The sequence below is a fragment of the Aspergillus thermomutatus genome (genome assembly GCF_002237265.1).
Source record: "Aspergillus thermomutatus strain HMR AF 39 chromosome Unknown NODE_145, whole genome shotgun sequence".
NCBI classification, from domain to species: domain Eukaryota; kingdom Fungi; phylum Ascomycota; class Eurotiomycetes; order Eurotiales; family Aspergillaceae; genus Aspergillus; species Aspergillus thermomutatus.
Genome location: NW_020798194.1, coordinates 1 through 68,722, shown reverse-complemented (window position 1 = coordinate 68,722; position 68,722 = coordinate 1). Strand labels below are relative to the sequence as shown.

The 68,722-nt window shown below is 49.3% G+C and overlaps 15 protein-coding genes across 15 annotated transcripts; 9 read left to right on the top strand and 6 right to left on the bottom strand.

The window, feature by feature from the left end:
- Positions 1-248: 248 nt before the first annotated feature.
- On the bottom strand, positions 249-1,328 carry XYL1 (aldo/keto reductase; the record flags this gene model as incomplete). Its single annotated transcript, XM_026760470.1, has 3 exons — positions 249-275; positions 335-1,122; positions 1,184-1,328. The coding sequence occupies 3 exons, from the start codon at positions 1,326-1,328 to the stop codon at positions 249-251; spliced, it is 960 nt and encodes a 319-aa protein (XP_026613028.1).
- An 886-nt stretch (positions 1,329-2,214) lies between these two features.
- On the bottom strand, positions 2,215-4,727 carry abaA (transcription factor AbaA; the record flags this gene model as incomplete). The annotated part of the gene is made up of 3 exons (XM_026760291.1): positions 2,215-3,992; positions 4,053-4,229; positions 4,286-4,727. 3 exons carry the CDS (start codon positions 4,725-4,727, stop codon positions 2,215-2,217), a joined length of 2,397 nt encoding a protein of 798 aa, XP_026613027.1.
- Positions 4,728-5,718: 991 nt separating this feature from the next.
- On the bottom strand, positions 5,719-8,596 carry mrd1 (RNA-binding ribosome biosynthesis protein MRD1; the record flags this gene model as incomplete). The annotated part of the gene is made up of 4 exons (XM_026760044.1): positions 5,719-6,936; positions 6,995-7,267; positions 7,504-8,250; positions 8,369-8,596. The coding sequence occupies 4 exons, from the start codon at positions 8,594-8,596 to the stop codon at positions 5,719-5,721; spliced, it is 2,466 nt and encodes an 821-aa protein (XP_026613026.1).
- Positions 8,597-8,893: 297 nt separating this feature from the next.
- CDV56_106376 (dynein light chain DYN2) lies at positions 8,894-9,500 on the top strand (the record flags this gene model as incomplete). Its single annotated transcript, XM_026759995.1, has 6 exons — positions 8,894-8,924; positions 8,981-9,003; positions 9,057-9,090; positions 9,141-9,175; positions 9,316-9,385; positions 9,436-9,500. The coding sequence occupies 6 exons, from the start codon at positions 8,894-8,896 to the stop codon at positions 9,498-9,500; spliced, it is 258 nt and encodes an 85-aa protein (XP_026613025.1).
- Positions 9,501-10,229: 729 nt separating this feature from the next.
- Positions 10,230-11,087, top strand: CDV56_106267 (rhodopsin family protein; the record flags this gene model as incomplete). Its single annotated transcript, XM_026759886.1, has 7 exons — positions 10,230-10,260; positions 10,400-10,453; positions 10,529-10,562; positions 10,620-10,644; positions 10,705-10,737; positions 10,789-10,829; positions 10,898-11,087. The coding sequence occupies 7 exons, from the start codon at positions 10,230-10,232 to the stop codon at positions 11,085-11,087; spliced, it is 408 nt and encodes a 135-aa protein (XP_026613024.1).
- A 294-nt stretch (positions 11,088-11,381) lies between these two features.
- On the bottom strand, positions 11,382-13,819 carry CDV56_106094 (sodium:solute symporter family protein; the record flags this gene model as incomplete). Its single annotated transcript, XM_026759713.1, has 7 exons — positions 11,382-11,955; positions 12,014-12,632; positions 12,692-12,726; positions 12,785-12,794; positions 12,852-13,358; positions 13,424-13,596; positions 13,698-13,819. 7 exons carry the CDS (start codon positions 13,817-13,819, stop codon positions 11,382-11,384), a joined length of 2,040 nt encoding a protein of 679 aa, XP_026613023.1.
- A 4,165-nt stretch (positions 13,820-17,984) lies between these two features.
- CDV56_105723 (uncharacterized protein) lies at positions 17,985-19,171 on the top strand (the record flags this gene model as incomplete). Its single annotated transcript, XM_026759342.1, has 3 exons — positions 17,985-18,067; positions 18,132-18,825; positions 18,881-19,171. 3 exons carry the CDS (start codon positions 17,985-17,987, stop codon positions 19,169-19,171), a joined length of 1,068 nt encoding a protein of 355 aa, XP_026613022.1.
- Positions 19,172-20,179: 1,008 nt separating this feature from the next.
- SBH1 (SEC61-beta family protein) lies at positions 20,180-20,755 on the top strand (the record flags this gene model as incomplete). Its single annotated transcript, XM_026759218.1, has 3 exons — positions 20,180-20,182; positions 20,314-20,659; positions 20,721-20,755. The coding sequence occupies 3 exons, from the start codon at positions 20,180-20,182 to the stop codon at positions 20,753-20,755; spliced, it is 384 nt and encodes a 127-aa protein (XP_026613021.1).
- Positions 20,756-22,931: 2,176 nt separating this feature from the next.
- CDV56_105120 (uncharacterized protein) lies at positions 22,932-26,865 on the bottom strand (the record flags this gene model as incomplete). The annotated part of the gene is made up of 10 exons (XM_026758739.1): positions 22,932-22,949; positions 23,008-23,294; positions 23,345-23,774; positions 23,843-23,883; positions 23,938-24,109; positions 24,811-25,424; positions 25,481-25,932; positions 25,998-26,479; positions 26,551-26,750; positions 26,817-26,865. The coding sequence occupies 10 exons, from the start codon at positions 26,863-26,865 to the stop codon at positions 22,932-22,934; spliced, it is 2,745 nt and encodes a 914-aa protein (XP_026613020.1).
- A 2,341-nt stretch (positions 26,866-29,206) lies between these two features.
- Positions 29,207-32,295, top strand: sha1 (putative calmodulin-binding protein Sha1; the record flags this gene model as incomplete). Its single annotated transcript, XM_026758292.1, has 2 exons — positions 29,207-31,859; positions 31,910-32,295. 2 exons carry the CDS (start codon positions 29,207-29,209, stop codon positions 32,293-32,295), a joined length of 3,039 nt encoding a protein of 1,012 aa, XP_026613019.1.
- Positions 32,296-43,144: 10,849 nt separating this feature from the next.
- sar1 (Arf family GTPase SAR1) lies at positions 43,145-44,213 on the top strand (the record flags this gene model as incomplete). The annotated part of the gene is made up of 6 exons (XM_026757125.1): positions 43,145-43,163; positions 43,345-43,448; positions 43,527-43,566; positions 43,636-43,701; positions 43,775-44,074; positions 44,173-44,213. The coding sequence occupies 6 exons, from the start codon at positions 43,145-43,147 to the stop codon at positions 44,211-44,213; spliced, it is 570 nt and encodes a 189-aa protein (XP_026613018.1).
- Positions 44,214-45,257: 1,044 nt separating this feature from the next.
- On the bottom strand, positions 45,258-46,547 carry glcA (type 1 serine/threonine-protein phosphatase catalytic subunit GLC7; the record flags this gene model as incomplete). The annotated part of the gene is made up of 4 exons (XM_026756889.1): positions 45,258-45,353; positions 45,418-45,717; positions 45,876-46,277; positions 46,371-46,547. The coding sequence occupies 4 exons, from the start codon at positions 46,545-46,547 to the stop codon at positions 45,258-45,260; spliced, it is 975 nt and encodes a 324-aa protein (XP_026613017.1).
- Positions 46,548-57,927: 11,380 nt separating this feature from the next.
- On the top strand, positions 57,928-60,123 carry CDV56_101513 (patatin-like phospholipase domain-containing protein; the record flags this gene model as incomplete). The annotated part of the gene is made up of 2 exons (XM_026755132.1): positions 57,928-59,361; positions 59,419-60,123. The coding sequence occupies 2 exons, from the start codon at positions 57,928-57,930 to the stop codon at positions 60,121-60,123; spliced, it is 2,139 nt and encodes a 712-aa protein (XP_026613016.1).
- A 5,642-nt stretch (positions 60,124-65,765) lies between these two features.
- VTS1 (RNA-binding protein VTS1) lies at positions 65,766-67,715 on the top strand (the record flags this gene model as incomplete). Its single annotated transcript, XM_026753947.1, has 3 exons — positions 65,766-66,267; positions 66,323-67,605; positions 67,659-67,715. 3 exons carry the CDS (start codon positions 65,766-65,768, stop codon positions 67,713-67,715), a joined length of 1,842 nt encoding a protein of 613 aa, XP_026613015.1.
- Positions 67,716-68,394: 679 nt separating this feature from the next.
- Positions 68,395-68,657, top strand: CDV56_100034 (EMC6 family protein; the record flags this gene model as incomplete). Its single annotated transcript, XM_026753653.1, has 2 exons — positions 68,395-68,469; positions 68,539-68,657. Coding segments are annotated over 2 exons (194 nt in total), but the record flags the coding sequence as incomplete, so codon positions are not given.
- Between the last annotated feature and the right edge of the window lie 65 nt (positions 68,658-68,722).

The following is a 68,722-nucleotide window of genomic DNA, read 5'->3' as shown; positions in this document are numbered from 1 at the left end:
GTCGCTCCGATAGCCGCTCTACCTGCCCAAATGAAGTCTCTATATCTCCAGCCATCGGATGCATTATTCCTCTCGCTAACTTGGTTTATGATAAAAATGATTATGCTACTGGGATGTTTATTGTGAGCATGAGTATCATGCGGTCTATTCACTGAATGCATGCATCGAGGTCATAACTATATACTGGGAAAAACATGGTATTTTACTTGAACCGTAGGACATCAACCATCATCCACCAAAGGACCAGTTTAGAAGATGGGAGCGTAGAAGCCGTACTAAAAGCGAAATGAGTTAGTGATCTGAAATGGCATAAAGACGGCTAGGCTGAACTTACAGCAAGAGGGTCGTTGAATCTGAGGTTCCGGTTCAGGGAGCTGATGGCCTCAATCTCGCTGGCCTCAAGATCCCAGCCGGTGACATCGAGGTTCTGAGCGAGACGAGTGGGGTCGTTGCTCTTGGGGATGACGGCAACGTTGCGCTGCGTAGCCCAGCGCAGCAGGACCTGAGCGGGAGTCTTGCCGTGCTTCTCAGCAATACCCTTGATAGTGTCGTGGTCGAACAGCTTGGGAGTCTCGTGAGCATCCTTCAGGTCCAGCTCGACGAAGCTCAGAGGACCGAACGACGAGTACGCAGTCACGGCAAGGCCCTCCTTCTGGGCATAGGTGACCAGGCGCTCCTGGGTGAGGTAAGGGTGGTGTTCGATCTGGAGGGTGGCAGGGCGGACGCGAGCATAGCGCAGTAGATCCATCAGCAACTGAGCGCTGAAGTTGCTGACACCGATGCTGCGGGCGAGCTTCTTGTCGACCAGCGACTCCATGGCGGTCCAGGTCTCCTGGATGGAGGCATTGCTGAACTCCAGCTTGTTGTTCTCGGACAGCCACCCGGGAGGGTACCGGACGGCGGGATCGACGTACTTGAGGGCAATGGGGAAGTGGACAATGTACAGGTCGAAGTAGTCAAGACCCCAGTCGGCCAGCTGCTTGCGGCAGATGGGCTCGACGCGCTCACCGTCGTGGAAGCTGTTCCAGAGCTTGGATACAATGAAGAGCTCTTCACGCTTCACAATGCCTTCCTGGATGGCACGAGCAACACCCTTGCCAGCCTCGACCTCATTGCCGTAATCTGCGATGGTCAGGACTCTGTCGCTCTGCCTTTCCGCTGGAGATCGAGAACATTTACTTACCGCAGGCGCCGTCGAAGAGACGGTAACCAGCCTTGATGGCATGGTAGATCTGGTCGGCACAAGTGTCATTGTTGACCTTCCAGAGGCCAAAACCCACGAGGGGCATGTCATAACCGCTGTTGAGCTTGACGGATGGGGTAGTCATTGTGAATATAGTGATTTCAACAGAATTGAATCTCTTTTGACCTTGGGACGAATAAGAAAACTCTCAGAAGAGGCTCTCAAAGACACTCAATCGCAGAAAGACGCAGGACTTACAGGAAAAGAAGAACGGCAGCTGGCGGATGGGATTCTTATCAAGGAGAATAAGAAGTAGGAGGGGGAGGGGCAGCAGATAAAAGGCACGCGCGCATCATGGTCAATGATCTTCTCCAAATTTCTCTGGCCTGGGCTTCTTGCTGCTCCATACCAACCCCATCTGGGATAAAACCGGCAGGGGAATTGCGCTGGGAAGCCAATGAGGCGTCGATGAAGCTGGAGTTTGAGGCTAAAGTCCGTTGGCAAGTGGGATGGACGGATGGTTAATACCGGCTAAATTGCTTGTTCTGCCGCCGGCTGAATTCCACCAGCAAGATCTCACCAGTAATAGTCTGAAACCTTCGCTCTGAAGCAGCATTTCATAATTTATCAGCGGGTCGTTGAGTCCAGAAAATCCACCTGTAGTATTCCGGCAAAACATGATGATCGATATTGAAGAATTACTCCACAATCCCATCGACATACTGAAAGGCCCGAGATCAGGCGCAGAACCAAGGACATGGTACCATTATGATTACTAGAAAGACTATAATACATTGAAGACTTTGAGAATAACAAGAGAATGAGAAACGTATTAAGTACTCCGAAAAGCGAACCCCAACCCCGGAGAAAACGAACCAAGGCCGACAGCAATGCTGCGCTAAGATTTCAATATAAAAGACACCGAAGTAGAGAAAGAGACGGAAGAGGAGAAACGAAAATGGTATCTCAACACACTTTTGGTAATATGATTACCATTAAGAATAGAAAGAGTTTCCAATGGATATAGTCCTTTATTGGACCGCCTCAACTGCATTGGTATCTGTATAGGCGGCACTGGCATGATCGGGTCCTGCCCCATTCATGCCAGGATCGTCAGGCATGCTGCCCACGATCTTGTCCATCAGGTCATCCGGTCCCATCAAGCCCTCGTAGCCGTTTGGTGGATGCGACTCGCGGGATACCGGCGGCTGATGGCCGTGGTGATGGTACGGAAGATGCGTGTAGTTGTTGGAGCCTACATCGCCCGGAATGGTCGTCGACGGGATCGGAGGGCCCCATGCGCTCTGGCTATGTCCGATTTCGTCCATTGACTGCGACCCAGAACCAAAGATATTGCTCAAAACACTGCTACTGTCGTGGACGCTGACTCCGTGTTGCTGAGAGGGTACGTAGTGGTTGTCGTGGCTCAAGGCGTACCCAGCAAGATTAGGGTGCGACAGGGACATGTCATGAACATTGAGCATCACAGGTCCGCCGCTGGAGACATTGAGACTTGACGGCTGACTGGTCTCCTGCGGCGGCAAACCCGAGAAGGAGTCCAAGATGGAAGTGACTGCAGTTCTATCCGGAAGTCCGTCTTCGGGCTTGGTGACCGAGTTCAAGAAGTCAAAGGAGCCCGTCGGATGATACATATTGGGTATGTTCTCATGCGGTGGCGGGTACAAAGGCCAATGCGGTTGAGAATTTCCGGTATGGTGCAACATGTCGTGAGCTTGAGGCGCGTGGTACACGTTCGGGGGCTGTGGTTTCAGTAGAATCGAATCGAGAGACAATGGGGGTAGGTCAATCCCCGTGGCCGGCTTGGGGCTATTCATTATCGTTCGGTCGGGTGGAGGAATCAGCTTTCTCCAGGTTGTCAAACCAACCTCGTCAGGTCGAGTCTGCCGGAACTTCCACAGTAAGATTGCCATCCTCTTGCTCTCGTCGCTGGAATGGCCAGAGCCCTGATGAGAGACTCGCCGCGAGTTTTGAGGGATCGCTCGGATCTCTTGCACGGCGGACAGAGAGCGGAAAAACTGCCTGATATGATCATCCGCATTCTGGTGCTGTCCTGATTTTTCGGCCATTTGCTTGTCCTGCGTGAGCTCTGTGAAGAGTTTAGCCCACCACGACGACTCAAATGGGGGTTTCACTTTGGTGGAGACTGGTCTGGCAAGGTTGTGATAGGCCTCCGACAACCGATGGCCATCTTCATACATGAATGTGCTACATGTCCAATTGTCCATCTGACTGAGTACCGTGGCATCCGTCATGCCAGGAGGTGCAAAGTCTATATCCAACTGAATCCCCAGCTTGGAACCCGGCGGGGGGAAATCATTCATCAGCTTCAGACTCGCTTCGAGCAGAATGATCTCGCAGTCCAAGGGGCCGTTCAGCTCCTCCATCACAGAGTTCAGATGTGGGAAAGTAGTGCGCCAGTCCCTGACGTTCTCCAAGGGCATAGGGGGGGCGACAGGGTGGTATTGGTCTCCTTGAAGGCGTGTGTACACATGGAAGGCTTTGTCGACCTGATTCGCCTGCTGAGGCGCGCTCACCCACATGTCAAAATTGAAGCCATGAATCGTATCAGTATTTCGTTCATGCAAGTTCGAGCCCAGGGTGAAATGGGGCGGAGGAAGCTCCCCAACGTAAGGCTGCACTGGCCTCAGATGATCATGGTAAGCCGTGTGTATGTGCCCACCATAATGACTGGGCAGAGGATGGTCCAGCGAGGTTCTCCATTTAGGACCGACCGACTGATGTTGATTGCTTGAACGGTCCGCCGGTTGCTCCCGTACGAGTCTCTCCCCTGAATATTGTCATGTTAACGTCAGTCGTCGAATGATTCACTTGGAGCAAGTGGCCTTACAATCGGGATCACCCTTGAGGAAGGAGTCAAGAACCTGCAAGTGACTTGAAACTTGCTTTCTTGTCCTCTTCTTGCCGGTCATCTTGTAGATATACTCTGCAATGAGTTCGTTTCGGCCATATGACTTTCCTCGTTCGGACCACTTTCTTCTACCCATAGGTGGGTTTGCCTCCAGCGCTAAACAGTGTTACCACATACAGTACAAAAATCGATGTCAATAGATCTTCATTTACCTTGCTGGAAAGCGTCCTCGAGCTCATCAGACCAAACCGGTTCCCCATCCTTGCCAGTGTCCCGCCGAGGCCGTGCCCGATACTCCAAATACTTTTGAGATTTGAGGTAGCTTCTTCCCCTACGAGCGCCAGGATGGTTTGGACCAACTGATTGAACTCGCCGAAGCTTTTTCGCTTGGACTCGAGCGTTTAGGATGTGGTGAGGATGCAGACTGGTAGCAGTGGGCATGGGATGAGGGTGCACAGGGGCATGAGGATATTTATAGGCCAGATGCTGTAGATGGTCATCACGACCAGTCACCTCACCGTGAACGATAGCGTCCGAGTACGACTGTACATTGCCCGAGGTGTTCTGGAGAGCTCGATCCGTATGGTGTCCGATGTTCTCCAGACTTGACTGATGCTGAGGTGCAATACACTCGGGCTGCCAGTCAGTAGCCATCGAGGGTGGACACCAACAAAGGGCTCTTGGGAAAGAATGACAGATTCCAAAGAGAAGGTGTGATGAGGCCCGCGAAATGCTTACTGCCTGGCAAAGAACGCAGCAGTCACCAAGCAGCGATCAAGAACGCAGATGCTGGGAAGAGAATGTAAGAACCTGGGAAAGAGAATGTGGGAGCGAACAACAAGATGTTTATAGGGAAGCATTTTCCCTTGACACCGAGAGGGTTATCGAAGCCCTAGTATCTACATTGCTCGACCGCGCTGCTTGTTTGGCAGTAGTCCCTTCGAGCGCACCCTCGGTCGTCCAAGGCGGCCTTTTGCCCTGAACTTCACGCGTCCAAACAAGGTGACGAGGAGAGTAGGGCAGCGGCCGCCTTGCTGCAACAAATCAGGAGTGAAGAAGAAGCATGAGTTGGAGAGGGAAAAATAAGGGGACGCAAGGGGCGCTCACAAAGGGCACGATCCAGTGAGCACCTGCTCGGGGATTTTGATGCTGCGCACATTGAAAACTGGCAGTCGCTGTTCAAGCAGGTACGAATGAGCCATGACGAGTTGATAGGTGGCAAAGACCCCTCTTGAAGAATGCAAGACGTTGAACAACATAATTAAGGAATGTTGAAGCTCTTTACTAAAAGGACATGAGGAATGTAGGTCAGAAGGCAGGGCAGAAAGCTCTCCTCCGATTCTGCTGTATTGGTATCCCAGAATTAAGGAAGCTAAGCGTATATAGGAGAGGGAAATATCCAGGGTGGACGTGACTCGCGATATCCAAGGAAGTGGGATGGAATGGGATGGAAAGAAGAGGCTCAATTAAGATGCACGAGGTGATTGATGCTTTGCAGGACGCGTATGTACGTACTGACGGTTACAGGAACGTGTCGGCCGGGCCTGCTTGCTTCCGTGCCTCGACTTTCGCTCAAGCAAGGGATGATATCAAAGAAGTAGTCGTCGTTGGCAGTAATGGTCCCTATGCACAGGGAGAAGGGCTTTCAGCTCTCCTCGTCTTCCTGTGCCCCTACAGTGAACTTTTTGCGCCCGGTTCCTGTGAGCTTTTGCAGTTTGACCCTGTCCAGCTGCTCCCCTACTTTCTTCTCGATCTGCTCGATCTCTTGCTCTGCATCAATGGCCTCCTCATTTGCGAATTCCAATACCAATCTTCTACCCAGGAGATGCGTATTCTTAAGCGCGTCCATGGCATTTTCCGCTTCGCGAGCGCTTACGAAGTCAGCAAAACCGAAACCACGAGCAGACCGGTCAAACTTCTTAGGAACCCGCACAGAGCGTAGCTGCCCATAGGCTCCAAAGAGCGACCTGACATCTTTCTTGGTTGCTTGGAATGGTAAGTTCTTGATGATGATTTTTGTCCGACGCGCCGCAATTTTCTTTGCTGTGTCCTCGCGTCTTCTCTCCTCGGCAGCATCCATGGCCTTGTTGGATGCCCTTACTACCAACTCATGTTGATCAAGCTTGTAGCCATTCATTGCAGCAAGAGCAGCCTGGGCCTGAGCTTTCGTCCTGAAGTCGACAAAGCCAAAGCCCATGCTAAGTGTCTGTCCAGGTCGTTTAGGATCAGGCTTGGTTTTGATCCTGGCCGAAACGAAGCCGTCCAGTGGCTTGAACAGCTCCGTGAACTTTTCGTTGGTCGTGGAAAAGTTAAGGTTCTTTACGAAGAGGGTCGATGTGACCACAGGTTCGTCCGCATCGTCAGCTGCGAAAGTGTCGGCTGTCGAGAAGCCTTGGGACACAGCCTTGGTCTCGGGGACGGAAGTCTGCGACACACTTATCGCATCGAAAAGATTCGTAGGGGCTTTTTCTAAGAAGAGGATAGAGTCTCCCACTTTTCGGTATGCAAGGCCTTTGAAAGCATTCTGCGCTTCATCTGGCCTAGCAAATTCAATGATCGCTATTGTACCACTGGGTGGCATTAGTAGTCTTGTGATCTGACCATAGGGCTCAAATAACTTTCTCAAATCGTCAACCTTGACGCCATAAGAGAAGTTTTTTACTAGAATGGCAGTATTGCCTCGCTCCCGCTGCTTGAAGGCGTCGAGATTGACACCGTTCGCTGTGAAGTAGGCTTTGGTTTCCTGAATGACATGCGTCTCAGCATGTGCTTGCTTCACGCCGGCATCTGCCGAAGTGGGATCTAAAAGATCAGCTTTGGAGACACCAAGTCGCTCAGCCACCGAGGACATGACTGCATCAGTCTATGAATATCCTGTTAGCCGGCTCATAGACATAGCGACTACTCGGATCTAAACTCACATTCATGTATAATGAATTCCAGCTGAATGTGGACGAAGAAGCTTCCATCTTCCGCTTGATCTGCTTTTGTTTCTTGAGAGGTAATTTCGACAGTTCATGTTCGTCGATTTTGTAAGTCTTCTTCGCAGCAGCCGGCAAGATGTGCATTAAGCGGCCTTGAAAGTGCTTTCCATCCAACTCTTTATATGCCTGGACGGCCGCATCAGGTTCGATGTACTGGACGTAGGCGAATCCCTTGCTGGTGGTAGACCGAGTGTCAAAGGCAACGTGAATCTGCAACCATTAGCGAGAATTCGTCAAGCGTTCTTTTGCGTGTCAAAGAAGTAGAATTTGTTCAGTGGAGGTTGCTCTTCAGATATTCAAGAAGCATCTACTAAAATCTCTTGTCCTGTTCGCATCATGTGCTTTTGCATCAGATGTCCCTATCAGGAAGATCATCATTCGAGCAACTCTCTACCGGGAGGAGGCGGTGGAGGGCAGTAAGAAAAGGAAAAAAAGATAAAACGAACCTCTTCAACTTTGCCAAACTTGGAAAAAACGGGCTCCAGATCTGATTCACTGGCGTCGTAGGGTAGATTTCGAACAAACAACCGTGAGGAAAGACGTATATTTTCAATATTCGTGTCAACCTCCTCTGCCTCGGTCGATGATTCGACAGCAGTCTTGCTATCATTGGAGTGTTGAACGTCGGCTTTTGAGACAGTCGCTGGCTGCGGCGATGTATCGGATTTTCGCTGGGCTGTAGAATCGAATTCAACCTGCTCGTCCTCGTCAAGTAGACCTAGAAGACGACTCGTCTTCGAACGAAGCCAATCGGCATCCGAGACTGGGTCTGGCTCTTCTTGTGTGTGGGAAATAGCTTCACCCCGCTCATCTGCAATTGTTCTCTCATGCTCTTCCTCAGTCTTGTCAAAAACCATTGGTTCAGGCTCTCGACCATGGGCCACCTCTTGTTGGTCCTCCACTCTCGCTTTCTTCCGCTGATTGTGAGAAGGCTCCTCGACTTGTTCAGTCGTATCATCGCGCTGGTCACTTGATGGTGGTTGGTTTTGAACTGTGTTGAGAAAGTCTTCACCATTGGCCCACGTTTTAGTCTTCGAAGGATGCTCTATTATGGAAAGGTACTCTTGCAATTGGGAATCCTTCTGGGTGTTATCCCCATCCCGTTTACGTTTGAGTGTGTTTCCTGCGGCTGAGTCATCTGAGGCTGATTGTTTCTTGTATTTCTCTGTCTTTTTGACAGGCTCAGAGTCAATCTACAATAATTCTGGTCAGTCTCAAGACCAACTTTGCAGGAAGTCAGCGGGCGAAGAAGAAAATAACAGCAGGACATCGGACCGAAATCAGGGTGGTTCACAAGGCAGAATGACATACCGGCTTAGCAATCTCTACTGAGATCTTAGACATCTTGACATATGTTTTATTGAAGTAAGAAGCCGCTTGCTGGGCTGCCTCTGGGCTTTTGAAGCCGACGAAGCCAATCCTGCGCTTTGGAAGTACATGAGCGTCTGTGATCTGGAAGCGGCTTGAAAAATGCTTCCTCAGTTGATCATTTGTGAATGTCGGCGGAAGGCCAGACACGAACACTCTTGTGTTCTCCATGATTGTGTCTCGTGGGTGCAGAGTTATCCGCAGATGATTGAGAGGGAATCAAAAAAAAATTTTGGCTGATGCTTCCTTATAGTGCCGAGGCGGTGAGACAGTTGTGGGCATGGCCCGTGCGTCATCAACGCGATGGTTGTCGCATCATTGTTTGGACATCTAATGATAACGATGTTTATATTCTGAAATTTCATTCTCAATTCATATTTATCTTTCGGATCTTGAGATAAACTTTTTCTCAATCTATAACTGCTGTTTCTATCCGCACCTTCTAACCGCCCTATCTCTACTAGAAGCATGGCCACCGAGAAGAAGGAGAAGCTGGAGCGTAAGTGTCGCGTTGCAGTCAATTCATCTATGAGCGCAACTGAAAGTCTTCTCCAGCTCAAATCAAGTCCGTCGATATGGTAAGAGAGTCCAGTCGTTTAGTCACGAAGGAGGTACTCATGTCGTTCAATAGACGGAGGAGATGCAGCAAGAGGCTGTTGAAGTTGGTATGATCTCTCTTAGCTTCCAGTGAGAGTTCGGCAGCTGATTTTTCCAGCCACTGAGGCGATGGAGAAATATCACATTGAGAAGGTGTGTAATTCCACTTGGGGTCTTTTGTTGTCCGTTAGGATGCTTAACATTATCAGGACATTGCCCAGTACATCAAGAGAGAAGTCCGCTTTATCCGTCCGAGATGTCATGCGTCGATTGAATGACTCACGATTTGGCAGTTTGATTCGCGCAAGGGAGCGACATGGCATTGCGTCGTAGGAAGAAACTTTGGCAGCTTCGTTACACATGGTAAGTATTGGGGGCTCATCCGCTCTGAATAGCAACTAATGTCATTCTAGAGACGAAGCACTTCATTTACTTCTACCTCGGACACTGCGCCATCCTCCTCTTCAAGACACAATAAAATCATACATCTATGTTCACTTCCTACTTTTCGGATGGAGAGTCGACATTACGAAGCCCTTCAGCTGAAAAGTGGTAAACCCGGAGTCGACCCTTCGAGAACAGTCACACACGGAGGGTGGTGCGCTGCTGCTGGACGTAACAGACTTCGGTTGCTGCTGGACAAGTCCAATGTGTCTTGATGATACCGTCCTCGGCAGCACGCTGCATGAATGATTTCCCCTGCTTGCCTTGAGCGACTTTAACCCGTTTGCTTGCGCGCTGTTGCTTTCCAATTCTTGTCAAATTTTTGAGATAGAAGTACAATTTTGTTAAGAATACATGTTCAATCATGGCCTAATGGCTTGTCTATCATGTTTACTACCAATCCCAGAAGATAATGGCTATACGAACCCTACATGACAACAAGACCATGAAACGATCCTGTGACACACTTGACTCGGCCAATTCTTAGTATTGTGCATGTGTCTGATGGCAGGAACGTGGACGATTCTTCAGACTTGGTATCATCACATGTTGTGTCTGTTTCTCTCTTCTGAAAGCAGATGCCAAGTGCCAAGCCACAGCGCCACATATCACCTACTACCGCTGCCTTGCCCCTTGAGCAAGCATCTTCTATTTACGAAACTTCCAGCTTGAGGCCTCTCTTATTCCAGCATTGTCTTATGCTATAATTCGAAATATTTAATCGACATTAACTCCGGGGTTTTTGTGACTTGGAAACTTCATCATGGCGATTTGCATCACATTCGGAACACATGGTAAGGTCTTCGCCCACCAACAAGACACAACTATGTCATCGGCAATATATTGCTGGATACGCAAGCTACATAGCAGTGCTTGTCCGCAAGCTCACAATATGCTTACTATCTTTGCTCCACTGCTAACGCTGAATCAAAGAATTTACTTCGATGCTCGAAGGTTACGAGAATGTCAGAGCATACTGCTACAATTGTGAGTACCTGAATGAAGTCACATGAGATGTACCTGAACCGAGAAACGGTGATGTACTGATTCCAACTTGTGTAGGCCAACACTGGAACGGACACTGTATAACTCGGTGGTATGTCATGTAACCGGAATCTCATCATGAAAGTATTGCTAATGAAGTATATTCCAGGCCGTGGTTTACCGTTTGCTTCATTGTATGACCTTGCAAGCCTACTGACTCCATGTAAAAGCAGAAACTAACATCCAAATTTCAGCCCTGTATCCCTCTCGCAACACACAAGTACAAGGTGAGTTTTCCCCCTTGGACTGTACAACCACGGGCTTCTAAAACTTGACAGGAAGTAACATGCTACACGTGCCGATTTACTCAGGACCTGCGGTAAGGCTCCCACGTTTCCCTCAAAATTGCCGCTGAAATCTCCCTTTACTCTCTCTAACTATCTACAGCGATCGACCTGATATTACGCCGGACACAAGACCTCCGCAAGGCATACCGCCAGGTCCTGCACCACCGCCGCAGGCATATTATGCTGCTGGCGGCGCTGGCGGCGGTTATCCGCAGCAGGGCTGCCCACCCCAGGGACAGGGGCAGGGACAACCCCAGCCACCACCGCAGCAGAATTACAGCTATAAATGACGAGCCGAGGGGCCAGTGATTTGTTGTCATTACAATGATATGTGTCATGCTTGGTGAATGGAATTTAGCTCGTTGCGTTTAGTGAAGATACCACATTCTAATAGCATGCAAGTGTTGCTAGCAAAATGCCCATGGTAGAGAGACTAATGAAATTAGGTATTATCTACTTAACGTAACGAAAGGGGTATAAATCGAGCATGACAACATGAGATCTCATGGATCCCAGCACAAAGGCACTAATCAGACATCACTTCGTATCCTCTGTCGTCAGAATAGTTCCACGAAAAGGGAGCTTCAGGCGGCTGTCTTTGGTTCCATCTTCTCTGTTGGCGTCGCAACACCAGAAATGGTATCATCGTGCTCTCCAGATTTTTGACCAACAAGGGCAGGCCTCTTCCCTGTGAGATCGAGGATCATGAGTCTGACGACCCGGATGATACTTTGACGGCCTTCCCAGAGAGGGAAGATGACGACGCCAAATGTAGTGCAGAAAAGCCAGATCAGACCAACTACCACCCAGCCGGTGAAGAATTTCTTGCTGAAAACGTAGGAAGACCCATACATGGGAATTGGCCACAATAGCAGGAAGCAGATCACCATGCCGATGGTCAGCGTACGAGAGTAGAGAGCCGCCTTGTTGAGCTTGCGCTGTTCCTCTTCCTCTGCTTGAGCGTCGTGCACGTCAACCTCGCCAGGAATCAGTTCGATGTCCACATGCGCCGCCGCTGCAACATCTGTATCGTCGACTTTGCGAATAGCGCGCATCGACTCGTAGTCATAGTTTTGAGTGCCGAAAAGGTATGTCAGAACCGGCGAGAAGACGATGGGGCTGAGCAGAGCCGCGACGTTACCGGCAAGCATAGGGTAGCTATTGTTTTCAATCAGCAAATGGGAAAGAAAGTGCCAGAGGGCAATACAAGACTTACTTCGCCCCGGTGCTTGCGACGGTGAGTACGCCATATTCCTTCTTGGCGGTCACGAGCCAGGCAATAAGTGACACCGCGAGTCCAAGAACTGGTGAGCTGGCAGCGGCAATCCAATTTTGTTGCTTCCAGACAAGAGTCATGGCTCCGGGAAACACCGCAGAGGAGATGATGACGCCCATGAGCAAGTACAGATAGCCCATACCAATTCCGGCGTAGTAGAGCCCCGTTGCAAATCCAGCCATGATGAGAGCGAAGGCAATACAAGACATGTGAGAGACCCACACCAATCTCTTGCCCTTGGCGGCAGGGTTGATGTACGCTTGATAGACATCGTAAGTGACGATAGAGGAGACGGCAATCAACTGAGCTGAGAATGCCGAAGTGACTGCCATAAAGACCATAAGGGCCGTGCATACAGCTCCGCTGTAGCCCAGAAGCTTGACAGCAGCGAATGGCAATACGAGGCCAGCGGTGACGTCGTCGGAGCTAATGCGTTGAGTCCCCTCGAGGGCAAGTGCAGAGATTCCCATGGTGGTCGCGCACAGCCAGGGTATAGCAAACCAGCACAGACCTCCAATGACATACCCGGGAAAGGCGTGAACAGGGCTTGCCGCAATGGCTGGGAGCAATCAGTATCGTCATGACACAGTGCTTCATTCGAGGATAGAATAGACGCACCTTTATTGTAGTATCCATTGTCAAGGAACACAGTGCTATATTATTATGGCTGTCAGTAATTTGGCTTGAACCTAGATTATGCATGTTACGAACCCAAAGTTACCTGCAAAACATCTGTCAGAGCTTATGTTCTCGCATAGGGCAGTTTAGGGGTACATACCGACAAGGTTGATCACCCAGAAAATACCTCCTTCCTTTGATCTCATGGTAAGGTAACTCCCTTGAGCGTTGCCTTCTACTGGATGAAGCTCAGAGGCTGCAACCAGTGCATCATACACTTTGCCAGGGGATCCCAGCTCCGCATTCGTTGCATAGGCGGAGAAAGCGAAAATGAAAATAACGACGATAATGACCACAGTGTGCATGTAATCAGTGATAAATGTTGCTTTGATGCCACCGAAAAGCGTGTAGAGCACAACACCTATGGGGAGGAGGAAACAGGCTGCAGCTGTATGAACCCCAGTCAAAGATGTCAAAACGGCGGAACCACCAGTGAGTAACATGGCAGTGACGAGGATATTGGTCATGAGGCAGAACACAATGAATACTAGATGCACTGCAGTTCCATATCGGGCGCGGAGAGCTTCCAGGAAGGTATGGGCGTTGGGAGCCCGTCTTTTGAGCTCGATAGCCAGTGTCGCAAACAATATAATTTGAACGCAGGCACCTATTCGGTGATTATCAATAATGATGTTGCATCAGTCAAAGCCCTAGTTTGCGCTTAGGACTAACCTGAAGCATAGAAGAAGGGCCCCGAGACACCGTATTGGTAAGCCACCGCAGAAGATTGTAGAAGGGTAGCTGCCCAAGTCCAACTACTGACGACAGCTGCGGCGACCAAACCCGACTTTACTGACCGTCCGGCGGTCGAGAACATTTCGGATGTCTGGACCTCATGCTGATATCTATAAGTCAATTCATTATTAGCAAACCTGCGGCTCAAGGGAGAGGCATTGCATCGGGTAACAAGTATAACACGATAAGAATGGACATAGAAAGCTCTTACCTCTTCAGAGCCCATGTAATGAAGATCATCACCAACGCAAAAGCGAAACCCAATCCAATAATGATGCCATAGCCAAACCCTTGTGAAAGGGGGGCAACAAACTTGACCTCCTCCGAGGACATGTTCGACAGCCTGTGATTCCCTCTCAATTCAATGTAACAGAGTAGTGTACTAGAGTTGTACAAGATGGCGGAGCTTGTACCGAGATCCCAAGTGGATTACCAGGCTGATAATCACTGGTAGATCTGTGGTCTGTGGAGTCTGTTGTGTATCTGGGTGAAACCCCCAGAGCAGGAGGCATCTGCCATTCATATACCCATTACTACAGACTGCACAGCTATGGAGATCCAGATAATTCTCCGAATTCGCAGACATCATGCTGGTCAACATTATGCTTCATCGTCAGATAGGAAATACGAGCCGCTCGTGACTCCACGATAAGAGCATATTTTCGTAATTAGCATGCCTCAGGACCGCGGACAGCGACGTGCTATCAATCTCATCCGGATGTAGGGCCACAGGCACACGGCGCCACATGGGGTTGCCGGTGCTCCATCTTGCTTGAGTTCCTGTTTTCGAATTAGTCGTCTGTGAAATTCCGGTACAATGGGAAATAAGGTAGGTTATCTCTGACAGCTCGAGCTTTGAACGTCATCATTGGCGGACGTCGTTTTCGTAGCTCATCCTTATCAGTGGAAGTTAGATCGAAGCGAATGGCGATTGGTTGTGGAAGCAGTGTTTTTGATAAGGCAGCCTTCCGGCCCCGGCCCCCTTAGATATCATGATAGTGGAGTCGTTGACTGAGTAGTTATGTAAACAGTTAGCAACATCTTTTGACCGGAGCTTCCAATGACATTATTCAAGACCCGCGACTACCTAGAGGGTAGACCGTGCCCGCGCAATGACCAGCGCAACTTTCGATGGGCTTGAGTACCTAAGTTTCCAGTGAGTGTTGGCGGAGCGGAGCTGGCCGATGCCAATAGACTGGATGAACCTAATATTCGTTCCTCCGAGATCTTCTACAACAGTTAGAAGTAGAGAGTTGAATAGAGTAATGCTCGAGTAGATCGAATAACATGTAACGAAAGCCGCTCCTGGCAAGTATTTCTGTTTTCTGTAACTACATATTTATTTTGTTGAGTTATATAACAAAAGCCCAGTAATACCAGCCAATCCGATATGGTGTAACGGCTAACATCGCCGTCTTTCACACGGCAGCTCGGGGTTCGACTCCCCGTATCGGAGGTCATCATAACTTCTTTCATTTTTGTTTGACTTTTGCGTTACACTAGACTTAGTTTATATAACAAAAACTTCCGCTTCTTTCAGCAAATATCCGATATGGTGTAATGGCTAACATCGCCGTCTTTCACACGGCAGCTCGGGGTTCGATTCCCCGTATCGGAGCTCATTATATGCCTTAACTTTTTCGCCTTGCAAATTTTTTTTCTCGCTTCCCCTCATGGACTACAGAGTACCGCCGACTGCCTCTTAAAACACTGATTCAGTTTCTGGACATTACAGTTGTCACACCGTCTTTCGGTTTGGCTCTTGAAGTGGCTCTGCCATCCCTTTACTGTGTGACCAGAATTACAAAAGTGGCTGAAGGCTGGGTGACACAGCCACAGCCACCTTGAACTCCCTAGCATTGATATGCGGGTGAGCTGCAATGGGGGATGGCTGGGTCGGATTGTTGTCTATTTGTGGCTTTTGACTGAGTGGCTCGATCAACCTTAATATCATCAACTGGGCCTCTGGCCCGTGGTCCAACTGTCCAAGGCTCTGAGAGTCCAAGTGTGGACTCAGGACTGACCAGCTCAGTTGCAGATGGTCACTGCACATGATCGATTTACGCGAGTAGACTCAATCGCACGAAGACACCAGGGATTACTATTGTCCTGAGGAAAGAAAAGTGTTGAATTCCCTTGTCCACGATGAAGAGATTTGCAAGCCTTCTCCGGCGCCCTGTGTTAGTATGTTTAATTAATAATATGTTGACTGTACTGCCACCATCTGGAGATAGGTAGGACACAGGACGCAGGGTCAGGACTGATGAAATGCATACTTTCACAAATGACGCCATGCAGAACCAAAGAATATGAATCTGACTGTATTCGAGCTTCAAGCAGGTCTAGGCCTTGAGTCGATGATAGTAGCTTGAATTTGCGAATCGCGAAGATAGTAGTGGGAGATGAAGATCGCTGTGGGCAGACTGCAGTCTCGCATCTGCTGTAGTATCTGTGGGAATATTAATAGTAAAATTGGCACACGGTTTTTCCTTTTTCTGCTCGGGATTGGAAGTGATCATCCTCCCTCAATTTCTCAGCGGAGTATGGACAACGGGGGGATAATTCGGCGTGTCTATGGAATAATGCTGTGCGTGTATATGGCAGACTTTGGAGTTGTTCATGCAAAATTTCCACAATCTGCCTATCACATAGCACGACTATCTAGACTCACTACAATAATTGTAGAAGTGTCTCCTGAACCACGTCCAGGCATAATTGTAAGCCGGTCAAAGCCACAATTCAAATCTCCCCGAGAGTTCCAAGCCCGTCGTAATCGGAGGCTAGAATAATAATAATGGAGTCTCAAACAAAATCACCGGAAATTCTGGGCCTGTCAGAAAAATTCAGTCATTGCCGTTTTACGACAGGCAGAAATTTGATGTGTCGGCCCCACCAGAATCGACTAGTTGTCTATTGTAAGCAGTTTTTGTTTAATTGTTTTGGTACAGCTAGTGGGTTCGTTCTCCATATCCCCAGGCACAGGGGACTTATCATTCGAGGCTGCGCTGGAAAATTTGGTCCCTAGCTACGTACAGAACTCTTGGCGGTCACTAGTCGTGAAAGATTAAGAGCACTCTTGACATTCAATTTGGAGGATAAATAAAGCATCACAAGCTCATAGCCTCATAGGCTCATAGCAACAATGGCAAACTAGGAAGATGGGACGCTCGTTGCGTCTGCTTTGCCTCGAATTTGCTGTTGTTACTCCGTACTTTGACAATTCTCTCCATCCATGGACATAAATGACAAGAATAAAATAGTAGAACCTTTAAAGTATCTAGATAGTTGGTACGATGTAGATAGATATTATTGACCCATGGCTCCTTGCTCAATTATATGAGAAGTGCCAATGTCTGGACTTGTGAACTATCTGCTGAACCCTGGATACCGAGCTGAGCAATCTCCAACCAGATCGCATTATTCTCATTGTCATTTGCTTACTCCATTTCAGACCAACTCAAAATCATCACAAAATAATAATCTGTTTTTCAGCATTCCTCCGTACCACAATTTGCTTAAACCCACAAATCCACAAGGACTACCCACAAAGTGAGGTACGTACCTAGGTAGTTGCCGGAAGACACCTACCACTGGTACACGGCTATAGGTAGGTACTGGCACTGCCATCGTTCAGGCCACACCTCTCTCTTTTCACCTTACTCCATTCCCTTTGGACAACTTTCATCGTTTATTTATTGTTATCACCAGCTTCATAGCTCTTGCTCTTCGACCAGCCAATTGAAATTGTCTTTCGTTCATCCTTTCTTCCGTTTCTGTTATACGTCCGAATTCCATACATCCCACGCCCTTTCTCATTTGCGCGATTTTGTGGCTAGAGGCCAGCCGTACACTCGTGATTCCCTACATGTGCTCAGCCTTACACTGGTCTCGAAGTGATTGATGATCGGAGTCTGTTCCAGTCCCCGCCTGATAGACGACGTTTCACGCGGCTTGGCAACAACCCTCTTCTTCTGGGGGAGAGAAAAACAAAGCCCTTCTTCGTATTCTTCGTCGCCCAGTCCTTTCTTCAACTCTGTCGACCTCTCTCTCCCTCTTCCTACCCCAGGTCGACGCTCCACAGAAGGCTTGCTGGGGCTCGCCTGTCTGTATTGACAAACCCTCGGTACTTTCCATGACCAAAACTCCGAACGTGACCTCCTGATTCTGAACGTCCTGTCGAACAGTCAGGTCAACAAACCGGCAAAGGCCACCACAACGTCTTTCTATCCTCTCCCTTGACCCTCTTTATCCTGTACCACCAACAGTCTCAGGAGCATCCGCGCCGCCGCCAGGTGGTTTAACCGTCATATTGTATCCTGAGACCGAAACTCCGGCGGACTCGAGCTCCGTCACGGAGCATTTCGTCAAAATTTATTCACACAATTCGCGAGCCTCTCTTCTCGGGGGGTCATTTGATCCCTCGTTTAGACGAGGTCCTGGAGGCTTCCGTTCACGAGAGGGCTACACGAATGTAACGCCAAAGCCGCCCAAGCGCAAAATGTATATTCCAAATTCGATGTGGACGTGGTCCTTTGTCATCGTCACTTTCATTCAGACTGTCATCACTCTCGCGCTAGAATGGTATGTGGGCCTGAATGTCTATAAATCTCCGTTCCGCTTTGGGTGCTAACGCATGGTCGTTCAGTTACATTTTCGCCAACTTCCAGAGCCAGCTTGAATCGAAATCCGAAGCTGTCACCGCGTCAAAAACGATTCCGATTTTCTTAGCGCTGTACAGCTTTGGATTCCTGTATGAGCTGGTGCTTGTATATGATGCCTTGCGGATGAAGAACACGATTCAGGTCATTGGTTTATGTCTTTGCAACATCGGACTCTTGATCTACGGGGCAGTGCAGGTCCAGCAGGTGAAGGAGGCTGTCTCCATTCTGACCGTGAATGACGGTATCGATGCGGACGTATGGGGGGAAACAGAGCCTTTCTTGATCATCATTCCGTGCGTTGTGGCAATGGGTACGGTTCTAATGATGATGGTTGCATGGAAACTTTATGATGAATTTGCATGGTCGATCTACAAGCATATCAGCGCTGATCTGCGAATGAAGCGTCGATTTCTCACATACCAGGTTTGCGACTCCTATCCACAGAATGCAAATCAGGAGACACGAGGACTTACCAACTGCCAGATCTATGTCGCACTTCTCAAGTTTGATTTTTTCTTCTTCCTCGGATTCACGGTGCAGTTCGTCGTTATCGTCACTGATAAAGCCGACATCGAATTCTCTCTGACCCTAGCTGCTATACCTGTGACGATCTTGATTCTGGTTTGCGCGGCGATATTTGTTCGACGGGAGAGCTCAGTCGGAATGATTATCACCATCGTATGTTTCCCGCTTCCGCGACATTTATTGTTGTTCTCTCTGACCATAAGTCCAGCTTCTCTACTTTGCAGCTATGGCCTATTTCCTATTCAAGCTTGTGCGCATGTACCAACCACAGACTTACAAGGATTACCTGCCCGCGCGGCGGTCACTCACGTTCTTTGCTGTCATCACGATTTTTCTCATCGTCATGACTATCATCAACGCTTGCATGTGCATGCACAATTTTCACAAGGGACTCAAGCCCCATATCAACAAGAAGAAGTCCCGCAAGGAGGCGGAAAAGACCACCGAGTTGTCTTCGAATGTCACTGGCGCAATGCCCAATCGAATGATGATTGATTGAGCATTGCTCTCTTGCTCCTCATGAACGAATTCATTAAATTGAAAACGAAACGGAGGATTAAGGCTGAGGAATTCAAATATGCGACTTTTTGCCTCTACATTCCGTATATTAGAAACGGAGACCGCGAGTACGCGGTGGTACTTGATCTATACCTCGCTTGCGGGCTGTTGGGTACTGACAAATGGGGCATGTTCTCGGAATCTTCGATATGATACCTTGCCTGCGTTTATTAGGCTGCCTGACGACTATTTTCGACCTCCTGAAGTATGGTTGAGCGATTTTCATTCAGTCGTATTCACTCACTTTCCTTTTCGTCCTTACTCCGCTTCCTATTCCTTGATGGCAATGGCGTTCAGTGATGACTTCTTCTATTCCCCTTCAAGTTCTGGTATATCACGAATGTGCATCTCCTCTGGCGTGTATTGTAACTATTTAGACTCAAATACAACATAATTGTCATATACCGAATATCTCAAAAGCGTTCACCAGGATGGAATTCCATTTAGCTAGCTTTGGTAGATTCTCAGCTCTGGCACGCTGCGAGTGACAATCAGACCGCTACTGCAGATTGGCTTTATTTGAATGATATGCGACAGTTCTTCTTCAACAATCTAATCTACTCATTACTACTGAAATCTACGGAGTATGTAGCCAGCATCTCATTCATTGATATTAACTGCCACAGTCTGAGCGTTATCATTTCAGGGGTTAGAAAGTGGAGGGCGAATATGATTGGGTCACATGAAGCTGGGGTAAGTCTACGTAACCATACGTTACCATACCCGACTGGCTGGAAATCGTGATCGTGGCCTCTTTCTGGCAACTCGCGACCTCACCTCACATACCTACCCTTTGCCAGCTAATCCATCCCCCAATTCGATTTTCTTCTTCCTTCAGTCGCCAGAATTTCTTTACTTCTTCTATTAGTTCTTGCTTTTATTACAGTCTAATTTCTTCACCACATTCATTGATTTTCCCTCCTCCCTTTTCCTCATTCAATTGCTCAAGATGGTGAGTGCTTTTCCCAATCGTCGTCCCTTGAGAAGTAGTGCTATTTCCTCTGTGGACAGAAGCTCCGATTGCTCTTCTCAACCGGCCCTCTGCATTGAATTGAAGATTGACCATAATTGCATCTGTTCCAGGCCTCTCCTCGTGCTGCTTCTCCCTTGACCTCCGGTGCCGAGTCCGGCCCTGACACCAAGTCTTCTGGCGCCGGTGCTGGGGCTTCCGCCACTGGCTCCGTGAACCGCCCTTCTTCTCCTACTCCTCCCGGTGGTCCCAGAGCTGCTTTGCGTCGCCGCGCGGCCGCAGACCACAAGGAATCCCTCCGCAATGCTAGGCCCAGCTCTACCCGTGCTGCTGGTGCGGGTGGTTCCTCCGGCACAATGCTCAAGCTCTACACTGACGAGAGCCCTGGTCTGAGGGTTGACCCTGTTGTTGTTCTGGTGCTCAGCTTGGGTTTCATTTTCTCCGTTGTCGGTCTTCACGGTATGTGTGGTTTGCGTTCCGAAAGCTCAGCGAATGGGTTCTAATACTTGTTGTATTGCAGTCATCGCCAAGATCACCCGCAAGTTCTCCTCGTGAGCTGCTGAAATGCGTCATTTCGTCTAGTCCTCGCGATTATGGCTTCTTTGGTCAAGTCCTTTCATGAATAGACTCGCCAGATGAGAGTACGGTGGTTAATAAGCCCCGTTTTCGCTCTCTCAGACATTAAGAACATTAAGAACTTGGAAGCGAGGGTGATAGGCGTGGTCGTATGATTCAGTTCCTTCGATGTTTTACCTTCAATCATATACCCCTTGGTGCCACTTGTCTTTACCTGTACCGGTGCATATCGAAGATTCGAGAGCGACATGATTCTGAAAACAACGCATGCCTCCTCGCACGAGCCAGTTGAGAGTGCTTGCGCTCATACCTATCTGCAGCATAGGTTGAATGCCACTAAGTACGATATTGCCGTTGGAAACCATAAGTTTTACCCCAGAATCGTTTTGACGGAGAGCTCAGAGAAAATGAATGGAATCATATGTACATTATTTTATGTTTTTCAGCTAGTGGTCCTTGCATTTCAGTCGATTGTCATGGTCGTACTAAGCACGAAAGGTGCTCTCCAGCTTTGCAATCTTATCATTATGGCCTGGTCTAGTCGACGCCAGATTGGGGTAGCATGCGACAGACCTGGGACAGTTTCCATAACCACCAGGCTCTCGCCCCCAATTTACTCAGTCCCCATTGGTCAGAATAAACAAAACTGAAATTGAAAAAAGCTCCTCAACCCTCTAAATCTCATAGCATTCATACAGCTTGTTATTAAGATGAGAGAGAGAAGAGAAACAAAAAAGAAAGTGATGAGCTCCGATACGGGGAGTCGAACCCCGAGCTGCCGTGTGAAAGACGGCGATGTTAGCCGTTACACCATATCGGATGATGTTGGAAATTTACCACTTTTTAAACTATATAAAGCTAAAACATCACACCTGAGGGCTCCTGGCTCCAGCTGAGTGCTCGCTGCATACTATTTCTGACTGATATCAGGATAAATCTACCAACATGAGAAACGAGAAGCCAAATACGCACAGTCAATAGAGCATAAACAGTTCACATCCACCTTTCCTCGCTTGCTCGAACCTAGGTCTCCCACTTCAATCATGGGCTAGTTAGTAATCCAACGCTGCCTTCCCCACTCCGGCAGGCGGTGAGTCACCAAATCCCACGACCATAAAACCACCACAATAAATTTCCCGCTCTCTTTTCTCTCTTCTTTTCTCCCTCAAGCGCCATCCCAACCAATGCTGCGTTTCTTTGCTACACACGACGAGGTGCAAGCCTCGTCCCCTCGCGTGATCCTCGCGCATCACCGAGGGCCCCGCAAATGAGAAATTCGGAGGAATCTTCACCTTACCCAGTAACCCGCCCTCTGTGCCTACGGGGACAGGGGGCCGGTACTGCCCGTGAGGGCCTGGTGTGAAACACCTGCAACCGGCATCAGAAACATCGGGGCTGGGTCCTACGCTGTAGGACCTGGGTTTCCCCATGGGAGAGTCGTTGCGAAGATTGTGTGTTATGACACTTTAGTGCAATACGCAGCATGCGCCGTCCTTTCCGGCTGCGTTTGTGGCTGGATTGGAGGGGGTATCATTCGATTCCGATTATTCTGGTTGGGGTGGCGCTTCACCTCTCTTTTCTTCCAGGTCAGTTTGTACTTACTTTGTTTCCCCCTGTTAAATGTGGTTTGGTTGGTTTGGGACTGGAAAGGACTTGTTTTGCCCCTGCTAATGAGTTGGGGTTGGCCTCTGGGCTTGATAGGGTTGCTGTCATGTTGTGAGGGGGTAATTTGGATGCTGTTGATGCCCTGGGGGCTTGTGCTGGTGGCAAGGATGGAAATCTGGCCTGGTGGCGTGTTGTATATGGCCTACTGCGGAATGAGAATGTAATCTGGTCACTGCAATTCTTAATGACTTCGTAGTCACTGCACTAATAGTAGACGTGCTCAGGTAGCCTTGTGGCTACATCATGATTATACTATGAGGACCTCTTAAGATGTTTGCCAGTCTTTTGCTACATACTTCAATAATAGATAGCCCGACCCTCGAAGTGAATGATTGAACGTGATTTCCGTAGTTGTCCTGTCCGGCTAATGTTCATGGGATATTTTGAATATCAGGGAAATAGAAAGAAATGTTCGTTGCCACCGTTATGCTCCCCCTTCACGTCATAGTCACGCCTCATTTGCCTTTCCCGCCTCATTCGCCTCAACCTCTTACTCTTCGTCTCCGATCTATTCGGGGTGAAGTTAGCCTCAAGACATCTCAATAGACGGATAGAGAAGATCATACCTTAGGAGCGAGGTAGAATCTCAGGTGGCCACTTCCCAGGCCGTACTCAACAAGTAGAGGCACCTCCTGTGATAGGCAGAGAGTAACCTTGCTCGACAGTGATGTAGCCTTGCAGAAGTTGACGAGGTACTTAAGGGAGAATGTGAGAGCAACAGGCTCACTAAGGGCAATGGAAACGTTCTGCTCAGGCTTGTCGACGCTGGTGTGTTGACGGATGGTAACCGAGCCACTGCCGATGTCGCCCTGGCACGAGAACTTGACACCTTCCTTTGTAGCCTCAATGACAACTACCACAGGTCAGTAAGAAAATAGCCAATGACGGAATCCCATAACTCACCAGATTCAGAAAGCGCATTCAAATCTCTGCAGATCCGCTGGAATTCCGCCGACGGCATCTCCACCGTAGCGGCATACTCTGTCTCTGGGATGGCCAGGTGCTCTTGGTCAATGTCCATCAGCTTGATATCATACTCGCTTATTCGGTCGGTCTCGGCGCTCTCAAACATGAGGTTCACGGCATCAGGCGAGTCGTCCGCCTTGAGTGTGAGGATGTCTTCGTTCTGAGCGGCACGCAGAACCTTGGTCAAGGAGACCAGGTTGATACCAAGGGCAATGTTGCGGTCGCAGCGGTAAGGCGAGAAACCCTCGGCCTTGAGAAGCATCGAAACCAGAGCAACGTGAGAGTTGTCCATGGCCTGAAGGGCGATTCCCGAGTCATTGCAGTCAAAGTTGCAGTCCTGTACGAGATCTTTGATAGCGTCGACGACCTGGATAGAGCGTGAATCAGGTCAGTCATGAAGCCGAGAGGCAAACCTGGAATTGAGGGCTGACGTACGCGCTTGAGAAGGCTAGCTTGTTCTAGTCGTGCTTCCAACACTGAGCTGACGGTCAGAGGATATTCATTGAAACAATTGGACAAGAACTGCTTACTCTTGAATGTATGTGTCTGAACGTCTAAATCAATGGGTATAGATGAGATGATGTGAAATTGAAGTGAGGCGTCGATGACAATGACTCTGAAGACAAAATTGCCACTCGTTAGCTGTTGTAGTGCGATGAAATTGGAAAGATAGGGGACTTGCAGGTGAATGTAGGTGTGAAGCTAGAATGGTTCCGGTCAGAAGCTGGAGAGCGAGAGTGAGGTCTAAAGTGCTGTAAATTCGCGTTCGAGGTTTAGTGGGGAATCAGACGCGTTCACGAGTCGCGCGTCATTAACCTGGGTGGGCCTTAGGCTGATATGAACAATTGTGGTTAGACTCAATCCTAGCCTAAGGCAGCGGCATCGTTGCCTTGTCACTTGAGTTGGTCGTCTCCTCATGTTTCGAGATTAGTCTCAATTTATAATTATCTACAGCACAATCGTTATTATACATAGGAAATTACCCAGCGGGTGCCAATCTCGAAGACGCAATTGCCAAAGTCAAAGCCAAACAGATAGAAGCGTTCAAAGAGCGCAAGAACAATCGAAGACAAGCAGTTATGTATGCTGTACAATGGACACGGAAAAGCATCAATGTAGTGAAGGAACGTAAGAAGGAAGGAAAGCACAAAACACCAGTGACGCCAACCCGCTCTATTTGCAATGGGTATCAGCCTGCAGAGTTTGTTTGATCAATGCTCGCTCAGAGTCAGTGTAGAACATGGATGCTTGAGGATATTATATACTCGTTTGCGGTGGGAAAATATCCAGAAGGTGGCAAGTCGAGAAAGATGGACGGAGAAAGAATGATAGAACGATAGGTGTGAGAATTAGATACTCGTGACCCTCTTTGAAGCTGTCCCTCGAGGTCTTTGTTTGATGACCATCTCGAGCTCTTTCAGCATGTTGGTATTCGCGTCCGCTCGTTCGCGTGCAGCAGCCTGTTTCGCCCGGTCTTCCTTGACACGGGCAATGCGCTCTTCCCTGGTCAGAGACACCCTTTTATTGCGGGACGGAAGAACTATGGATTCGAATATCTCTTCATCATCGTCGATACTCTGGATGATGCTCGGGTCTCCCTTGATATCGCCATTCAAAGCCCGGAGCGCATCTGCTGGGCTTCCCTCTACCGCGGTGGCACCGCCAAGGCTGGGTGTCGGGGACAATGGCAGCTTCAACACACTCGGCGGGCGCGACATATGATCTACCGAGGATCGCTTGTCGATGCTGTTCATCAGAGCAGATTTGCCAGCCTCCCATTCTTGAAGAAGGCCACTGATGTCCGTTCCGATTGATTCGTATTGGGCAAGAAGAGTTGCTTCGAGTTCTTCGGTGTCAGTAGGCTCTGAAGTGGCAGTGGACAGCTCTCTAATCAGATGCATTTTCGCGTGAAGGGCGCGGATGCCCTGAGTCAGGGTATTGAGCTTTCGATATTGAGCGCGGAGATTCTCCCTATTAGGAGAGGCTGTGGGCAGAGGCGAAGGAGGAATTACGTCACCTTAAGAACAGAATTAGCGACGGATTGGTCAATATTCTACATCGAGGTAAACTCACGGTCATCTTCATCGAGAATGCTGGCCATCTTGCGGGTATTCACTCCTGTGACTTGAGCAAGATCTCGCATCTGCTCAATAGCCGTGCTCCATCTTACGATGTCGGATCCGCCACCGTCGGCACCCAGAGCTAGAAGACAGCAAAGGATGCTCTTTCTCACGGTGTATAGCCTTCCAAACAGGGTGCGAAGCGCGCGCAATGAGTATTGGTCCTCTGTTTCCCGTTCAGCCAAGGCAGTCTCGGCTTCGGTAAGCTCTTCTAGTGAGACATCGTAAATGTCGTGGTACTTGGCGAGATTGTCATTGTCTGTAAGTGGTTGCAATATACGCTGCGCCTGTAGGTAACGCTGCAACATTGAGTAAAAGCACTCGGACACGGTCCGACGCAGTCTCAGACATCGTCGTGTCTGCGCTTGATCCTCAAGTCTACTTACAGGGGGCAAGGGCGTGCTTCTGATACTGTGTTAGCATTCTCGGCCTTTATAGCACTTGTTCATGCAAGATCGAGTGCAGCTTACATGCGATAACCCCGTGAGACCAGCTCAACCTCCTGTATGAAAACGACCGATGCTGAAGCAGCGGAATCGAATGACTGCGCATTGCTTATAAATACCACAGCCGCATCGACAGCCTGGTGCCGCAGGTACTTGAGCCACTGACGTCTGGCAAAAGCGTAGAACAGAACCCCAAGAACTGGGACAAGGACCAGAAGCACGCCGACTTTCCGAGGATTAAATCCGGACCCTGTTCGGGATCGACTCCAGTGTAACAGCCAGGCGATTGAGAAGGACGTTGATGCTGTGACAACGGCGCCCTGCACGCCAAAAGTTGTGGAAAGCGATGGAAGGTCAACGGGGTTTGAGCTGGATAGTACGTCTGCGGCTGACGTATACGAGGGTGCACTGTGTTCATTCAACAACTGCGATGCGACGATAACGTATCCAAACTGCTCCAGGAATCTTTCATTGTCGCTTCGTCCGACGCGCGAGTTCAGGGCAGCCTATTCAAAAGGAAAGTTGTCAGCCAGAGTTCCTGCCGCAGCTGATCGGGCAACATAGTCGGAATACATACTGCACAGGCATCGTAGAGTTTACCCAGAACCGCCCTCTGGCGCGAGGATTTCAGTTCCAGGGGTTTGGGTAGCTTGTTCCGGATGCGCTCTTGGAATTTTGAAGTGCCCCGCGGAGCAAAATCCGATGCAGTTGAGTTGAAGGGATCATCCGCGTTTTTAGTTTCCTGGACCGGCCAGTCTGGATCGTGTTCACCTTCCCCTGAATGGCCAACGATATCATCATTTAGTAACCCGAACCTATGCATGACTCTCCTAGGAGACATACCTCTCAAATATTCCGCCAACGGCGAATTCTCATAAACCAGGGCTTCCATGACTCGCAATCATCCCGGGATGTACGTTGGTAGAGCGAGAGGGGATCGAGGCGGGACGAGGCGGATAGTAAGATGGTAGGCGAAGGAGCGGCGGATTTGGAGGCAATATCAACTCAACAAATGCTAAATAAAAGTAGAAACAGGTGAAAGAAGAATAACCGAAATTATTCATCGGCCATCTTCGCAGCGATCTAACAGCGAGGTGTGCTTATGCGTATTCCGTTGGCGGCGAGTGGAGGAGTAGGCAGGAAGTAAGGAAGCACGCGACTTTTATTCAGACAATCACTGCGGAGGAGACCAACTAGCGCATCACATGAATTGTTTGTAAAATCGAGTGAAAGAGTAGATAGGTAGTAATTCTGGAAATGACTGCCCTGGTCGATATGCAAGGTACAGGAGAGCAAGAGAGCAAGAAGAGAGGGCCACGTTGAAGATCAGCTGGGTTAGGTTCATGTGTCTGGGCCTCTGGGGATGGAGAGGTTTTGGGTCTCATCGAATCAGAGTTCTCATACCGCGAGGCCGTTTGGCTTTAACTTGTTAGTTCTCCGTAGCATAAGTGCTGACCCACTAGGGATATTCAGGGACGATAACTAGATAGATGCTGAGGCGCAGATGTATTTTGAATGAGATTTATTAACATTGTTGGAGAAGGAGGATGATCCAGCCCGTCTGATCATTACACTCATATGACAATGCTCAAGTGACGCCAGATCAGACCGAGGTTCCACTTTCCATCACTCTTACCCAGGCTGCAAATCTCCTTCAAATGTCAACCTCGGACTACGGCGGAAATCCTTGTAGGACTGCCAGCAGAAAGTCTGTCTTTAGTTTTTAGACCTTAGAAGATCGGACCCGCGGTTTCACAATCATATTAGACTCTTCCCATCATGATTATCGAAACGGATGATTGGCTACGTTCTGATGAACAATGACTGCTGCTGTTCGAATGAGACCATCATGGATGATTGAGTCTGTCGGTGCTAACCCACATTTATCCAGTTTGATCAAAGTGAGGAGTGGAAGAGTCCAGAGAGGGTCGAATACTCTCGATCATCGTGGCCTTTAGTTTCCAGTCTCAACGCGTTGTCATCGTGGGTGTTGTCCTATTTCGGTGGCCAAGTAGGTCTTCTGAAAAAGCGCCTACAATACCCCTGTCAGTAGCAGTGGACTACATCATCTTACCGTCACTGGATAACATGATGGTGGATGAAAACCTTTGGCAAAAGATGCCGGTGTATGGTTCGAAAAGATCCTAGCTTCATCTGATGACCAGATACAGATACATTGACGCCAGGCCGCGTTGTGCCATAGTGCCTACGGGATGTTTACTACGCGTACTCGGCTTTCTAGACTTGATGCTCATATGAGCACGCAGTACCGGTTTCAAAGTGGGAGGGCCTGCTTCGTATATGCTTAGAGATGGTATGCTTCAAGAAGGTCAGGAAAATGTCGCACTTTGTTTCTCAAATATCGAAGTTGGCCTCCCATGCCTTCCCCTCCCCTCGAGGGACGGCTGTATAGGGTATCTTCGGGAAAGCCAACTGTCTCGAGATGCTGGTCCTAAGCGAGCAGTAACCCTGTCATTGCAAGCGTACTTGTCGGCCAGAAACTTTGATCCAGCAAGCCTACGGCTTTGTGGACACGCATGGCGGCTAGCGATATCGCTGACAAGCTTTGATCACACCCTTCTTAGGAAGCCTAAGAGTATCCGACCTCTAACATCTGATTCGTACAGAAATCAGAGCATTCAAGGTCGGTCGTTCTTGCACAGTCAAGTTCTCTCTCATATTCGCTGATCCATTCATGGTCATGGGAGAACGGCTCGGAGTAGAGCTAGTTCGTCATGACAAGCATTCACGTATGGAAATTGATGAGATTCTATCTATATGACGAAGTACTTGAATATCCACAACCGACCTCTAACAAAAGAAAACTGGTGTTGAGTGGAAGAGTGGAAGTTAACGATGCATCAGAACTCGGGTACAATATGTTACCTGGGCAACCCTTTCCCGTCAACAGTACAGGCCTCGCGTTCCATACATTATTTCGTTCCATGAAACTACATCTCGACCATGTCTCTTTAGCTCCATTCCTTATGACCAGCAATTTGTTCTTGAAGTCTTGAATTATTGAGTGTCTCTTATCGTGTCTTTTGGTTTTTCTTGATATTATCTTTCCCACCAAGTTAGACGCCTCCTTGTTCCACTTCACAACCCGCCTCGATTAAGTACAATAGCCTGCGAAGTGTCAAGTGTACTAGGACTGATAAACTTCCTTAGATTGGATACAAACTACATTTTTTAAGGCTTTTTGATGTGATAATTTCAAAGCAACAACCATCATGTCGGGTCTATTACAGGAAGTTGGAACTCCTTGCCCGGTAAAGTCACGGAATTCGAGAAACAGTGATACAAGTCATACATTTGATAGCTTGTGGGAAGGGAGCTTGGGATGTGGCGATGACACTGCCAGCCTCGACTTCACCTCTGCGATCAAAAACAATACCTTAATTGGAGTCAAGCCCAGACGAAGGACGAAGACAGGAACATCGTTTGCAATCCACGATGAGAACGAAGAGAGATCTACACACGCAGCCCCAAAGCGAAAAAGAGAGAGCACAATCACAGCTACAGTTTCAGGCCGCAAATCCTCATTGCTCGCCCAACCAGCCCATAGATTCCGCCCGAAAGTCAGCTTCGCGTCGAGTCCGTCATCCAAACCACAGCGCCAGGAAGCAGAAGTCAAGCACCAAAGACAGAACATAGATGCCGACGCAGAGACAAACAGGTCGCTCCTAATGCGGATCAATGGCGGAGAAGACGAAGATCAACATGAAGATAGACTAAAGCGAGATGTGCGCCGCAATACGGTCTTCATTCCCCCAGACGATACCACGGTTGCCAGCGTGTTTATGAGTATCTTCAGTCCGCTCAAGTCGGACAGCCTCAGTCATTATGTTCCAGAGGATACGGAGATTAACAGCTTGGAGTCACAAATTGCGCGAAAACGGCAAGCGAAGAGAACAATGGCCTCGTCTCGAAAGGCTCCGCTACAACCAAGTGTTGAAGTCGCTCAAGGAAGCGCCATAAACATCGATATCGCTGGCAAGAATACTGGGAAGGAGAATATACCTCCAGGGGCAATGCTCTTCAATTCCAAGGACAAAGGTCTCTGGGATTCGAATACAAAAGACAAATTCAACTCAAAATCGACCAGAGCCCTATCAGACAAAGCTCGTCCTTTTGCAGGCCCTATGACGAAGCCACTGGCGAATGTGTCCACCAGTCAAGAGCCAAGAAGATCCGTGCTCGGTGAGAAACGGCATAATGCTAGGGCATCCGTAAACAGCATCGGCAGCAAAATGGACGGTATCGTCAGAAGCAGGTCGAGACTTGAAGGCGCCGTTCTGTCCGCTTCCAGGAGCACAACCCTTCCCAATGCGCTCAAACAGTCCAAGGCATACAAAAGTAACGCCCCGCTAATGAAGAAAGAGACAACGGTGAAGGACTTTGCACTCATATCCGACGACATCGCCAACCCAGCGATGTATGAAGACGATTGGCTTACGCATCAAGAGATAGTGATCACTCAGTTAGTCAACCGGTTATTCGATCAAATGGACGGTCACATGAAATATGATGACCCCGCAGCGCTCAGACATGAGCTTCTTCAACTGTATCAAAGCGGACCTTTTGTCGAACTCCATAAGCGACTTCAAGCGTCATTGTCGTATGGCTCTCTCAGTATGCCAAGAGATGCTCTCACACAAACCAGGCGTCTGAGACATGACTTGGGTATGAAGCGAAAGTTTTTGGATATTTGGTTGGAAACGTACGACCTTCGAGCACTAAGAGCAGCTACCGAGACGGTTACTGGAAGAAGAGTTGTCAATGAGTCCCTCGATGGAGAACTCCATCATTCCTTGGTAGAAACGACCGCAGACAAGGAAAGAATACTCAGACGGAAACTGGAACGATTCTTGGATGTCTTCTTGGTGCAAAATAAGGATATGGATCGTGATGCGCAGGATCCTAGCCACGGAGGCTCAGATATGGTGTCCCAAGCATATCGCCGCACGGTCCTTCGGAGTATCATGATAGTTATCCTTTTGGACAAGGCGAGATTGTGTTCAGGAACAATGCTTCCATGTCGCCTTTTTAGGTCCTCCTCATCTTTCAAGTCCTCCGCTGCGGTTATGCAAGCACTGGCCCGTCTTCTACTGCCCACATCGGGTGACATTTTGAAATCACTCAACCATTTGGACTGTCACCTGTCATATGAACAGCACCGACTGCAGGAGTACGAGTATCAAATGAGTAATCTTGCGGTTGACCTCAGGGATGGTGTGAGACTGACTAGGATCGTGGAATTACTCCTTTACCCATCAGCAGCGGCCGTGGGGGAATCGGTATTGCTGCTGGAAAATGATCAATGGCCGCTATCGAGACGTTTAAAATTCCCCTGCTCGAGCCGCACAGTGAAGAAGTTCAATGTGCAGATTGCTTTGGATGCCTTAAAGTTGACATCGGGTGCTGCTCCGCTTGTTCGTGATGTGCATGCCGAAGACATAGTGAATGGGCACCGCGAGAAGACAATTGCCTTGCTATGGGGGCTGGTCAGTAGATGGGGTCTTTCGGAGCTCATCGACTGGGATGATGTGCGGAATGAGATTGACAGACTGAGACAGAAAGCTACATCTCAGCTCGGATACGAACCGGTCAACAATGCAAATTCGTTCAAGAAGAGTCCTAATGAAGAAATGGAAGACGACGACGAAGCTATTCTATTGCTCAAGGAATGGGCAACTATCTTGGCGCATCTGAGTGGCCTCCGTTTGGAGAATCTCAGCACAAGCTTTGCAGATGGAAAGATCTACGAGGGTATAGTGAACGAATACGAAGAATATATCCTGGGCAATGCCGCATCAACTCCTGGCCGGAAGGCATCTTCATTGGCAGCCCGTCTCCGAGCACTCGGCTGCAGTTCTCAGTTCGGTGAGTTCATCTCTAGACTGTAGCCCAGGGCAACGGCTAACCGATGATAGCGAACCTCGTTTCTCCCAGCAATTCCCGCAAGGCACACATGTTCAACAGCAGTTTCACAGTTGGAGCGCTCGCCTTCCTCTGCTCCCGTCTACTTTCGTCAACCAAACAAGCTCGAGCTGCTATAGTGCTCCAACGTGCATGGCGACGCGTCCTCGCTCACCGAGAAGCTCACCGAAGAACTGTAGCGAGGAGCCTGGCGATGCAATGCGCAGCGGTAGTGCAGACAAGGGATCGGCTGCTTTGGGCCAAGGCGATTATCCTGCGATGGTGGAGGAGAATGAAAGGGCAAAGGCAGCGACGTAACAAGATGGGCAGTCGATTAGAGAAGCGTCTCCAGGCAGCGACACGGGTCCCTCAGCGTGGCCATGGGAGGACGCGTGTCTAGCAACTGCAGGGGAGCAGAGGCCTCAAATTCATTTCTGCTATTGGGGGTTTTGGTATCTTTAGGGGGCACAATATCTGTTCCGTTGCATATGCGTTGGGCGTCTGTCGATCTGGCATTGGCAGATGACTTCCTTGGAGTTTGTCTATATTATGTATGGGTTTTCTATGAAACGAGTACACTTGTTCCAGCGACCCTTTATGCAGCCACGATGATCCATGACTTGGTGCAAGAACATATCAACTCCCACAAATAACCGACTCCAGCCTAAACCATGATGCCTAGCGAATGTATCCGACCCAAATACGTACCTACTTTGGAGATATATTTAGAACCCCAGCCCTGCGACGGTCGTATGATAACATACTGACGAGGCTGGCTGACCCAGGATAATAGTAGTATCGTTATTCGTTTGAGTGCATGGCTGGGATCATCGCCACACTGTACCCGGTACCTATGATGTCATACCTGTCAATGCAACTCTCATCTGACAATAAGGCATTAACCAATCCGCTTTTCCCGATGAATACTGTTATGTGGGGGGTTACTAAGGTAGTAGATCAGTGAGTGCCTGGTTATCTTCGTCTTACCTTTGATTGCTGGAAGATTTGTTAAGTATGCCGTAAAATGGGTCGTTCGGACGGAATGCAAATATATTGTCGTAGTTGGTGTATCATAGATCCATGGCCGTGTGTTTCCGACAATTGACAATTGGCAATTGGCAATTGAGCATGACGTAGGAGTTCTATCGAACGATAGATGCGAAGCGAATGGAGATTACTGTAATGAAGGAGTAAACCTAGGGCTGTATTGTAGGGCCTGGGGGAAAGATATAGAAGAGTGGCATAGGATAGGGACGGCGATATCGCTGCGGCGTTTAGGATTGCTTGACGTTGAGATCGCCGGATGGTCGACGGGTTTTCGAACACTACTGGAAGAAGAAATTTGATGCTTGGGTGGGGTGCTTTGTGCTCTCTTGTAATTTGAGATTGAATCAGTCTTCTAGATGCCATTCTCGCTCTGTTTGGGTACTAAACACTACAATGGAGTATTTTGGATGGATAGCTTATTACACGAGGAGGGAATAGAGTCTATGTTCCTTAGTGTATCCAATCAAGCACTATATTCTGTTGTCTGCTAGTTTGCACAATGGATCATCAGTTAAAGCTGCTTGACAAATAGAGTCGATTCTTCTGCCTTTCCATTGGTGTTAGTTCTGCCTGATTATTAGCAATCTTGGTGATGGCAAGTCGGTGAAATGCAACCAAGTAGCGCTGGATAACTTGTTATATGTATCTGTATGCTCAATTGCACATCCTTGGGTCTCAATCATGGGATCAATACTTTCTTCCAATTTTGGAAGCATGAATCGTGTTCAGGCTACTGTCCGCTTGATGCCAAGCGACAAATATTGTATTGGCGTCTGGCACATTAGCAGTTAGGGGAAATGGTCGATGCAGCCTCGATATAGATAGTATCGATGATCGACGATGATCTACCGCTAGCACTAGCAGTCGCCAGTCGGCTGTCTCAAACTCTCAACACGAGTCGATGTACTTGGGGAGGAAAAGGGGCGCAGGATCTCTGCGCCGCTGCGCCCCCTCCCGAAGTTGAGCTGGCAGACCCTCTCACAGGGCACAGAAAACCAGCAGACGTCGTCCTAGCTAATAGGCATTTGTAGAATGCTCAATCCTTGGCAGAGCGCTTGGCAAAAGCAGAGTAACTTGAGTATGGAACGGTCGGTCGACCGTAACACTGGAGGAAACAAGGGGGTGGCTCAAGGAGGAGGAAAAAGCAATGTCTGTCCGTTGTCGCCTGTCCGTCCGCGCCCACCCACGATGACACTGATAGCTATCCACAAGTCACGAGATCACAGAGAAGGTGAGTAGCCGACACATTATTGTCGATATTTCGTAGAAAACGATCATCAAGCAGATATCATTATTATTCAGTAGAGCATCATTAGATGGGGCAGCGGTATGGTTTATCGTCTTGGCAGAGGTAAAGGAACGCCGCCAAGTGCTGCTGTGGAATGAAAAGGGGAGTAAGAACTTTCAAGGGGGTTCGCTGGCTGGCTGCCGTTGACATCCCTTTAAGCATATCCTTCAGGCCGCGACCTCCGATTTCCCGAAATGGAAGATGCACAGGGCCAGCATAACTGCGCGTTGTGTATGTATTGCTCTTGGCGGATCTTGGCGGAGCTCTTGGCTGCCTCATCAAGCATGCTGTGTCTCCCTTGATTTGGAATATGTCAGGTGGAATGCGTTGTGCAGACGATCAGGAGATCGTGATGATTTGCGAGGTTGATTTGACTTCTTGGCTGTACTCCGTATGCCACTTCTGTTCTGACAGTACACTGTTGCTGTACAACTTCGGAGATCTATAGTTCTCCCACGGAGTCTGCAGAACGGTCGGAACCTTCTAGTCCCAGGTCGATCTGGAATGCTTCCAGGTCCTGACAGATCGGGCTGAGTCTGGCCAAAGCAAGGGCAAGTCCATGTGTAACCTGTTACACTGCAGCGGTTATTGTGATCGAAGGTATTCCTCCGTGGTATGTGCTGGAACATACGGTATGGTATGGTTGATACCGTATGGAAATTCAAGCCATACAGACCGTTTCAAAACGACTGTTCAATGTCAGTCCATGTCGAGTTCAGCATCAATAATATCGATAATGAGAGGTATTAACTTGGGGATGATAATGAGGGGTCAGAAGGTCCAAAGGAAGAGATAAAAGCATTGTTATAACTTCTGACAGGCAACCGTACATAAACCCCGCATATGATCCTAGCAAGAAACCGCCGTTGATACTTTCGCTTGAGTATCTTATCCTTGTCGACTCTTGATGCTCTGCGATGATTTGACAATTGAGGACCACCGAAACCCCCGAAGATAAAAGCTCACGAGAAGGAGGAGAAATACGACCCGAAGCTTTGGATCGAAGCAGCTGTCAAAGAAGCATGCTGTCTGTGCCCTTCGATCAGTTCATTCAGTTGCAGCTCTGCTTCTGTTGGCGCGCAGTTAGTGTTTCTCTTACTACATTTGGCGACACTTGCATGCACCAAGAGTGCCTGAGCGAGAAGCGGTTGGCAAGGCTCCCGTGTTGGAGTGGAGAGCGCAACCCGCGAACTGGCAACTGACATAAATCCCTCATACAAAATCTGCTCGTGGCTAATAAAGGGCCCCCGTCCTTCGGCTTATCAAGTGATGGGCCGACGTCGGCCACTGAGACAAACAACGCCAGTTACAATTATTATTCATTCATCCATACGGACTCCGGAGGTGTGGACTAATGCTAATACTCTATGGTCATGATCCTCCTCCGGTAGGCTGAGGATTTGAGCTGCTGGTCTGCTGCATCATTCCTTGTACAATTCAGCAACCTCCACTTACCCTAGATCTTAATGTAGTTTGCCATTTGCCTTCTCGAATCCCAGTAATTCAGCTGGGGAAACCCGCAATCCGCGATAGGATATCCCGTATGCCACATACCTCGTTCTTTGAGACGGGAACCACGCTTGCGATATCCTTTTCCGGTCGACCGGTGACCGAATGTGGAGGCACAGGAGCACCCATTTAGACAGCGGGCATGAAGCAAAATGGCAGCCCTTCGCCTTCCATCGGCAAAATCCCATCATCGGCCGGCTTTGGTGTGCTGGCCACGAGTTCTCAGGCGGCCACATGCCACTGCTCTTCGGTCGGTATGATTGGATCTCACTCGGAGTTTCTGATGACCGTCTTGATATCATCGCAGAGTCGACTGCTGATCCATGTGTTCAGACACGAAGCGTGTAACACTGCGAGTGTCAGAGTGGTTCAAGATTCAGCATCAAGCTCCGCCATGGATGCTTGTTTGCATGTCTCTCATGCACAATATCTCGTGTATGGCGTCGTCAGATGTAGAGACAATCGAATCAGCGGATGGATCTCACTCAGCATTGACATTCGGATCAGAAACATGACGCGGTCGTGAACTTTGGAGCTGAGGTTGCAGGTTACATTTCCCTAAGGCTGAGCTTAGCTTTGCTCACCGTTCTTCGAAGAAATTTATCCATGCTTTCTCCTCACGAGACATCTGACCAGCTGATATCCTGAAATGCATCCAAGTTGCTAGGATCCTGGGATCAGAAACTGTAGGAAGAAGGAAAAACCATCTAATCTTGATCAGATTGGCCGATGATGGTGGATAAAACACAACAACCGCGATACCCATCTGGCACAGGTGGGGGTATCCTTGTACTGTAGGAAGCTTGACCAAGACTCAGGCCGATGCGCCTCCGATTATTCGCAAACATGATCCGTGGCTTGCTGGTGGTCCCCGCTTTTTTGATGGCGATGAGGCTGGTCGGCGTTCAAAACTCGCAAGCCCATCATCAATCAGATGGCTGCTTTTTTTTACTTTTTCTGACCGCTTCTCTGGCGTCAACTTCATGGTCCCATCTCCTCAGGCTGAAATTGTCAACTCTCCAGCTAACTTCGTGTATGTGGAGATATGGGGATGATCCAACTTGGATGATCCAAGCACGAAGGGATGTACTCGGAGTATGAGATCGAAGGGTTCTCAAAGAAATGGACACTTTGGGGAGAGATCGTGCCTAGGTGGATATCCCATCGCCACGACGCTCCGCCTTGAACAATGCCCAAAAGCAACATTCTCTTCGGCATGATCATGGATACTCTGGTCGGTTTTCGAATTGGGGATGCTTGCTCTGAAACGAATGCTGTAATATCAACATTGATTATGCTGGTTGACATACTCTGTACTAGAACTACAAATGACAATAATCCAGGTTGATGAAAGTGTCGAGAACAGACTATGTTTTGAAACATCCATTGATGGACAATTATCTGGCAGAAGTACTATTAAGGTAGTAATTCCCATTCCACGCAAACCATACAGTACGTGGCCAGTTGAGATCGGTATCTGCATGTCGTTCCCAGACCATCTGGTTGTTATTTCTGGCAGTCTTTTGGCGCCTGCTGTAAATCTTCGTTGATCTTGTACAGCCAAGATCGAACTATGATTTCCAAGTCTGTAGTAGCAGATAGTGACTACTTCAGTATTTCCTCGATTTCCATTCTTGTCATCGTGATCCCAAGCATATCAGAATTCCCAATTCCTTCATGAAATCAGATGGGTACCTACTTGCAAATTGAACCCCAGGTTCAACACAGGGGGGATTCTGGTCGTGGGTTAGCTGCATATAGTCAGATGAGCGTTCGACTACTGTATCCCCATCCTAAATTCGAATAGTGTCGGCAAACCCGTGTAGAGTAGTAATAGCCCTCGTACTTTACGCAACTCTCCCAGAACCTTCCGTACATTAGGTGAGATTCTCTTGCAGCTGTTCATTCTTATTTAACCTGCATATTTTTATCGTCTCACAGCATAAAGTACATAGCACGGAGTACAGTCATGCTTAACCTTGAATATCTCGTCCTGATCAGTCTGCATTAATAATGATAAGGAAGGCACCTGGAGTGTAACATACGTCAGAGGGCCAAGCTTAATACCTTCCGAATTTGGACGGTTGGGATTGTTGCCAGGCAAGGGAAAGACTCGGCACAGAGCACGATAATGATCCGGGACAAAGAATACCAAGCATAACTACCTACCTTATTGTCAGTAATGACATTGTGATCTATTGATGGTAGTACGGATTGTTGATGATAGTTCTAAGGTGTAGCAGAAGTAAGCACAGCGACAAATGCAGCAGCTATTAAGAAACTTAGATGATGAAACCTCAAACCAAGTCGTTGGAGACATGAAAGACGAAGCGCGCAGAGCGCCTGTTATTATTTGTGCCTTGTTATTTGCTCCGGAGCAGTGACATCCACTCGAGCCAAAGTAGGTCCAGGAACCATACAGAGTGCAGGTAATCTTAATTTCTAAGGAACTCCCTTAGTGTACTCCGTAGTCAGTGCCCTAGGACGGTAGTGATGATAGCGCCGAACCACTCAGTAGTTGGCTTTAGGTCGAGGTTAAGTAATACCACCTCGTAAGGGGACGGTTTTCGCTAAGACCTACAAGTACAGCTTCGGGGTGACTCCGGCGGTGTTAGTATTGCATTTCGCCTCCCTTGTGTGAGAGTCCTGGATCAGCCTGCGTTCTGTAAGGTACTTAGTTCGTACACAGGCGGTAATGAAATTACGCCTGGAGGATTAAGGGAATCCAGAAAGGGCACAGTACTAACTACTATGAGCTAGGGCTACCTCGAAAGGCGTACTGCAGCGCCGCTTGCAAGATAGGCAGTTGGCTGATTTTAGCCGGTGTTTGCTGGATGCTGATTGAAAAGAGAGCAAGAGACTTCGTTATGCAGTCGTACTGAGTAGTGACAGCAGCTCGTGCCGCTTTGCTGGCCTGGTCTCGTGGGGGTAAGTGTTTCGAAATTCAAAGTTGAGGTACATGATGGAGGTGCGACAAAGATTTCCGCTGGGATCTATCTACAGGATACTTTGTGTTGCACAGCAGAAGAGAAGGGAGATCTTGATCATTGTGACATTTTCTGGCTTTGTGTTTGAATGAAGATTGCTTTGTGGGTTTCAGTTGTTTTCTGATTCTCTTTATCATGATTCAAGCGATACCATCTCTTTGGTCATTTTGAGTATAGTTGAGCAGGGCTTAGTGCCATATACAAAATCCCTCATAGTCAAGGACTCGGCTACCTCTATGGAGTACCAGTCATCATTATTATTCTCAAGCTCGCTACTGTCCCACCGGTCGATGAAACCAGGTTTGTCACAGCCAGCATTTCAAAATGAAAGAAACCCGGGAACACTCATGGCCTTCGTCTACTTCGTTCTCCGTTCTTTTTGTATGCATGTACTCGGACTTCATTGTCAACAAGTTGCCTCCGTTACTATTTAAAAAGAACGTTGTAATAATTACTCGTATTATACCCTGCAAGTACCTTACCTAATGATCGTACATCGGCAATATTACTGTGTGACAATACATTTCAAGGTGAGTTAGCCGCAGGAACCGAAGCATGCAATGGGGTTGGTGGGAGTAAGAGACAAGGTGGGTCCTGTCTTGGCCTGGTTGAGTTGGACTGAGCGTCAGTGGCCGCCTGCAGAAGGAAAGAAGCCCAGGAGAAGATCACCAAAGTGTCATAATTTGGTTTTTTTTTTTTTTTCTCTTGATACCAGTGGCGACCCACTACTACCTCTCTACCACTCACCTCAATGACCAAATCAGTTTCCTAAACCTGGTGCCGCTCTCCCGCCCCGTCATAGAAAAAGCGATCGCCCCAGCAAATTCCCGTTCCCCTCCCTCCTTGTCGGCTGGTACAGTATTGTCCTGCGACCCTAATTAATTAATTAATTAATTATTTAAATTTTTTCTTACCCTTTTTTTTTTTTTTTTTTTTTACCCTTTTTTTGGTGCTGAACCTTTCCACTAAGTATTACTTGCATTTCCTACTACCTTCAATCCTCCTTAACATTCCTTCTTCCTCTCCATTTTCATCCACCTAGCACTGCCAACACATTGCGTTTCTGATTCCCTCGACGCGTCTCCTTCTGGCGCTCTCTTGAGCTGCCACTCTATTGAAGGAGAAGGCTTTGTACTACTGTACTTCTTGGCTACATACCTGGATTTCTTGTCCTATCCTATTTGCTTTTCTTACACCTCCGCCCCCCTCACATCATGAGTTGTATATCATGACAATCATCGTCCTGCTCAGGACAACCTAATCTTCCGCCCTCTGGGTCGATCGGTGGTATCATTGATCGATATTGAGAGAGCATCTTCTCTATTGTCTATCTGATTGACAAGTTTAATTCTTCTTCACTGAACTCGTCATTGCCTCTCCGACCTTCCTATTCTACAACCTACCGCCGCCACTATACTCTCGAGTCACCGATATCGAACATACGACTACATCATTAACAATCTCTTCGACCTCAAACCCTCTTCTCACCAAAAGACCTACTCGAAGCGATGGCATATTTGCGCGGTGGTGATCGACCCTTTTCAATACACAACATTCTGAAGATGCTACTCTCGCCCCATCAGTCCAACAAGCCTGTCCAGCAAGATACAGATATGGTTGAGGACGTCGATGAACCTCCCGATCACCGGTTTTTAAATACCTCTCCAATGAACGTTGACGAAGGTGTCGTCTACATCAAGTCCCCCACCGCCATGAGTCGTGGCAAGGAATCCCTCCTCACACGTGCCCTCAAGAACAGTCCCGAACTTGCTCCTGCCGACCACCAGGACCATCCATTCTACCGCACGTACCACTACGGCAACATCAGCGGAATTTCGACCGCGGAGTTGACCAGCGACGGTGGACTCACGAGCCCATCATTGTCCAACACCCCAAGCCCCCCGCTATCTCCTCAGCTCAACGGTAGATCCGAGTTGGATGCGGCGGAATCCACCGTGGAGGCCAACCTTGGACGTAAGAGATGCATCAGCTTTGCGTGCGGGCGTAAGGTCGAGGAAAAGAAACCGCAACAAACTACAGCACAGGAATCGACTGCCAATTCGACGCCAGCCGAACCCCCCAAGCGGAAGACGGTGCTCACTTTTGTCTGCCCGGCACGGGAATCCTGCTCCAGAAGAGAACGGTCGCCTGCTCGCAAAGCTGCCCTCAGGTCACGGCTTCGTGGATCTCCTGCTCCTGTCGCCCGCAAGGCGTCTCCGGAAAAAGATGTGACTTTGTCGGTTAAGGCACAGAAAGACGAGAAGCCGTCCGCTTCAAACAGCGAAAGAGGTGTGCCTGTGAAGGGTCTCGGCAAGTTTGAAGAGTCTGAGGCGACCCGGTTCCACGAATTTGCCAGCTCCGTCAGCGAGGATGATGAATGGGTCACCAAGGTTGGTGAATTCACTGAGAAGATTACTATGAGCGATTGCATGAGGAAAGAAATTGCCATTAGAAAGCTTGGAGAAGAAGCGGAGGAAGAGGCGCTTGAGGAGGAAAACGAAGAGGACGAGGACGACGCGGACTCGACCATCCATGACTTCTCCTCGGATGATGGCAATGAATCCGACAACGAGGCTGGCTTTGCCGATTCAGACGATGAGAGTGATGACGGTTCTGAGTATGAATTCTGGGCTCCGACTTCGACCACTACTGCCACCAGCCCTCAGACATTGGAGGTCTCTCGCCAGGCACTTGAACGTCGCGGCTCGAACACTTCTTTGGATTCTATGACTGACGATCCCCGCAAGAAATGGCCCCCAGCACTCGCGTGGAAGGCAAACGGTCGATCGCCTTTCAAGCCTCCTGCGATCAAGATGCGCCCTGGTACTCCCAACCTACCCGACAGCACGGACTTTGTCTGTGGCACATTGGACGAAGACCGTCCTTTGGAAGCTGCTTATAAATCCTGCATCGAGCAACGTCGCCTCTCCAAACAAGTCATCATTCCTCAGGATATCGATCCCAGCTTTCCTACATCGGACATTGATGATCAAGATGACCAGGAGGACGACGAGATGGAGCAGTCCTTTGTGAATGATGAAGCAACTCGGGGAAGAACTGGCGGGGATTCTGCACGTCAACTTTCGCCTCGTTTGTCCCCCAAGCGGATGATGTCCCCTCCCCCGCGCCGCGTTGGCCGCATGTCTCCGAGACGTCTTCGGTCCCCTCCACCGCCCGTCAAGATGGGACCTTCGCAAAGCGGCGATGGTGCCTCGGATGATCAACTTCCCCGTCATCGCCCTCAAGGTGTCAACATCAGTGAATTGGTTCAACGCCCCCTTATGACTCGCACCAAATCCCTGCCTCGAACTCCCAACCCTTTTTTCACCTCCCTCGACAAGGCTCATCGGTGGTCACCCATCGTCGCCTTGAAAGAGTCGCCAGAGCGTGAATCATCCTGCACTCGCGAGGTGCACACCAGAGGCCCGATCGACATCGTCGAGGGTCTGGAGAAAAAGCGTCAGAAGCGAAGGGAAAAGTTCTGGCGCCAACATTGCCGCAAAGCTGCCAAAGAGCAGATGGAGCGGCGACCAATCCCTGGAAAGGGAGCTGAACGGATGAAGGAGCTTGGCCTCGAAGTTGCTGAGAGGTTCAGAGCTTACGGTGTCGGTCAAGATGCCCAGCTCGTCCTATCTGTTTAGACCTTTCCTCCATCAGAAAAGGACCTGTGTCTTCCTTGTACATACTTGGAACATTCTTTCTCAATTCTTTCCCCCGGGAAGATCCCCTCCTTTCTTTTCGACAGGCTACAGATTAACCCCCACACTGTCCTCTTGTACTCTTTGCACAGCATCATCATTGCTTCGGAGGACATCTGTCATGCATTTACAAGGTGATCACTTTTTTATTCGTGTTTTGCTTCTCCTATACATATTTACCCTTGCTCTATCGTTTTTAAACCATATTTTTACATTCCTTCACTGTTGTGGCCGGGACCCTGTTTGAATTAGTTAGTTCTGCATGCTCGCGGTTCATATGGAGGATACCCCCTGCTTTTGTTGCTGCGTTTGGAGGCAGGCCACAATATGACAAGAAGACCAAATCAGTCCTTGCTGATGCGAGATATCAATGAAATCAAATAAGTCAATCAAATCAAATGTTTCTTAAATAATAAAGTAATCTATTCGATCATAGTTGTGCAAGAGGTTGCCACAGTTGATGACTTTTGTCATGTGGTTGCAGGTTTAAAGTTGATCTTCCCGGCGGTTGCAGTTGGCTTTAGCGCTCGGCTAAGCGTCCAAAGCTAGCGAGTCGGCCAAAGTCAACGTCAACTCATCGGGTCACCGCAACCTGTCTTCTTTTGCACTTATCTCTGGCCCAGCCGCTCGCCACTGTTCTTCTGGCTTTCATCTGTTTCCCCCTGTGATCGTCAGCGATATTTTAATCCCTTTACTTCTGAGGTCTGGACCGTTTCCGCCATGTGGATCATTAACTGGTGTAAGTAGTTCCTTGTTCCTTGTTTTGCCTTGCGCTCCGGGCCCTCGAGACCTTGAAGTTCCGTGCTTGGATTGGCTGTTGGTATCATATAGAGCTCTCTTGAGGTCTATCTGGCACCTTATTGCACTACTGGTCTGTCTCCCGCCGATTTCTGTCGCTAATGAGTCCTCTCTCTCCGTAGTCTACGATGTCCTGGCCTCCCTTGGCCTCCTCAACAAGCATGCCAAGCTTCTGTTCCTTGGTCTGGACAATGCCGGCAAAACCACCCTTTTGCACATGTTGAAGGTGAGTACCCTCGATGGACCTGTGAGAGTTGGATAGGGAGTTGGGTATATGCTGACGCTGCTTGTGCTTGATTGATAGAATGACCGTGTCGCGACGCTCCAGCCCACAGCGCACCCGAGTATGTCCCCTCCTAACAAGCCATGACTGCGATGGAAGATTGAGCAGGAGCTGATACCGACGTTTCCAGCATCGGAGGAACTCGCCATCGGCAACAACCGATTCACAACTTTCGATTTGGGCGGTCACCAGCAGGGTGAGTAGAACTCGACGACCACGCAGCAGACCGGGAGCTGGGAGCTAGCAAAGCTGACAATATGCATGTGAAGCCCGCCGCCTGTGGAAAGACTACTTTCCCGAAGTCAGCGGGATCGTCTTCCTCGTCGACGCCAAGGACCACGAGCGCTTCCCCGAGTCCAAGGCCGAGCTCGACGCCCTCCTCGCCATGGAGGAGCTGGCCAAGGTGCCCTTCCTCATCCTTGGAAACAAGATCGATCACCCCGATGCCGTTAGCGAGGACGAGCTGAGACATCAGCTTGGTCTGTACCAGACCACGGGTAAGGGCAAGGTGCCGCTGGAGGGAATCCGGCCCATCGAGGTGTTTATGTGCAGTGTTGTTATGAGACAGGGTGAGTTTTTTTTTTTTTTTTTTTTTCGTCTCGGTTGCCTTTCCGGCTCTTTCGGGTTGCTCTGGGAGTACAATGCTAATGTGGATGATGCCTACTAGGATACGGCGAAGGTATCAGGTGGCTGTCCCAATACGTCTAAATGATCAATCACTCAACTCTATCCCTCTGCTTTTTACCCATCACCACTTTCCTATCGGTCTATTGATGATGATGGTGACGATGAAACTATCCCCCTTCCGTCCCTATCAGTCTATCGCCCTCACTTCCCACTCTGTCAAATGCAGATTCTAGCGATTAGCTCAAGTCACAAGTTCTTCTTTTAGTCTTCACGGAGCATCATATTTTTCAAGCTACGTTTTGCACTAGTTGATAGTCAACCGGAGAGAGATATACTGGGTATAACTCAGGAAATATCATTATATGAATGACAAAAAGTATCCCATTAATTGCGACCTAGCCTACAACCCCCAAATGCATTCGAAACGAGATGAAAACCGCCACCGCAACTCTTGTCCACAACTTTCGTCAAGTACCTTATCATGTAACAGGCATCTAGCGGTCACCGTAGCGTATCCTTCATTGAAGTTGATCGTTATCGGGCGTCGCAACATGCAGATGCAAAAAAGGAGCTAGACTCTGTAAAAAGAGCCGTGGCACAGTTCGGAAGACATGGACATGTCGTTGCTTATTCGGTTTGGCATTACACTCACAGGAAGATTGTTCAGAATTGGAAAAAAGCAAACGGAGAACACCACATGCAGCCCGTCGCTTCGCCTTCACCTGTCAAGATAGTCCGGAACAACGAAGAGGGTGACACAGAGGACGAGGGAAAAAGAAAAATGAAGATAAACAGGGAAATGGATGAAATAAAAAGAAAGAGAATAAGAAACAAAACCCCTACAAGGAGCAGAAAGTACCTTCCATATAGAGATAAGGGAAAATATTCAGCGCACAAGGAAACTGTAAGGCCGGAGTCGCTGGAGTAGCTATGGAGGGAGGATATTGTGACGGTCTTGCATGTCGAGAGGGCTCTGGATGCCCTGGTGTATCCGCATCCGATCGTCTGAGGTATGTCTTTAGGGGTCGTTGTGGTAACTCGCTATGTCGTGTGTTGACGAATGTGGGATTGGTGACATTTATCTCCGCCCGAACCTGCTGCACATGGAAAAGCTCGTATGATTTCTTACTTCTTCTTTGGTTTGCGCGGAGGAGTGATGGGCGCGCCTGAGCTCATGCCCCCGTAAACGTACTTTTGTTTCTTCTCTGCTGGTTTCAGAATCTAGACAAGTCATATTAGTAACCGGATCACAAGTCGGCGTCAAAGTTTAGGGCTCAAAACAAACCTGGAATGAACAAAGAAGGCTTTCATCGACACTCATCATTGCACCGGCGTTGTCGAACTCGCCACAATAATTGGGAGCACTGAATAGCGTTACGAGCTGCCTCTTCGAGAAAAATTCGTAACCGTCCTCGACGACTTGGTGTGCACGGCATATCAGATCCATATCATGCTTCTGGAGGAAACGAGAAACGACATCGGGACCGAATGTGAACGATACGCCTCGGTCGTTCTCGCTCCAGCCGGTAATATCTTTGTCGGGATCGGACCAGAGAAGATCGCAGAGAAGACCGCAGTCAGGGATCTATCCCAGTTAGTACAGCAAACCTTGAGCTGCGAGGAGCCCGGCGGAACCCTTTTCGGCTGTTTCAACGTTACAGACGAAAAAGGTATCCATCCAGGCCCGTAGCGAGAAAAGAACTCAATCCGTAATATAAAGCTATGAATGAGAGGGAAACTCACATCAGTAGGACGCATGACGCGACGAATCTGCTCCATCGAGTTCAGATCCGGACTGAGACCACCGTGCATGGTGAAGATCTTCTCGTCGATGATCGCCGCGATGGGCAAGCAGTTGAAGCAATCAGTGAATGTCTTCCAGAGCTTAATGTTGTACCGCCGCTTGCATTCGTCATAGAAGCCATAGATACGGTTGATTGAGGCACATTCGTGATTACCACGGAGGACAAAGAAGTTTTCGGGGTATTTGATCTTGTACGCAAGGAGGAGGCAGATGGTCTCGAGCGACTGCTTGCCACGGTCGACGTAGTCTCCGAGGAAGAGGTAGTTGGCTTCAGGCGGGAAGCCACCGTATTCGAAAAGACGCAAGAGATCGTAGTATTGACCGTGAATATCACCACAGATCTGATGAAGGCAAATTCGTCAGTTTCGATCCAATGCGTACGCAAGCAGAGTCGCCAAGCCGCGATAATAGCTGAGGAACAAGCATCGTCTTACCTTGATCGGCGCTTCCAGCTCCAACAGTATCGGTTGAGAGATGAAAATCTCCCTAGCCTTGGTGCAAAGGTACCGGATCTCCGCTTCCAACAGCTGAACCTGCTTTCCAGGCCGGCTGCCCCTCACCTCCAGCAGTCTATCAATGATGTTGTCCAGGTCCACTTCTTGATCAGCCATGACGTGCTGATTCTCGAGACGAAAACGAAGAAAAAAGGGTAATTAATACAAAGGCGTTGAACAACGAAAGGGAGAAAAAGAAGGACGTAGGGGGGATGGTAGCTTCCGGAGCGCTCGGTACACTAGTTTACGCGGCGTCTATTAACTGTGATAGTAGAAAAGAGGTTAGAGCTGCTTGAGGAATATCATGAGCAGTGCGAAATCAGATGAAGTGCGATCCAGACGCGTGATCCAATGCGCCCGGGAAATTTTTTTTCTCCTTCACCTCCAACCCCTGGTCTTGGGAAGAACGATGAGAAGTGGAAGGAGTAAACGGCTTACCGAGATAGAATCTAGATGAAAATATAGACTCAAAGAGCTTGCAGCAGGCCAAATGGCCTTGGTGTGGTGAGGAGGTGGAGGATCTGGCAGCTATGCCAGACGGACGTGAGGATGTAGCAGCCCGCTCTGAGAATTATCCTGGACTGATGACGCGCGATGCAAAACGACGTGATGCGGCTCCCGCAGATTCTGGAAGAGAATAAGCGTCGAAAAAAGAGCCCGGTGTTGTTGGATGGGGGTTGCTTTTGGACCGGGTGGGAAAAAAAACGGGAAGCGTGTAACGGGAAAACAAGCGACGGAGCGGATTGGTTTGAGATGGGGTTGGAACCAGCAGGACGGATGGACAACGAGGATTCGACAAGGATTTTCTTCTCCTTCGTTCAGTCTACTGCAGCTGCTGTTGTTGATGAAGATGATAGTAATATATTCAGAGGGTGAGAGCTTTGAAGAAATCGATGACTTCTTGGGTTATGGTGGCGTGAGGGGGTGGAAGGGGAGGGGAGGAAAGATTGTTGGTCGGCAATCAAGGGATCTCTTCTCTCTCTCTAGGTCTCTTCCGTCAAGAGGTCGAGGCGGAAGAATTTTTATTCCCCCTTTTGGACGGCGCGTCTTCTTTGCAAAAACTTGGCTTTTTCCTCTAGTTTCGCTTGTCTCAAGGTGGATAAGCAGTAGAAATTAGGAAAGTTCAGAATGAGCAGTGATGTAGGCCAGAACAGAGCATGGGCAAGGGAAGAGAAAAGGGAGAGAGAAAGTTTTGGTGTTGCGGGTTGGGATTGGCGCGCGCAAAAGGCGGCGTATCATCTGTGCTCTGGTAAGGTACCTACCTAGTACGAGAATGTCGCTATTCACGTTGATGATAAGGGCTTCACTCTTAAAAACTAGATATCCTCCTGATATCTATGTCTCTATTTCTATCTTTGACTTAGATGAGAATGCTTGACAACAACTGAATCGATCTGTTGTTTATGACCAGTTTGTATCTCAGCCGCGCATCCAGCTCCAAAAATAGCGCTCAGGCATAGTTTGGTCCAAGTACGACAACAAACTTCTCTGTATACTCCTCCCTCTGCAAGGAGGTTCTGTTAGGGTCTCTGTGACCGGATCAAGCTTTAACTATTTGATCAACTGTCTTTTCTTCCCATTATCTTTCTAACTATCCTTTCAGCAGACGAGCTCCCACGATGTCTACACGCAAACATCGTATCGGAAGCCCCACACCGGTCTAGATGGAGTATCAGCAACACCATCTCGAGTCTAATCCAGATTCCAGAGTCCAGAGCTTGACCCGATCTCCTTTCACAATCTTCCGAGTACACGGGCAAGAATGTATCTACACTACGTCTGGTGTATTGTAACAGCCTCGAGAGCGGCCAAGGCGAATTGCATCTCACAGAACTATCGTCTGCTGCGGAAATATGACTCGTCATAGTTAACTTCATGTCTCATGCATTAGGCCCGAATCTCATCACTTGATCCTTGACAGAAAAATAACCGAAAGAAAAACAAGATCGCAAGCAAGTATACATCGTGCAGTGATAAACAACGACATCTCGATGAACGTAGATGGTAATCCTCAAACAACGCATCATTAGAAGAACCGGAAAAACCACATGCAGGAAGACAATGATGGGGGAGCAAAAATGAAGCCGGAGAAATATAACCATAGAATGTCGAAACAAGATCCAGTAACGCCTTGACACCAGCCCCGGCTGCCCTTCGTCAAGATACAATACAAACGGTCTAAACAGGAAAGCGACTTTCTTTCATGATGCCTCCCAGATCTCGGTCCATATTGAGTGTCGATTGCGGATGGAGGAATAACGATGTAAGAGAATCAGGGAGACCGACGAGAAGAGGTGGAGAGGGAGCAAAAAGTGTTCAAACATCCAGCCCGCAAATTTCGAAGCTTCACGTAACGCCATAAACAATGCAGTCGAGCCATCAATCGCCAGAATGGCACACGCGGGCAGCCAGTCGAGATGGTGAAGCCCAAAATAACCAAGACTTTGACAACACCGCAAACAAGGACCTCCTTATCATTTTCTCGAGATGCTCAGAGCCAAAAGGAAGGTTCGTCTGTCGTGCTTCCAGATGTAACAAAGCTCCAAGACTCGCAGTATTCGCAGTCTGGAATTCGCATCAAATAACAATGAAGTCCGAAAATTCTGTCTTTTTGGTCTCATAAGTACTTTTGCTTTTCGTTTAATTGCTTTCTGATTGGCATAAAGGGTCTGTCTCCGCCATGTAATCAAGCCAGTTGTTGTAACTGGCGTAATTCCCATTCGTCGACTCAGGGGTGTCCACCACTGAGTATAGGTTGACTGGTTGCCCTTGGGAAAGTTTCTGCAGACAGCAGGTTGGATTCGCCAATACTCGTCCCTGCACGAGGCATGCTGATGCTCTTGTCCCAAGTACGGTCCCCGATCATCGAGAGCCAACTGCTGCCAAACTCCTGCTTGAGAGCCTCCAATTTCTGCATGTAAAATTCTTCGTCGGTCTTCCAATCGGTGTTCTGAGGCATATCCTGCACAACGGAAAAATTTTTGACCTGCGATGAGGAGCTATTGTCGACCGTTCCGTCAGGGCGAGGCATGTCGGAGGGTTCGGCCTGGGGTCCACCATCAGATTTCCATTGACGGTCGGTAGGCGTCGAAACAAACGGATCAACGGGCAATTGAACATGCTGCATGGAAGAAACAGAAGGCACCACCGCACCTGTATCGCCATTATCATCAGTGGGCTTATCCAACGAGATGTCAACAATTCTCCGCCGGGGACCCTGCTTTCGTCGACTGGACCCAACTCCGCGATCATTCTCTGGTGCTGCCGCCTGTGAAGACTTTGAAGCTGCGGCGCCCTGGGCGACATTCAGTGGCTTGCTAACGATAGCCACGGCCGAATGGTCCGCTGCAGCTGACCGAATGACTGGCGCGCTTTCAACCTCTGCAACCCGATCGACCAGCTGCTTTCTTTCCGTATATCCCGGTCCCGAACCATCGATGATAATGTCCTCTGAGTAACCGGGTGTGCGGCGGAAGAGATTGAAAATCACGATACGGTAGTTCGGATGCGTCTTGACGAATGGATTTCCAGACACCCAGATCTCCCGTATCTCAGGGAGATTGGTGAGTCTGGCAACCTCTGTAGGATCGAAAAGGTTGTTGTCCCTCAGATCCAATCTCTCGAGCGAAGGCAGCCGCTCGATACCGGCAAGCGAACGGAGACGGTTGCCGCGAAGGTTCAGAGCGGTGATCGCAGGAAGAGGGTTCCGAGACAGTGAGTGGAGAGATTCGATCATACAATGAGACAGATTGAGAGCCCTCAGAGCGACTAGAGAGGCCAAACTGTCAGGGATTTCAGTGAAGAGGTTCGCCGACAGATCGAGAGAATGCAGGCTGTTGGCGACGGGTGCCAGGGCGGCCGCGGTGATAGAGGTCAGGGAGTTGTCAGGGAGGCCCAAGTGGCGCAGGAACCGCCATTTGGATGGCGGAAGGACACCGGAGGGCAGACTCGACGAGCTTCCGTTACGGTAACCTGAGTTTTCACTGGAGTTCGAGCTACCGGACCCAGTACGCCTGATCCGCGAAGAGGTTCCCCGATTGTGACGATAGCTCGAGTGCTTTGAACTGGTAGGGCGTGAGGGTGAAATGCTTCCAGTACGTGGTCGGCCTGGGGTAGCGCCTTCAGACCCTACTCGCATCATAGAGACGGCCTTGGGGCTTGTGCTTGTTCCAAACGCCGTTTCAACGACTGGTGAGCCGGGAGCGGAAACGGAGCCTGAGAGATCAGGTTTGTGGACTGGTTGAGGATGAGCATTTCCATTCCAACCAAGGACTGGCGAGTGCTGAGCCTTCGACGACCGTCGTCGGCGTTTATCAATGTCATCAAGCACGATTCCGGTCAGCAGATCTGCCACATCTTCGAGGTTAGCCCTTTTTATAGTCAATGTTCGCAACTGCTCAGATAGTCGGTCCCAGCCGAAGAATGAGCGGTAGTCTATATCAATAATCTCTAATACGCTCAAGTTTTTGAAAGAATGGAGAGGAACTGCAGTGTCAAAGGGAAACTCCTCGTACCCACGTATTAAGCGGGCGCGATGATCTGGGGCTAGACGCAAACAGGGGATTTTGGTAAAAGCAGAGTACAGATATTTAAGATCGGCGTCCAAAGCAGCTTTGGCTTTCTCGGACTTGGAAGCCGAATCCTTGGATCCCAGACCTATCGAGGACCAGAGGGCACTCATGCCAGACATGACACTACGGACGCTTGACACAGAGTGAATGGAATCTCTGTCGCCTTTGGACCGTTGGGGTTTGTTCAGAAAAGAGACATAGGACTGTGATACGTCGTTGTGGATATTCTCCAATCTAACGTTCATGGGTCCCACGGAGATGGAAAGGTCCTCAAAGCATGAAAGAAGGTAGAATAGATGATGAGGGGTGAGGGTGAGTTTGGCGGGCTTGATGTTATGAGAGGCAAACCTCAATGCCCCAAAGGACAAGGCTGCCGCCAAAGTCGATGAAGTCGAGCTTGAGGACAAGCCCGACTGAGTTGGTTGTGCATTTTTGTTGGTTTGACGTCTTAGCTGCAGTGCATTTGCAAGAGCTTTCTCATGGGTGCGTACGAAGCTTGCGAGGTTCTAACCAGAGAAAAGTAAATAGGTCAGTTTACACCCATTTGCAGAGGAGCCGGTTACTTCATGTGAACTAACTTTGATGAAAAGCTGTCCATCTTCAGTGTTCAGCTTCTCCATTACGGAAGGTGCTTCGCCCAACAAGACGGTGTCCAGGCAGGCGAACTCTGAAGGACGCTCAGGAGGTACTCGTAAGGTGATAAACAGGAGTCGACATTTTGCTGACAACAAGCAGGAGGGAGATCGAAATGTGAGATGATCTGTTGATAGAAAATAAAAACCAGTTAGCAACCCCCTGATTTCCTGTGACCATTCACATCCTCCAAGATATGGGGGTGTATATGGTAAAGGAGAACGACCCAGAACGAAAGGAGGAAAAGGAAGCAGGGGAGTACCTCGAAAGATATAGTGAGAGCCGGAATAGAAACCGTGGACAAGTATGATAATCCAACAAGTTCACAAGACCTTCCACCACAACGAACCTTTTGTGATTGTTCTGGAGGGGGGGCTGGCTTAGAGGAAAAAGTTCTCCAATCTCAGCGTCGGGAAGAGTTTCGCCTGGACAGACCCAAGAGAAAGAGGCTTGCTGAAGCAGTTGACCGTCTCAAAGAATATGATAGAATTTGGGGATGGGCGGAAGACAGGACCAGGGGGGGGGTTGCTTTTTTTTCTGGAAGCTAATATGCAAGTACCGCAATCTAGTGTGAGCCTGTGAGGACGTGACTGGAGGGGAGGGTGGGCGGATATGGAGGTGCGCTGAATCAATCAGCTGAGGGGCTTAGGGAAGTAAGCAGGTATGACAGGGTAAAATATTTCGATGGAATTAAGATTGATATCACACTAGAGGCGAATAGTGATTGAGGATGAAGAGGGATTGAGGAGAGATGTATAAAGACAGGACAGGATCAAGAGTGCAATATAATCTAGGAGGCCACAGACAGGAAAAGACGGCAGGCGATGATTAGCATTATCATATTTTATCTGTTATCATATGAGTTTTGATTTTCCTCTGGGTCAGGGAGCCGCCGTACTGGGGCTGTTGTCGAGGTACCACTTCCCGTGGTACTTCCCTTCTGTACGGTACAGTACGATGGTGGAATATTTTGGAGTATACGGAGTACCTAGTTATAGGTACATTATTTTCTTCCTGTAGTCTTCTTCTGCTTTTACATTTTATTCATAATGATGATATGGTAATGTTATCCATTACTGGAAAAAATATGTACTTTCCTCCTGTCAAACCGCATTCATGTATCCGATCATCAGTGGCGACCTACTTTGGAGCAAGCGTAGATTTGGTTTGTCCAGTGTCAACACCATTCTTTCCTGTGCCGCCCCTGTCAAGTTTCGTACTGACACTCCGTACCAAACGATAGTTAGATTGGCTGAAGCAGCTAAAACCGATATAGATAGGTAGGTAGGTACTTGCATCGTAGTGATCTCTGGTAGATTGCCCGTCTATGATACATCATCTTTCTATTGGCCCTGATATTGCACTCGAAAGTATCAAATGTATCATCCATATGATCGAACCGTTGGTACAGGCAAATTACCCCCTAAACCAGAGGAACCAGAAAGCATCATTCTTCGGGTCTGGGAAAAAGAAAGTAGTGACTATCTTCCGAATCCTCGAGGGAGCGGATATCCCGATCGCCGACCTTGAATTTAAAAAAAGTTATCATTTTCGATAACAAAGTCCAATTAAACAAGCAAACCTTGAGAGGCACACATTGTGTGTACACAAAGTATGACGACTGAAGAGCTGATCATGAGTAAATATTCCAATCGCAGCCACATGATTCAACCTACGCAAGCTCAACAAGATGCAGGTCGGCTGAAAAGTCTTTCAACTTGCGTTATTGCGTTTTAGCACTCCGTTCCCTAGTTACGGACTTTGATTTTTGGAGGTGGTATCGTATCCTTAGTCGCGCTCGCTTGACCCGTGCTGCTCTATGGCCCACATTTTAACGATGCAACTGTGGTCTGTGGTACTTGCACACCCCACTGTGATTGGTTGGAGGGATTGCACCGTGCAGCTGATAGCGCCCTGGCGGACATGCAAGTATATGCACAGTGGGCGAATCACAGACATGACCCAGTCATCTACATGACGCTTTACCAATGAAGCTCTAGGCATAGTAGGTAGGTAGGCAGCGAAGCAATTAGGAGGGAATTAGAGAGTGCTAGAAGTAGCATGAGAGAAAGAAGATCATCGTGTGCATGGAAGAAGAAAAGAAAAGAAATCGGCCTACGTAAAGACCATACAGCAGTGGCTTCGATCTGAAGAGGATGAGTGACTTGAAGCTGCTCCGCATCCCGGGTATCGATACAATGTCGACTCGAGTTATCAATCATGGAATTCCTTATCTGAAAATCGGCACAGAACTCTCTCCCCTGGATTCAGTGCTCAGCACATCCCAAATATCAGTCGGACTCGGGCCTCGTATTGACCTTGACATTTCATGAAGAGGCTCAAGTGGTGCATCTAGTGTAATGTTGTATTATTATTTTCTCCTCGTCTTTTCACTATCAAATGACTTGATTGTGGCTGGTGGTCATCATGTCATCGGCCATAAAGATGCTTGGAATGAACCCTTCTTGACTCAGATGCTTACCAAGTAAAGTTGTTAGTTCGAAAATCTCAAGATCACATTGCATTGCATATCCTCGATATAGTACCAGGTACATCAGCATTTCCTCCCTGGTGCTGAGGAAAGACTCGTCATAGGTAAACTGAAGATATAATTGTCCCCGCTGTCAGTCACACCGCTCATCATCACACCACTTGCCTACAACCATTCCACCCTCCTTGACTTAGATTGCGGATACCATCAATTGTTTGATCCATGGTTCCTTGCCATCCTCTTCATAATGCCTGCTTTGTTATTGTCAGCTTCATACCATACGAAAGGCCCACGTTCTTGTGATCGCCGGAAACGTCTTGCAAGATGCTGTATTGGCCATGGCTTTCTAAATTGAAGTTTATCCATTATTGTGAATCTTTGTACGTGGATCAAAGGCACTCACGAGGCTTTCTAGGATACAAAGGTCGTTGAAATTTCAGGTTTTCTGGTTCAACCGATCAAATAATGTTTCAGAATTGATGCATCCCTTGAGCTCCTTGCTTGAGGGAAAAGTTTGGTGGACCGTCCATTCATGAGAACAAGTCAATGACAGAATGGTTGCAACCGCACAGTCAGTCGCAAGCGAACCCCAGGTATTGCTACAGCATGGTGCACCTGGCAGTAAGCGAATATCGCTCATGGAGATATTCTACGGAAAGTTTCTGATGGATACCTATACTTCCGCAAATACCAATTTTCCTGGGAGTACGACGTTGAGCTCTTGTTTACGCGGATCCCTGGGCAACTCTGTTTCACAAACGGGGAAAAAGTTCTTGGCGGCAACGCTGCTTGGAGTTTAAATCTCCCATTCTTTCTCCCATAGGAGTATTATGCATGAAATCTCCGTATGCAGTAGGAGGAAAAGAGGACTCAGGAGGAATATCTAGGTTTGGAAGAACAGCCGATAGCATTCTTTTCCCTTGGAATATCGGTCGGGAAGAATCACACATGACCTCAAAAAACAAGCTATGACACATGACTGAATCTCCATCATTCAAGTTGCTGGATATCATCCCTTGACTGGAGGAGTTCCGTCCTACTAAAACCCGCTCTCAAATCCGAACTTTTCTGAAGAGAAACCGGGCCGGACGTGGAGACTTGGATAGCATTTACAACTACATAACCTACCCTTTCAGGAAGGGAGATCTGTCGGCTTTCTCTTGTGGGCGGGTCGACTCTCCACTGCAGTCAACCGTTCGAATGATCAGCGATCCTTACGCGAGAAGCGATTCTCGTGCCAATCAAATCCAACGTGGCGATCATACGCATTGAGCAGTGTGCACAGTGCACACCCAAGTCGTAACTCGGCAGGTAGGTAGGTAGGTAGGTAGTCCGTACTATTCGACTATTCATCGGAACTTGGTGACAGCGTCCTCGAATCAAGGACCGCGCTCGTCAACTCCTATGATGCATGAACACAGCGCCAAGCGAAGATTCGGTGCCGACTAGTGGTATGTAGATACAGGATACCTACATATGTATCGTGCACATACCATCATACCAAGGCCATGAAAAATGACCGATCTTCATGCACGATTCAGAAAGAGGAAGAAATCTGGCGAAACAGGCCGGATCACGAGTGCGATTGGGTGGTGCAGCCGTCCCATGGAGGGGAGGGCACAATTAAGATTAAAACCCATGCAGGTTGCTGTTTCTGGCAAGGTGATTGTCTTTTGTTTAGTAACAGTTCGGAAAGTAGATTCCTCGAAAAAGGACTGTGTTCAACGGCGCCCGGGGTGTGAGGTTATTTCTCGACATCGAGCGGCTATCGCGCGTTAAGCGAATAATCCTGGTTGATAATCTGATGTAAACGGAGTACACTCTACGGACGAGAAAGTGGGATAACTATTGATTCTTTTCTTGTGAACTCGAAGCTTCGTCAGGGAAGTTCTGGATACTATGTGCCTGGCTTCGATACTCTGAGGATAGCATCATAGCTGAGTAAAAGCCAGGTGGAACAAATCAAGTGAACGACCAGGACACTTTTCTTCTTCTGCCTCTCAAGTCCTCTCCAATCTCCATCAGTGGCCAACATCTTGTGGAAGCGGCAACAAGCCGAGCAGGCTAAATGAAGCACACTAATGCTGCATCAACAAAGGCACACATTAGATAGACTCACTTCCTTCCATATCCAAGTGGCTGTATCAATCGCCACCGCTGTTCCGTCAAGGATGTCCATACCTATGTCTACAGGAATAATTGTTGGTACACTAACTACCAACTTCCTCCCAGCGGGGTCGTGTCTGCAACGCTAGCCAGGATATCCAGCAGTAGCTGCAAATCATTCGCCTCGATGATGCTTGAGCCGAGCCAGTAAGCATGGCACATTCTTGGGCCAATCTTCTATCGGATCGAGCCATTGCTATCTTCCATGTGTGACATTGGTTCTTTCAGGGTATTCTTTTCGCCTTGCGCTAGAGGAAGTCCCGCCAGTGAAAGTCTGCTTTTTTACGGAATACCAAATCCAGATACCCCGCAATGCTTGAGGGTGAGGTATTAGATGCTTGGTTGATATTTCAATCTTGTCAATCAACGTTCTTGCCCCCCTCTCAACTCTTCGAAAAGATGTGTCTTCCTCATTACACAGTATTCTGCGTAGAATACGTAAACGCTGGTTATATGATTGGGAGTTGGGCCGCTAATGCTGCGGTGCTTTGTTGATACGGGTGGCTCTCTTCTTCCGAATGGCGAGAGACCTCATGGGCCCGGTCATATTCGAAACATTGACTTGTATCATCAATGGCTGGCTGCAGAACGGGCTTTGCCTGGGGTCGGAGGCTAAAACTGGGGTATCCAATGGTATGTATGCGACTGTATGGCTGGCTCTCGATTAGGTGGTTTGCCATTGCTGATGTTTGTTTGATGATGTTTACGGAGTACTCCCTTCGAGTCACACATTCTCCAGGGAAAGCTGATCCGTTACCCAGACATGTGCATTGCTTTGGATATCGCGTGGGCTGTGAGTGTGTGCGTGTACAGGACGCATTCCAATGCCCCCCAGATTAGAAGGCAAGATCTGGGGGTCACTTGCGTGGAATGCATTGCCAAATGTACACACACATGATCTAGGGAGGCTTGCAAACCACGCGTTGGCTCCGAAGATCATGAGCAATACGGGTAAAGATGTGTCAAGGTTGCTTTCTGCATTGTCGATCTATCAGCGACACTGGCCTCACAGATCAGACATGCTGAAGTTTCGGGAAAGTATCAGATGTGTGAGGCAAAAACTTGGCCAGTCTGGCATTGATTGAGGGGAATAGATGGCTGAGCGGAATGCTAGTTATCCTGGATTGCCATCACAAAGGAGTCCGTCTTCTGGAGCGTTCAGTTGGTGCTAGAGTAGCGAATGCAAGCTGCAATAAATAATCTATCAACCGTCCATACTCAAAAACAACCTCGAAGGTCGATAGGTCAGGTACTCTGTAGTTCCGTCCAAAGTTTTTGGCCTGTCTTTATCTGAGCCCTTGTCCTCATCCCTGTAACTGACCGACCCATGGTTCCTGTGTTTCGGACCGTTCGGTGAGCGGGGTGTTATCAGAACGTTAGTTATCTTCTTCCGCCTTGCTGATTACTCATCCAGTCAATATCTTTTGCGCTAGTCCAATACAAGCTTAGGTCATGTCAGCCACAGCCCACCCACTAACCTGGAGATGGAATTGTGGCTTGGTCGCTGATGCGTGGGGCGGTGACACCGTCTGACGTCGATGTCAGATGGTTGCGGCCTGCAAACAGGCTTGGGGACAAACATCTCAGCAACGTCTCCTTCTTCCCTCCGTCCACCCATTATGAATGATTTCCAACAATGACATTGGGTGAGAAGTCTGCCACTCGCGACGTATACGATCCCAATACGCTACCCGACTATGACCGGGAGTTTATCAGCCCGGATGACCTCCGGCAGTTCGAGAAGGCGCTGAACGCCCCCGAAGCCGCTCCTCTCGTTGCGATCAATGACTGGCGTCCAATCAATCAACGGGTTCGGAAAAACCGTCGAACCAGACCGAGGAGAAGCAAAGATGAAACGCGAGAGGGGGTGCTCTACACGGTGTTGAAGTGGCCATTCCTCTTTACGGTTTTCGCATGGATTACGGTTCTCGGCTTCGCGTATGCACTGACGCGCTTGTATATCTTCCTATATGAGCAATTTGTGACATGGAGAGGCAAGAGGGAGCGACTCAGGAGAGAGCTCTCCGTGCAAACCAACTATCAAGACTGGCTGAAAGCAGCACAGGCCCTCGATACTTACCTCGGGAATCTCAAGTGGAAGGAAACGGACGAATACGCATACTACGACCATCTTACCATCAATAAAGTGGTTGCACAGCTGAAGCAAGCTAGAAAGGCAGCCGAGACGGATGTGCAGGATGGACGCTCGAGCCTGAGTGACCCGCCTGCCGTCGAAGAGCTTTGCTTCCTGCTCGAAGCATGCGTGAAGAACAATTTCGCAGGCGTGGAGAATCCTCGACTCTACAGTGAAACCTATTCAGGGACGAAAGATCTCGTGCAGGAGTACATTGATGAAGTCCATTCTTGTATCCGGCTAGTCCTGGATAGTAATCAAATTCCAAATGAGGACAAGTATCAGCACTTCAAGCATCTGGACACCAACTTTGGTCGCACTGCTCTCTGCTTGTCTGGCGGCGCTACATTTGCCTATTACCATTTTGGCGTGATCCGGGCGCTGCTCGATAACGACGTCTTACCCGAGATCATTACCGGAACGTCAGGAGGGGCCTTGGTTGCAGCTCTAGTCGCTACTAGGACTGACGAGGAACTGAAACAGCTCCTCATCCCGGCTCTGGCTCATAGGATCAGGGCGTGCCGTGAGGGCTTCACAACGTGGGTGCGGCGTTGGTGGCGAACGGGGGCCAGGTTCGATACTCTGGATTGGGCTCGCCAGTGTAGCTGGTTTTGCAGGGGCTCAACCACATTCCGAGAAGCCTACGAGAGAACAGGGCGTATATTAAATGTTTCCTGTGTTCCATCTGACCCTCATTCACCGACGATCCTTGCAAACTATCTCACCTCGCCTGACTGCGTCATCTGGAGCGCCGTCCTTGCGTCCGCGGCAGTCCCTGGTATCTTAAACCCGGTTGTGCTAATGACCAAGAAGCGTGATGGAACACTTGCTCCATATTCTTTCGGACACAAGTGGAAGGACGGGAGTTTGCGGACGGATATACCTATCAAGGCTTTGAATCTGCATTTCAACGTAAATTTTACAATAGTATCACAGGTAAGATCTGCTTGTATTGTGTCATTAGTAACATCTTCTAACGAAGTCATTTAATAGGTCAACCCGCATATAAACCTCTTCTTCTTCAATTCCCGAGGATCCGTCGGCCGACCTGTTACACATCGAAAAGGCCGCGGGTGGCGCGGAGGCTTCCTGGGGTCCGCGATCGAACAATATATCAAATTGGATATGAATAAGTGGCTTAGAGTCCTCCGCCATCTCGAGCTCTTGCCTCGACCGATGGGCCAGGACTGGAGTGAGATCTGGCTGCAGAAATTCAGCGGCACCATCACGATCTGGCCCAAGAGCGTCCCCTCCGACTTTTACCATATACTTTCGGACCCCAGTCCAGAGCGATTAGCGCGCATGCTTCACATGGGCAAGCAAAGCGCTTTCCCGAAGATTCAATTCATCAAGAACAGGCTCAAGATCGAAAATGCCATTATGCAGGGCCTTCAACAGTGTTCCTCCGGCGGAGGAAGGGTGATGTCTCCGATTCTATCTCGCCGACGCCAGGACCGTGCACAGGAACATGCAGACGCGATGGTCGAGCGTGTCGACCAGAGCTTCCCTGAGCGCCAGTCGGACTACAAAGACGAGTCCCACTACATGGAGGTCTCTGACAGTCTGTCTGCGAATTCGTCCCGCCCCCATACCCCAGACGCGCGACGAAGCAGCATATTCGAGGAAATGCGGCGCCAGTCAGCCGTGTTCTTTGACGATTCAGACTTGTACGCCGACGAGGATGCAATAAAGACCTAGAGTGCCCCTGTACTCTGTTCTTTCCATTCCATCATCGAATTCTGTTTTCGGATGCCTGCATGGATGGCTGATGGCTAGTCGGCTATGGTATTAGCGGGCGCCGGTAAGACCAGGTCGCCATGCGTGGTCGATCTTCGGGAATCTTCGCGAAGGGCGGAGGGATCCCGGTCGCGTAGTGCGATTTTTTTGTTTTTGAACATTTTCTCTGACGCTGGCATATTGACATACCCATAGAGTAGATTGGTTTCCTCTTGTATTATATCATTGTTTCCATCACGAATTGATACCTTGCTGTCATGCTCACTGGATGTTTGTTGATACTTGCTTCTAGTATGAAATGATTTGCGTGTATCGTCCAGCACTGATCACACTTTGTAGCAAATAACCATGACCACCAGCATGTAGACGTACAAATCGGGAATGTACCTCGTAACTGGATACGAACATAGACTGGGAAGATGACGACAGTTTGCCATTTTCCAATGAATGGCACAATATCAAGCATATCGTATCGATTAGATAGCATTGCCAACTGTATCAAAACATGCGCAAATCAGGGTATACCACAGGCACAGACACCGACCCTAGGGGGCGATCATATATTCGTTGCTTCGTTCATAGTAACCAGTCTAGTGCAATTCGCTCATGGACTCTGAGGCGACACTCATATAACCAAGAATCTACTCGTCACCTCCCGCGCTGACTCAAGGTCACCGCTCAACGCGAAAATATTCTGCAGCGCAACGGCAGCCTCGCTCGAGAAGTCCTCCACGAACGGAATCCCAACTTGCGGGGCGAGGTCCGTGTCCTCCATTACGACGTCGCTACCGCCCGCTGGACCCGTGCTCGTGGTCAGCGGCTGAGACACCTTATCCCGGGATTCCGTCTGGATCTGCTCCCCAAGCGCCAGGACGCGCTGGTAACCTTCGATGGCGAGATGCGCGAGGCCGAGGAGATGGCACACGCGAGCGAAGTTGAACTCCATTTCCTGCCGTTCCTGGAGGCGGCTTCCCTTTCTCTCGCGAACGCGACGGTATTCGTGCATGAATGATAGGCCCTGCATGATGAGGTAGTGGCGGTTGTCGGACTGACGCTTGAGCGAGTGGTGGATGTAGCAGAGGGCAATGGAGAGGAGGACGACGGGGTTCTGGTCGTCGAGATCGTATGCGCGGAAAAAGTAGTTGAGCGCTGGGTAGAAACTGTTGCCGGAATACAGGATGTGGCCGTATAACACAAGCAGGGCGACGTCCAGTGCATCTGCGGGAATGGCTTCGCCTGCCTCGTCGCGTGTGGTAAGCGTCGCACGCTCCTTGTAGATTGACTCGCGGACTGCTTTGCTGGGTCTGGAGTCATTGGGGCCATCCGGGATGGAAAAGTCCATGGCCTTGATCTGCCGCAGCATGAATTTCATGTTCGGTGAGGAATGGAAGAGAGACCGGTGAGGGTCGCCGCAGAGACGGCTTAGCATGGAGAATAAACGATATGTGTCTGTGACGAATTGATACTCTTTGATGAACCAGCGTGCTTCATTTGCAAGAGTTTCCTCGTCCTGCACCCTCAGGGCACATGCTGTACGGGTCAGTATACCATCGAGCGAAACCAAGGTGCCAGGGTCAACTCACTAAACCAGCAGACGTGGATCAGGCGAGTGCAAGGTTTCGAGTGATACCAGATACTGGCATCGGCAGCGGCTGCAAGACTATCGTAGGCTTCGTCAGGCTCCCCTTGCCCTGAGACGACAAGAGCGTATTGCAGGAATAAGTCCAGCCACTCCTCGAAGCTGATACCGTGGTAGTCAGTTGGTACAGCATCCTGAAGAGGCTCTTCAGTAACTGTGCCTGTTACAAGTGTAAGCTAAGCCGGATCATGTCTTTCCGAAGCTGTTCCCCTACATACCTAAAGACTCCTGAAGGCGACCTGCCATTTCTTGCATCTCATCCATGAGAGTACGATTTTTATACTTTCCCGCCTTTCTCTGTGCTTCCCTTGAATAACCGAGAAAGACGATGTTGCGTTGGAAAGGATAAAACACCTTATTGGAGCGAAACTCACGTAGCAAAGCATCCGCGATGTCAAGCCAGTCCTCAATGGCTTCAGCATTGCCATCTTTGACCCTTGGGTGAATATCCAGCAACTTCCCATACAAAAACTGGACAAGCTCTGTCCTTTCTCCTTCCACTTCTTGGGCGCTTTTCTTCGTAGCGCTTGCCGAAGTAGTGGTAAGCGTCGGAGCCAGTCCTTCAGCATGTTCAGGCTGTACAACCATTCTCAGGCCTGCTAGTTCCGGATCGGTCTCGGTTCTGAACTCCAGCGCGAGCTGTTCCAGCCGAGTATCCTTTCTCCGGCGATGAGTTCTGGTTTCCTGCCGCCCAAGCAGGACGGCTTCGTTGACGTACTTCAGTGCTTGTTCAGTCATTCCGATGCTCTCGTACAGCTTTGCGAGCTGCGCACGCGACTCGATGTGTCTTGCATCATATTCTGCTACCGTAAGATAGCAGTTTTCAGCTTCTTCGATGTTGTCCAACTGCATGAAGCAGTCCCCCATAGCCATGAAATAGCTGATGTCGGCATACTCGGTAGTCTGTTGGATCGGTGTATAATACCGGAGCGCGTCCCCCAATAAACCGACTTCCTTGAGCGCATCTGCAACCTCACGGAAAAGGTCGCCATAATCGTAGAGTCTAGCTCCTTCGGAGGTGTCTTCTGGGTTCAACCATGAGAAGTGATGCTGTGACTGGGTTAGGAAGATCCGAGATCCACAAGCAGGCGTTATCCCTCTGCACTTACCAGAGCTTCGTCCTTGTGATCGTAGCCCATCCTCAGACGAAACAGACCAAGTTTGATCCGAAGTTCAAGCGGAAGACCCAACCCATATGAATCTCGCGGCCAACGCCCTGGAGTATAACCATCGACTTTGATGCGCCTAGGAGAATCGTTTGCATCCCATTCGCGGTCGTCTTCGTCGAAATTTTCCCACATGATATCGTCTCGGCGACCAAGAAGCCATCGCGAGACAGACTTGAGAGCTTTCAATCCTTCTTCATATCTGCCTAGATAGCTGAACAGTTCGGCGTATATGTTGACGTCGGACCAGGAAAAGTCGGGAGCATCTTCCGGCTCAAACGACTTGTAGTACTCAACACTGTCCGTCCATTGATCTAGAGCCTTCTGAACTTCGTTGAGATCGATGTAGGCTTCTGCCAAATTTCGCAAAGCCCTCGGATTATGCGGAAGTTCTTTGAGGATTCTTTCGTACTCCGTGACAGCCCGGCCGTTATGGCCCAACTCTCGATAGACTGCTGCTCTCTGAAACCGAGCATTGTAGTTCTTGGGCTCAATATCAATGACACGACTCAGGCAATAGATGACATCGTACAGCGCTGCTGGACGATCATCGCCGGCTCGATCAAGTATCATTTGCGCTACTTTGAACCACACCGATGCATCCCTCGGTCGCGTATGAGCGCCGCTGAACAGCGCGGTTAGAGCTTTGTCCTTCTGACCCTGCGCAAGAAAGATCTCCGACAGCAGCGAGTGGGCAGCAAACATCTCAGGGTTGATATGGATCGCACGCTTCACAAGATCAATGGCGCGTTCATAGTCGCCATCGATAAAGGCCGATGTAGCTTCCGAGTGCAGCATCTTGAATTCCGCACTGGGCTCCAGCGGCTTACGAGGTCCTCTCTTGATTCCTTTCCCACCACGGGCGCCCCATCGTCCAGAAAAGGGCCCGGTGCCCCTTCTGCGGCGTCGTCTCCGACCGACCGAATCATCATCACCCTCCTCTGCAGCATTCTCGTCTACGTCTGAAGACTCCTCTTCCCTAGAGAACGTCAGTAATCAGGGACAAGGCGATTTTGGATGAACAAACTGACGTTGAAGTTTCTTCTCCTGAATATTCATAAGTGAAGTCCTCGGCCGAGTCATCCATGTGCGAATACTCCTCTGCACCCTCCTCATCCTCCTCATCCATAGCATGCTGATCAGGTAGCTGCGAGGCGCCACGCGAGAACAGATCCTTGTAAAGGCGAGGATCAATAACAGAGTGAAGTGAGGATTCGCCCGCGACGGCTGGCTGAGTACCTTGCCAAGGGTACTGCATCGTCTCCTCAATGTCAGGATAGGCGAACTCCTGAGAATGAGGGGGAGGATCGGATCCATTTCCATCATCGGGATATTCCATCTTCAAAGTGTCCGATATCAACTATCCACCTGAGTGTATGATGTTGCAGAGAAAATCAAATGAGTCGCGGTCCATGAACGCGGGAGAGTGGTGCTGGTAAAGAGATGACCAGGCGCAGATTCACACAAGCATACAGAGTACGAATGTATCACCGGGGGTAGAGTAGACTGACCCAAGCATCACAAGAAGGTTTCAGAGCAACTCAACTGCAATGCTGGATGCATCTGATGGCATGTATCCAATTGAGTCGAGTAGAGTACTGTCCCCAGTCCCCACATTCAAGGCGTGTCAGACTCGTTTCGACACGGACACTTCTGGTTGGTTTCAAGGAGGTTGATTCAAAAGAGGAAAAAAAGAAAAGAGGCAAAGGCTCCTCATGAGCTTAATTCATAGCAACAGATCCCCACTATCTATAGCATAAGAGCTGCCAGTACCAAGCGAGCTCTGATTGGGCAGGAGATTCCTCAGACTTCACAAGACTGATGAAATCACAGTAATAAGGATGATGGATTGTCGCGCAGAAGATGCAAATTAAATCTCAAAAGGATGAAGCAAACTCTGGATAGTCCAGGATCACAGCAGCAGCGATGAAAGCTGCTTTGCGTTTGTCCTGGGGGTTGGACTAGCAGATGACTGACCCAAGGAAAAAAAGCGACGAAAAAGCGCCCAACCGGAAAAAGCCTCGACTCTCTCCTCAACTGGAATCTCTTCCTCTTCCTTTCTTCTTCCTCGCTTCTTCTCCATCTCTCTTCTTCTTTCATCCCTCTTCCATCCTCCCATCATCTCTAGTCTCCTCCCTCTCCCTTTCCATCCTTTTGTCTTTTTCTCACTTTCCTTTCTTCTTTTACCTTTGATGATTCAGGTCTTCTGCTTGTTGTGTTTGACACACTATTGCAGTTGGTCCTGACATCCTTTCGTTTAAAAAGAGACAAAAATATAACACGCGAAAAAAAAAAAAAAAACCAAAAGATAGCCTACAACTACAGAATCTCCACTGATAATATTTCGACTCTCTGTCCGCTACGCCTTGCACAACTCCCTTCGACGACATCCCCGACGCGAGATCTCACGCATCCTTGAACAAAATCCTTCGATACCCTTTTCGGTTCGATCCTTAATCAGCAGAGTCTCGAATCAAGTAGTGCAGCCACTGGCTTGGTCTGTGCCCCGATCGTTGTCGCTTAGAGCTGTCGCGGTTGGGTTATCTCGCCGTTGCAAAAACCTGTCTCCATCTTTAGAGAGATTATCGGCCCTTACCTTCTGTTGTATTGTGATACGGCCTCTTTTGCGTTGTCGTTCAAGTCTGGAGTTTCTTTCTCGCGCAAACTCAGCAGGTGCTGCGGGTGTTTTGCAGTAATATTTCTTCGTCCGAACCTGTCATCTTCACGCACCAGTGCTGTAACAACTCAACAAAAAAAATCACTCTACCACCGTGTCCGTCGATCATCCGATTGCCCTCATGGCTAGCCACATCATCGGCAACCGCAACAGCACTCCAGACGCCTCCAAGTCGTCCCTTCGTCCTCCGTCGTCTTCTCGGAACCTAGGTTCTCACCAGCTCCGTGCGTCGGCCGATATGTCGGGCTTCCCGTCGCCGCTGTCGTCTCGCAGCATCCGTCCGTCGTCGGAAGTGTACTATAACCAGCAGTCTCAGACTCAGAACAATGCGGAGGATCCATTGGATCGTGCAGCTCAGCAGTGGCTCGCCGATATCGATCAATACGAGACTACTCTGGAGGAGATGGCGGCTGCCACGCTTGACCAGGACTTCAAGGACGAGCTGAGTGCCATCGAACAATGGTTTCGCGTTCTCAGTGAGGCCGAGAGAACCGCCGCTCTTTATGCTCTGCTGCAGCAGACTACGCAGGTGCAGATCCGATTCTTCATTCAGGTTCTGCAGCAGATGGCCAAAAGTCACCCAATGTCGGGACTCTTGTCTCCTGCCAATTTTGGTGAGAAAGGTATGTAGAGCAGCTTAGGTCCCTGCCCTACGCTTGCGGCTGACTTGTTCTCTAGACGCAATGTCTAACCGGTTGAACGATGCGATGTCAAAGTTGAACATTGACAGCTCCCGCAACTCCTTGGGTCGCCCTCCGCCATCCCCCGGTGCCAAGCGCAACTCGGGTTTGGACTCTTCGACCATTAATGCCATGTTCCCCGATGCCGCCGCGGCCATCGCCAAGAAGAAGGCCGAGTTCACGCAGCAAACCGGCAACGCTCCGCCTTCGAACCGCAATAGCGCTGTTTTTGGCGACCGCTCCTCGTTTGTTGCACCTACAATCTCCGCTCCGGACAACACAGACAACCTGGGTCAGCCTCCCGCTTCGCCATGGGCTCAACGCGGTAATGAGCCTCAGCCGCCTATCGCCCGACCCAAGTCCTCATCCGGTCAGCAGCCGATGGGACAGTTCAGCCAGGCCTCGTCGGGCCTCCGTTCTCCGCTGCCCACGCAGACGGCCACGATGCCGGCTCCTGAGATCGAGGCACCCCTGCTGTCGCCGTACAATGTTGGAAATGCCAGCTGGGCGTCCATGACCAACACTCCGATGACGGCGACCTTTGGTCAGCAGGTGCACCAGCCGCCCAACTCGCAGGCCGATATGGTCGCGAATGCCACCGCGATGAAGCTGGCCGCTTTGTCGACGGTCAACAACCGCATCGCCCTGGACGATGCACGCAAGTACCGCCGTGCTCGCTCAAACGATGGACAGGGCAGATCTACCCACACCAATATCAACCAGACCATGGCGCAAGGCGGTCTTGCAAGCCCCGGTCTTCCGGGAGCGAATCATCTAGTTGCGGGACAGCTTTTGAACGCCCAACAGCTAGCCGCGTTGCAAGCTCAACAGCAGGCGGCGATGGCGGGTCGACGGTCACGCCCCACTTCCCCAGGCATTGCCATGCAGGGAGGCGCACTTGGAGCGATGGGCTTCACCTCACCGCAAAACAACGGCTTCCTGGCCGCCTATGACCCGAACAATCCGTTACTGGGTAATGGATTGGGTGCTCTGGGACTCGGCCAGTTTGGGCTCGGTGGTCATGAGGGCTACCTCTCCGATCATTCCGAAGTCGCTCGTGGCCGCTCTCCCCGGGGTCGTCGTGGCAGCTCCAAGCCGCCAGAGGACCCCACCGACCCGAATCTTCTGAAGGATATTCCCAGCTGGCTGAGGTCTCTTCGCTTGCACAAGTACACGGATAACCTCAAGGATCTCAAATGGACCGAGCTGATTGAGCTGGACGACAAGGCTCTGGAGGATCGAGGCGTCAACGCTCTTGGCGCTCGAAACAAGATGCTCAAGGTTTGTCTTCCTCAACTCTTGAATCTAAAGGGTGTATTTACTGACGATCACAGGTGTTTGAGCAAGTCAAGGAGGCCAAGTCCGAAGGAAAACTCGATAACATTGCGTGATGACACGGATTTATTTGGTCTTTTTTTTTTTTTTTCTTTTTCATTCTAACATTCTCTCAGCTGCATTAATTTGACTAGATTGACCTTGGCATAAGTGGCAGGATCCGACCTATGAGCGATCTCTTTGGAATGAGCTTTGGAAGGAGAGATGTATGTACTTTTTGTGACGTGCTTTTTGGCTTTACCCAGCCGATCAACGGATCAACAGAGCATGCAGCATTTGGGAGGCCCGGTTGTGTCTCAATTGCTGACGATGTCTGGAAACGGTTTACGAAAGCAACGGGTCTGTCTGACCAGGATGTGCAGTGTCTGATTTAACTATGTTACGTTATGCACATAATCAATTAATATGACATGATTTGAAGGCAGTCATTCTAAGCCACTGGAATCTAGAGTGTATGGTCGATTTCCTAATCCGTAGGTACCTACCTAGATAAGGTAACAAGCATTATGATTGGCTGAATGGGAGCAACCGTCTGGAGCTCTTCGACAGCGGCGGAACTGCTCAACCTTACGGAGTACTCCATCAACTACCACCATTCTACATCACTTTCGAGCAAGCATTCATTATCATATTATATTCACATCATTAACAAAAATTTCACAGCCGACAACATTATCAACTCAGCCGGGCTGACCACACACAACGCCATCTCACAACCCCAAACGAACCAGAAAAATGCCTCCAACGAAACAAGAACTCTCCCTGCTAATCAACCCGCTCGTCCCGGAGTCCGTCCAACACAATAACCGAGTGAGCCCTCTCCCTTCTTCTCACTCTTCTCCGGGAATTCGTTCTGACGGATGACGCATGGAACTCTAGGTCCTCTCCCAACTGCACTCCCTCACCTCCTTCCTGCTAGGCCTCACAGCCGGCATCCTCGCGCTGCAATCGGCAACCGGCTTCGCGTTCTATCTGCTCGGGACGGTGCTCGTGTCCGGGTTGGTCCATCTCCTGGTTCTCAGGCGGAGTGGCGGGAAGGGGGCCGGGGTGTTCTTCCCTGGGG